General features: G+C 35.7%; 3 protein-coding genes and 2 long non-coding RNA genes across 5 annotated transcripts; 1 reads left to right on the plus strand and 4 right to left on the minus strand.

Annotated features, from left to right (window-relative positions):
* Positions 1-13630: 13630 nt before the first annotated feature.
* LOC109154711 (ATP-dependent DNA helicase PIF1-like) lies at positions 13631-14707 on the minus strand. Its single transcript, XM_019302444.1, has one exon. It carries the CDS (start codon positions 14705-14707, stop codon positions 13631-13633), a length of 1077 nt encoding a protein of 358 aa, XP_019157989.1.
* Positions 14708-14965: 258 nt separating this feature from the next.
* On the minus strand, positions 14966-17665 carry LOC109154712. Its single transcript, XM_019302445.1, has 5 exons — positions 17113-17665; positions 16834-16971; positions 16186-16743; positions 15526-16035; positions 14966-15291 (listed from the first exon to the last, which is right to left on the minus strand). The coding sequence occupies exons 1-5, from the start codon at positions 17663-17665 to the stop codon at positions 14966-14968; spliced, it is 2085 nt and encodes a 694-aa protein (XP_019157990.1).
* Positions 17666-20191: 2526 nt separating this feature from the next.
* Positions 20192-21002, plus strand: LOC109154775. The gene is made up of 2 exons (XR_002049781.1): positions 20192-20321; positions 20909-21002. It is a non-coding gene; the product is annotated as an uncharacterized LOC109154775 (long non-coding RNA).
* LOC109154776 lies at positions 20756-21403 on the minus strand. The gene is made up of 2 exons (XR_002049782.1): positions 21068-21403; positions 20756-20972 (listed from the first exon to the last, which is right to left on the minus strand). It is a non-coding gene; the product is annotated as an uncharacterized LOC109154776 (long non-coding RNA).
* A 16258-nt stretch (positions 21404-37661) lies between these two features.
* Positions 37662-40456, minus strand: LOC109154713 (protein FAR1-RELATED SEQUENCE 5-like). Its single transcript, XM_019302446.1, has 4 exons — positions 40420-40456; positions 39500-39791; positions 38631-39041; positions 37662-38499 (listed from the first exon to the last, which is right to left on the minus strand). The coding sequence occupies exons 1-4, from the start codon at positions 40454-40456 to the stop codon at positions 37662-37664; spliced, it is 1578 nt and encodes a 525-aa protein (XP_019157991.1).
* Positions 40457-72089: the final 31633 nt, after the last annotated feature.

Here is a 72089-nt window from a genome sequence, read left to right on the forward strand (position 1 = left end):
GCATCCATGGCTGCTGCTATTTGTCAAGTGTTTCCAACATCACGTCATCATCTTTGCATATGGCATATTGGTGAGAATTCGAAGAAGCATATCAAGACGTTAAGGAATAATAAGGATTTCTTGGATATGTTTAACTGTGTGTTGAAATACACAGAGACTGAAGCTGAGTTTGAATTTTATTGGACAAGGTATGTCCACTATTTTTTTTTTCATTCCAGTAAATGAATTATGGATATTTAGTATTATAATTATGGATATATAGTATTAGAATTATGGATATATAGTATTAGAATTATGTGAACATGTAGTAGTAAAGCATGACACTTTTCTGATTGTTTCTGAATTACATGCATTCAATTTATGGATTTATAGTATTGGAATTGTGGATATATAGTAATAGAATTATGGATATATAGTAGTAGAATTATGGATATATAGTATTAGAATTATGTGAACATGTAGTAGTAAAGCATGGAACTTTCTGATTGGTTCTGAACATATGTCTTATCATTTTCAGGTTGGTGACTGACTATAAGTGTCACAAGAATAGTTGGATACAAAAGTTGTATGATTGTAGGGAGAAGTGGTGTCCAGCATTCAACAAGGATTATTTTTCAGGGGGCATTTTATCATCGCAAAGGAGTGAAACTACTAATCATTCGATTTCAAGAAGGCTGTCTAAGACTGCGGGTCTTTGTGATTTTTATTCATCATTTGTTAGTGTAATTTCTGAATGGAGAAGCAAAGAGAATGGTGAAGATTTTCGTTGTGCTCAAGGGGTACCCACTATGATGATGGAGCACGTGAAACTTCTTTTACACGCTAGAGAGGTATATACGATTGAGATATATTTTTTGTTTGAGGAACAGTTTATGAAAGGCAATGCTTGTCATCAAGAAATGGTGTTGAATGATGGTTGTCAGTTCAAGTATCATGTATGGCGTCCAGATATAGATATTATAAGGCATGAAGTTAGTTTTAAGTTGGCAACCTTGGACATTTCGTGTAGTTGCAAGTTGATTTCCGAGTTGGGAATTTTATGCTGCCATTGTTTACGTATTCTTCATATACATTGTGTTTCTAGTATCCCTAATAAATATATCATGAAAAGGTGGACTAAAAAGGTTGTTGATGGTAGGGATGTGAATACTGGTCCAATGTTTTATAGAGCTGGTGTCCCTCCTTCAATTTGGGTTGTGGAGATTTGTAGAAAATTTCAAAGATTGATTGCATCTAGTCAAGATAATAGTGTAACTAGACAGTTCTGCGATGAAGCAGTTGAGGATGCAAAGAAAAAGGTTGAAGCTGAGATTGGCTATGTGCATATTGAAGAGTGTGGTGTTTCATCTTCAAGTGGTGTCATTCAAAATCCTTCAAACCGGAGATCAAAAGGTGAGCGTAATGTAAGGAGGAGTAGTGTTATTGAAAAGAAGTACAGTGTTGCAAGGGGGAGGAGGAGTGCTGCAAATAAAGTTGCTTCGAGTACAAAGGTGTTGTTCAGTCGTTGGTTTTGGAAAGTCTATCTGAGATTGCCGGGGATGGGTACCTTGTACATCCAAGTTCTGGGAGTTCGGAGTTTTGTCAATTTAGTAATGATTTAGATGATAATGCAGTTTTAGACTGAGATTGGGTTTAATACAAGTTGTTAGCTGTTTTGAGGATATCAATTTACAAGTTTTTTGATCTGTGTATTCAAAATTTTAGCACTTGTTGCTTTGCAGGTTTAAAGCTATATATCCATAATATTAAAGCTATATATCCATAATACTAAAGCTATATATCCATAATACTAAAGTTATATATCCATAATATTAGAGCTATACATCCATATTTCCGAGAACTATATGACCACAAATTATTGGACTTGTATGTCAAAATAGTAAAAGTGTTCATAATGTTATATTAATATATCCACAATATTAAAGCTATATATCCACAATATTATAAATATAAATTAATAAATAGTTAACTTGATGTTTACACTTATGTAAAATGTTATGTTCACAGTTGAACAAATATTCATAACTTTATATCAATATATCCACAATCTTAAACCTATATGTCCATAATCTTTGAAATATAAATTCATGAATATTTGTGGTCAATCTTTGCACTTAAGTAAAATGTTCATAATTGTATATCAATATATACACAATCTTAAAGCTATATATCCATAATATGAGAATTATATATTCCGTGAATTTCATAGATCAGAATTTGCAAAAAATGTAATAAAGTTGTTACAAAACAATCTGTGAACTTCATAAGATCAGAAATTGCAACAATTGCAATAAAGTTGTTACAAAACAATCTTTGATCATAACAAAAAACGTTCAATGATCTTTGCAGTTTTACTTCTTCTTGTCTTCAATCTTTGCAGCTTTCATGACCTGGCTTATGACGGTGTTCAGTTTTGATGTGATGATACAAGCAGCATACTTTGCCCTCAACTCACAAATGAAGCTAGCCTGTAAATTAAGAAAAATAAATAATTAGTTTATTGTAATTTTGTTATCCTTTTTCAATGTAGTATGAATGTAATTTATTTATGTTACTCTTACATTTGTGCGCATATGTTTCTTGAACCCAGGATCCCAGTCCTCGAGAGCTCCACCCATGTAAGTCTCCATATGCCGCATTACATATATGCCACAGTCGGTGACATTCTCAGCATTTTTCCAGTTCATGGCAAGGAACTCTACTGGCATGCTGTTCAGTTTGTGAGTCAAGGTGGATTGTCCTGCTACTAGGTATGCCTTGAATGCTTCAATCTGGTAAAAAATTAGCTCAATGTTCATAATGTTTTAAATTCAATATATAGGTGACAATAAGGAGTTTTTTAATATAATATAAGCTACCAGTGTATATGGACAGTCCCCATATTTATCAAGCTCTGAAACACCAGCAGGCAATTCCTTGTTGTCTATCACCTGAACCTTGGATTCCTTGACATTTATGCACACAACAAAGTAGTGTGCATGGCGATGCACTGGGAAAAATATCTAATTCCAAAACAAAAGGTATAACGATGTTAATATTTATGGACATGATAAATTGAAATTGCAGAAGATTATGTTAAAGATCAAATTTGAACAACTACATACCCATGTATTATTAACTGCATGGGTATACATTCATATTTCACAGAGTACTATATATCCACAATCATATAACTATATATCCACAATTTTAAAACTATATATCCACAAATTCAGTACTACATAAAGGATCTTAATAAACTGAGTATATTCCAAGCCTCATGCATATATATCCATAAATTCATAACTATACATCCAAAAAATACATTACTATATATCCAGAATTCTTAACAGTATGTTCACAGAGTAATACATTCATATATTCACAGAGTACTACATATCCATAATCACATAACTATATATCCATAATTCTAATGCTATATATCCACAAATTCAGAACTACATAAAGTATATTAATAAACTGAGTATATTCCAAGCTCCATGCATATATATCCATAATAAATTTTTAAATTATTAAATTGAGTGTGTGTAATAGATCTTACAAGGTCTGCATCATTGATTTCCAAGTTTCCGAAACTTGATATTTCATAATTCAATCTATCATTGAAATTTTCCATCTTTTTCTCGGCTGGGAGACTTTTCATCCAATCATCAGATGGATCAAGCTGCAGCTGTTTTTGAATACACAGAATGCAAAAATGAGGATTCAAAAGGCTTAGAGTACTATATATCCACAGCTAGATTTTTAAAAATGTGCATGTGCATGTCAAAAATAACTCTTACATGTGGCAATGTGGTGAAGAATACTCGTTTTGGTATCCCAACAGCACGTTCTGTGTTCTTCAAAGTTAGCCGCAAAGACCAAACATTCAAGAAGTCTATATCCAGCTCGCCGTTGCTCAAAGTGACGCCTTGTTAGGTAGTAGTCACCATAGCTGAACAGCAACTCACTACAACACCAGAATAATAATAATAATAATAATAATATGAACTATCTAAGTAATTAAAAGTTTGTTATAAATATACGTGTTCAAACATACTCTTCTGGGTGTTCGTTAGACGCACTCAAGAATGCATAGTTTGAGATGATTTTTTCCCGGGGAGTTGCGTTGCGTATAAAACTTGCATTCTGTGTCCAGTATGGTGACCTCAGACAAAGAGGTTTGTTCCTGAATCGTCGCTGGGGTCTCTTCCTAACAGTCACGTCATCAACATCAGACTCACTTTCTTGCATGGCACTGTTGTTTATATATCCACAGTGTTAGAACTTCATATCCATAATATTAAACCTAAATGTTCATAATTTTATATCTATATATCCACAATTTCAAAGCTATATGTTCACAGTTGTAAAAATGTTCATAATTTTATATTCATAATCTTAGAACTATAAATTCATAATGTTAAAGCCAAATGTAAATAACAAACTGTCAATTTACCGATCAAAGTCATCAACATCAGCATCAGCAGCAGGGGCATGATGGACATATCTTCGAAATGGGACTCTAACAAGTGGAGGAGTTACTTCTGCTCCCAAGGGCGTTGACAGTCCCGCATCTTCTCCAATTTGTTGAACCAAAGCATCCAATGGTTGTTCCTCTTCAACTACTTGCTCTGTTTCTTGCTCATGTGGCTGTGGTTGGGATTCATTGCAGTGTATTCCCAAATCAAATGATGGAGCTTCAATTTCCATGGTTCTTGTTATCTTCTGAAATGCTTCCACCAACGAATCCACTGCAGCTGTGAAGGTTTCACTCCCAAAGAATATGTCATCCAACTGAGATTCAGTTGGAACGGAAGTTGATTCAATTGCACTTGCAGCACCTAGCATGTTTGATATCCCTGAGAATGCTTTCTTCATCACTTCAATAGGTGCGCCCTGCTTTCTAATTTCAGACATAGCTTCACCAAACTCCAAAACATTTGATGCTAGCTTTTGAAGCACACGGGTCACCCGGTCAACACTTGAGAGTGGCTCATTTGTAGGTGGTGTTGGTGTTGCAGTAGCAGGAGTAGAAGAAGTAGTAGCCTGTGAGGTGGTAGCAGCAGCAGTAAATGCAGGTTGTGGCAGTGAGGTTGTAGCAGCAGCAGTGCTTGCAGGTTGTTGCAGTGAGGTGGTAGCAGCAGTCCTTGGCTTCTTAACCCTAGGGATAACCTTTCCCTTTCCAAACCCCCCAGCCTTTTTTTCAGCCTTGACTCTCTTTCTTACAAGAGTGCTCGTCCAAGCAAGTATGCTAGGGTATGTCCTGTTGACCTTCATTCCTTTGAATTCTACTCGATCAAAGTAGAACAGCTACAAATTAAAGAAGATTATGTTAAAGATCAATTTAGAACAAATTACCCATGTATTTCTTAATTGCATGGTCACAGAGTAATGCATTCATATTCACAGAGTACTACATATCCATAATCACATAACTATATATCCATAATTTTAAAACTATATATCCACAAATTCAGAACTACATAAAGGATCTTAATAAACTGAGTATATTCCAAGTTTCATGCATATATATCCATAAATCCATAACTATACATCCAAAAATACATTACTATATATCCAGAATTCTTAATAGTCTGTTCACTGAGTAATACATTCATATATTCACAGAGTACTACATATCCATAATCACATAACTATATATCCACAATTTTAAAACTATATATCCACAAATTCATAACTACATAAAGGATCTTAATAAATTGAGTATATTCTAAGCTTCATGCATATATATCCATAAATCCAAAACTATACATCCAAAAATACATTACTATATATCCAGAATTCATGCATTTAGATTAAAGACAATAAGAACTGACCAATATCAATGTCATTGGCCCCCAAAAGCTTCTGCTTCTATCTTCCTTGTAAATCTCTATCGAGTCAATGAGAGATTGGTATGTGTAGCCGCACCAATTGTATTCTTTAATCATATCAACATGAATCAATGACTTCAAGATTCTGTACTTGGAGTAGCGTGTTGTGTTTCCTCGAAGCATGGAGGAAACGACAAAGACTACAAAATCCCTCTTGAACTCATCACCATGATCAGCTCTCCTAACAATCTCATCTGGCATGTGTGTTGTTATTGGTGAGCCTGCTGTAATACCCCACCTCCTTCTCCATGAAGTCAGCAGCAGTTTGTATTCACGGGTTGAGTTGTCTTCCAGCTTTGTTCCCTCATTGACCTCCATACGCCCTCGCGGGATCCCCAACGTGTACTCGACATCTACCTCTTCAATGTGGAGAATATCATCCTCTAATACAAAATCACATCTGAAAACATTAAATTTGTCCAGCAGGTATTGCACCAACTTTGATTCATTGGAGCAGAGTTGGAGATGTAGAAGTCCACCAAATCCTATATCAACAACAGCTTGTTTCTGCTGTGTTGTGAGCCTCTGGACAAGATCAAACATCAACTTTGGCCCCATCCCGTACTGAAGTAATCTCTCCTTTTTTCTCTAGTCCGTGGTGCTTGTCGTCTTTTGCGTGAAGTTTGGCGCCCTCTCGTTGAAGTCTCTGCAACAGTTGTTTGCCTAGCAGGGTGTTCTTCATTGGTTGGAGTAGAGCTCTGAGCTGCTTGTGAATTTAGGACTGCTGCTGGTTCTTCATTATTTGGATTAGAGCTCTGAGCTGCCTGTGAATTTAGAACTGCTGCTGTCAGGTACCCTGTTCTTCTTCTTTTTGTTTCTCTAAAAGCCTCAGCTAGTGTAGGTTCGCCCGCCATTTCTGTAAATAAGAATTATTAAACTATAAATCCACAATTATAAAGATATATATCTATAATATCACAACTATTTGTCCACAAACATTTCAAAAACACCCTAATTGAAGACTGGAATGATATTTTCATACATGCAGAAATATTAAACAATACATCCACAATTATAAAGCTATATATCCATAATATCACAATTATTTGTCCACAAACATTTCAAAAACACCCTAATTGAAGACAGGAATGATATTTTCATACATGCAGAAGTATTAAACTATATATCCACAATTATAAAGCTATATATCCATAATATCACAACTATTTGTCCACAAACATTTCAAAAACACCATAATTGAAGACAGGAATGATATTTTCATACATGCAGAAGTATTAAACTATAAATCCACAATTATAAAGCTATATATCCATAATATCACAACTATTTGCCCACAAACATTTCAAAAACACCCTAATTGAAGACAGGAATGATATTTTCATACATGCAGAAGTATTAAACTATAAATCCACAATTATAAAGCTATATATCCATAATATCACAACTATTTGTCCACAAACATTTCAAAAACACCATAAGTGAAGACAGGAATGATATTTTCATACATGCAGAAGTATTAAACTATAAATCCACAATTATAAAGCTATATATCCATAATATCACAACTATTTGTCCACAAACATTTCAAAAACACCATAATTGAAGACAGGAATGATATTTTCATACATACAGAAGTATTAAACTATAAATCCACAATTATAAAGCTATATATCCATAATATCACAACTATTTGTCCACAAACATTTCAAAAACACCATAATTGAAGACCGGAATGATATTTTCATACATGCAGAAGTATTAAACTATAAATCCACAATTATAAAGCTATATATCCATAATATCACAACTATTTGTCCACAAACATTTCAAAAACACCATAATTGAAGACAGGAATGATATTTTCATACATGCAGAAGTATTAAACTATAAATCCACAATTATAAAGCTATATATCCATAATATCACAACTATTTGCCCACAAACATTTCAAAAACACCAAAAAACAAACAAAAAAAAAAAAAAAAAAAAAAAAAAAAAAAAACAGAGTGTTGCTCTATTTCAGAACAATCAATAATCGCATTGCAAAACCCTAGTCAAAAATCACAAGATTCTATAGCGAATATGAACGTTAATAGTCAAAAATCACAGCGTTAATACTCAAAAATCACAAAAATAGATTATACCTGATGAAGAAAGCGATGAAAACGGCGACAAAGCGACAATGCTAGAATGAAAATGGCGAAAATGGCGACAATGGTGAACAAAACAGGGCTTCAGCGACAATAAGATGAAGAAGGCGAAAATCGCGATGAAAATGACAGAGAGAGTGATGAAGACTGAAACAGTGAGAGCGAACAAGCTTGTTGGAGACGAAACGTTGGGAATGGTGGAAAAAGGCGCCTAGTGGCGTTTTATGGTAATAATAATAATTTTTTTTTAAAAAAAAAACGACGGGAGGAGTGAAACGGTGCCACTAACGGCACCGTTACTCCCTTGGTACTATACGGTGCCGTTTTCAACCGTGTGTACCAAGAATGGTACACACGGTTGCACAGCATAACAATTGCGCAAACTGAGGGTGGGTATACAGGATGTCAACCATAATTGTTTCTTTCCAGAAGATGCGGTGGAAAGAGCGTGACGCCGCACCCTGGCAGTTCCAAATTAGCATAAACATAAAAACAAGGGGAAAAAGAAAATGCTCAATTGAGCCTGCGGGGATCCGCAGCCGTGACATGACGGCTAGAACTTGGAATATCCTCAACCATTGCATCCTGTTGAGATTAACAAGAACAAGAAAAATAATAATGGCAGAAAAGTAAAGAAGACAAGATTTACGTGGTTCGGCAATGTGCCTACATCCACGGGAGTGAAAGTATTCTCCTATTATTTGTGATGGTGTTAGTGGTGAGACAACCCCTTAGGGATACAACCAATATATTTATAGGTATCTAATCCCTATACAATAGGTCTACCCGTTTCACTCCTGCTCCTAGTATGAGACAAACACTTATTCCTAATCCATATATGAGACAAACTCAACAATCTCCACCTTGGCGAATATGTTCTTTAGGAGAAAAGATAACTCAACAAATCTCCACCTTGACGAATATGCTCTTTAGGATAAAAGACTTATCTCACCATCTCCACCTTCACATATATGCCCCTTAGGAGAAAAAACTATCTCCACCTTCGCAAATATGTCCTTTAGGAGAAAAAGATAACTCATGTGTATATGTGAGATAAGTTTTTTCTCCTAAGGGGCATAATTGTGAATGTGGAGATGGTGAGATAAGTCTTTTCTCCTAAGGGACATATTTGCTAAGGTGGAGATTTGTTGAGTTATCTTTTTCTCCTAAAGGATATATTTGCGAAGGTGGAGAAGTCTTTTCTCCTAAAGGGCATATATGTGAAGGTGGAGATGGTGAGATAAGTCTTTTCTCCTAAAGAGCATATTCGTCAAGGTGGAGAATTGTTGAGTTATCTTTTCTCCTAAAGAACATATTCGCCAAGGTGGAGATTGTTGAGTTTATCTCATATATGGATTAGGAATAAGTGTTTGTCTCATACTAGGAGTAGGAGTGAAACGGGTAGACCTATTGTATAGCGATTGGATGCCTATAAATATATTGGTTGAATCCCTAAAGGGTTGTGTGTCACCACTACCACCATCACTATGAATAAGAGAATTGTTTCGCTCCCGTGGATGTAGGCACTTTGCCGAACCACGTAAATCTTGCCTTCTTTACCCTTTCTGCCATTATTATTGTTTCTTGTTCTTGTTAATCTCAACAAATACCAATCCCTATACAATAGGTCTACCCGTTTCACTCCTGCTCCTAGTATGAGACAAACACTTATTCCTAATCCATATATGAGACAAACTCAACAATCTCCACCTTGGCGAATATGTTCTTTAGGAGAAAAGATAACTCAACAATTCTCCACCTTGACGAATATGCTCTTTAGGAGAAAAGACTTATCTCACCATCTCCACCTTCACATATATGCCCTTTAGGAGAAAAGACTTCTCCACCTTCGCAAATATGTCCTTTAGGAGAAAAAGATAATTCAACAAATCTCCACCTTAGCAAATATGTCCCTTAGGAGAAAAGACTTATCTCACCATCTCCACCTTCACAATTATGCCCCTTAGGAGAAAAAACTTATCTCACATATACACATGGGTAGGAACAACCATGCTCATCCCAACTAGCCAGCCACATGCATACGCAGCATCAAACGTTACCCAGTGCATGTACACGAACCACTTTGTTCCAAGCCATTCGCCCCTCAGCCGTCGACCTGTTATACCGCCGCGACTCATGCTAACTGCCCCGTTTAGCTGACTTCCTGCATCCGGCCCATACCAGGTCCATATCCCCTCCTGGTATCCACGCTGCCCCAACACAACAGCGCCCCTGCAAAGTCACACTAAACTCGTGTGCCTTGCCCAATGCTCCACTAACCAGCAATTACCACTGGCCAGCAACACGCACAACGCAGCACCAAACGTTTCCCAGTGCATGTTCACGAACTTCTTCGTCGTCCCGAGAAGTCCTCCCATACCAAACCCATATCGGCCCTAACCAGTGCCATACCGGCACATACCGAGCCCATATAAGCCCATATCGATACCAGCCGTGACTCGTGACAAGCTCGACCCATACCAGCCGTGACTCATGCCAAAAGCCCAGCCCATACCAACCCATACTAGCTGTGACTCATGACAAGCCCAGCCCATACCGAGCCAATATTGACCCATATTGATACCAGGTCCACGACCCCTCCTGGTATCCGCGCTGCCCAACACTACAGCGCCCCTCACCACCTTCTCATCTAGCATCTAGAAACGCCCAACAAGTCCAAACAATGTTCGAACTTGTTACTAGTTACCGCTAGAACATCACCTTCACTATAATAAGAGTCATCAGCTTGAACCATGTTCATAGCTTCCTGCTTCTTCAACTCCTTCCAATCAGCCTCTTCCAGATTTGCTGAATTTTCTGCCCTCAAGGTTTTCAGAAGGCCCTGATATGCCAACAAATCCTTTACCCTAGACCGCCATAACCCAAAATTCCATATACCATCAAACTTTGATACCTTGAATTTTATACTTGAACGGACCATCTCAACAGTGCTCTGATACCAATTTGTTGAGATTAACAAGAACAAGAAAAATAATAATGGCAGAAAAGTAAAGAAGACAAGATTTACATGGTTCGGCAATGTGCCTACATCCACGAGAGTGAAAGTATTCTCTTATTATTTGTGATGCTGTTAGTGGTGACACAACCCCTTAGGGATACAACCAATATATTTATAGGCATCTAATCCCTATACAATAGGTCTACCCGTTTCACTCCTACTCCTAGTATGAGACAAACACTTATTCATAATCCATATATGAGACAAACTCAACACATCCTTTGGTGTGACACAGTCGTAGAAAATCCCCTCCCTCATCCGACAGAACACTGGAAGAGGGAGAGTTAGGAGCCAGTGGAGAGAGTAAACCAGGATCAATGGGACGACGGTGGACCACGGTTCTGGTGATGTTTCCTCCTTTCTTTGAACCCCTGACCACTACGTGTGATTCAGCTGCTGCAGCTCTGTTAAGGGAATTCGTTCTTCCTCCTCTTCCCCTGGCATAACTGGCGTGAACATCTCACAAGGCGCTTGGGAGGTGGAGAGGCTTGAGCGGTTTAGTAGGTCGGACTTGAGTTTCATCTTGGGAATCGATCTGTATGTGGTTTTGCTGTTCCAGTTGACTCCCCGTTTCATTATGCCCAAGATTACTTTTGGGAGTTTCGTTTCGTCCAACCTGCCTGATGTTTGGAGGAACGGTAGGAAGTGGGAGGGTAGCATGCCACCTTTGTTTTTGGACCTGTGGATTGACCTGGGTATGTTCTTGAGGATCCGGCTGGACAGCATCTTCTTGAACAGGTTGATCATCCTCCGCATCGCTCAAGGGGGCAAACTTGGAGTTAAAAAGGAGATTATTGTAAACCGTGGTGGTTGGGGAATGTGGTTTAAGAGAGCTTGATTGCCGGGAGACTTCTTGGATACAGTAGGCTCATGTGGTTTTACCATTGAATGCTCCCCTTCTGGATCAACATTCATACGGGTAGAATCATCGGCCATGGACGAACCTACCTCCAGACCACATTGTTCTCTTCTATGGCCATAGACACCGCACCTAAAACATATTTGATGGATCCGTTCGTACTCTATAGGGTAAACCATGTCCTCTATAGTGAATTTGGCTAGCAAGGGCTTAGAGATATCAACCTCGGCGCAGATACGAGCAAATTTTCCTCTAGTAGCCAAACTGGTGGTAAAGTCTACCTTCTTCACACGTCTGATCTTTTTTCTGATCTTCTTGAGCATGCTATTGTCGAAGTATTCTATTGGCAGGGTGGGAAAGCGAATCCATGCTAAGATATTCCATGTCGTGTTTGTACTGGGATTAAAGTTGGGGATCCAGTCTGGACTAAAAGCTAGTGGTTTTGGATCATCCAAGGGCCCTCATATCTTGCAAAGTCAAAGTCACGCTGCTCTTCAAACCTGGCCAAGTAATAATCTTGATCTAGATTGATAAGATCCATATGGCACTCGGGTTTCCACAACGACTGGAAACGACGCAAGAAGAAATTGTACCCGACCGTTCTGCCAAGAACTCGGATGATTAACGACCTTCTCCATGGCCTTCTGATTCTTTCCTTCTCTTCCTCTGTTATGATAATCCTGGGGCAATCTGGGTCATCCTGGGGATCCATCTCGTCGTCTTCTGAAGGAGAGTCGACTTCCTCTGTAGCATCCACATTCTCATAGCGCATGGAGCCTCGCAGAGTATCCTTGTAGGAAACGGGTTCTGGGTTAATGTGACTCTTCTCGGAGCCAGAGTTCCCCGCAGTGAGAGGAGTTTCAGGGACGATCTCTGCCAAGACCATGTCTTCCGGGGTATGCATTGCAGGAGCATGGAGCTTTGTTTTCTTGTGGGAGCGTTCAAGGGCTTATTGAACTTCCGGTGATCATTGTCTAGTTTCCGGTGGAGACGTAATTGGGAGCATTTCTCTCGCTACATTTCTCTCAATGCTTTGAAACAAATAATTTAAAGCTAACGTAAAAATTGATTATTCGCTTTAGATGATGTCGCTGTTTGCGTGCAATTATCACGTCATGCTCTTAAATCTGCGCAAGATGGGGAAATATGCCGACAAATTATTATGTAAATCATGATTCACACGGTATTGTGTTGATCATAACTAAAAGTACATTTATAATATATTAAAAGTATAATATTCATGTATTGAATGTACATTATACAAAATAATACTTTTAGTATTCAAATAATATATTTTTCTTAATTATAATGTACATTTTAAATATATTTAAAGTATATTATTTGTTTACTGAATGTATATTATTTAATGAGTTAATTTCATTTTTTATCCTAGATTTATACATGACAGTCCACTTTAAGTCCTTTTTATTAAAACATCCACATTTGATCCTAGTATTATTGTGGCATGACCACTTTTGATCTTTTATCAACAAAACAATTTAAATATCGGTAAATACAAGGATATTCTAGTCTTCAATTATGAATGTTTTCAACAAGATAAATATAAAAAATACTAGTATTTTCCCATGCGATGCACGAATGATATTTATAATTTTTTTTTTTTACATTTCAAATACACAATATTAACTGACTTAATATAACCCGATGATTGAGAATGTATTTGTAATAAATAAATAAATATGAACAACAATAAAACTTGATTTAAAAACAACTTAGCATTGTATAGTACATAAATCCCTAGATTCTAGACATTATTAAACACTTCATGGTACACAACGTTAGTGGTTGACGTACCAACATTGTTAGAGTCATTACATATCAAAATCTTCAATCCGTCTGGATTACTCACCCTAGAAGCAGCAACATACAACTGGCCATGGACAAAAACAGGCTTCTTCAACAGTAAACCAACATGTGAAAGCGTTTGCCCTTGACTCTTGTTAATCGTCATTGCATATGACAACATTAACGGGAACTGTTTTCTCTGGAACTTGAAAGGTAACCTTGGATCTGATGGTGTTATAGTCATTCGCGGGACTAACACTTTTGTTCCTGCATTGTTTCCCGACATAATTTTGCCTTCAATAACATGATCAGCTAACTTAGTAACAACCAACCGAGTTCCATTGCATAAACCAAGTGAATGGTCTATATTCCTCAACAACATAACTAGTGACCCTACCTTTAACGTTAGAGCATGATTTGGAACTCCAGATGCACGTATACCATTTAGAAACTCTGGGGTGTGCACTTCATCAAGTAAGCTACCATTTGAATCAGATTTACAAACACTATCACAGCTGTAGTACGTCCGGCTATCTCCAATGTGTAGATCACTCATGTATTCATTTATGGAATTGACGACATCAAGTGTTGGTGCTAATATCGCCTGACCTTCTAGAAGACTGGGATCTGAGTTACCAGACATGAACATAGGGAACGTACTTGCAACTATATTGGTAATTGGGTCTCCATTAGATGTTAATAATATCTCTCTTGGTATATCTATCTCAACATGACCATCATTCTGACCACCAACAGTTCCATCACCTATACTCGCAATCCAATTTGCAAAGTCTTCTACTCTCTTCATATCAGTACCCGACATGCACCGATTTAATCTAAGATTTTTTGTCAACCTCAACACCTTACAACTGCTCCATAGGTATGATGAGTTTATTGTTGCAGACACAATATCTTGCCGCGACCCTTTTGGCACAACTGGTAGAATTTGTCTGAAATCGCCACCGAATACTACGGTTTTCCCACCAAATGTATGTTCAGCACTGTTCGCATTTTTAAATCGGAGCAAGTCTCTCATAGTCCTATCCAACGCTTCAAAGCAGTGTCTGTGCATCATCGGAGCTTCGTCCCATATAATTAGTTTACTCCTGATTATCAACTCCGTTAGATGGCTTCCTTGTTTAATGTTGCATGTGGAATCTTCATTTATTGCAATAGGGATGGCAAACCTTGAATGAGCTGTCCTACCACCCGGTAGTAACAACGATGCTATACCACTGGATGCCACATTTATAAAAATTTCACCACTTGACCGCAACTTTGATGACAACGCCTTCTATAGAAAAGTTTTCCCAGTACCACCGTAACCATAAACGAAGAACAACCCACCCCCATCGTTAGACAGATCATTTACGATTGTATTGTATATGTCCCTTTGCTCATCAGTCAATCGTGATTCTAATTCTTCACTATCTGCTCGTAGAGCTTCACGGTCATAATTCAACTCCTCAAACAATAATATATTCTCAACCAATCTTGAATCATCTATGTTAGGTGTTGGCATTGGTGGGAAGTGTTTAAGAGACTTATTGTGTACTATTAGCAACTTCTCCAGCTCTATTAAAGCGAAGCTTTTTTTCTCACAATCTTTTAGAAAAAGATCTGTAAATTGGTAAACAGTAAAAGTATTGTAAATTTTTTGGTAACACACACACACACACACACACACACACACACATATATATATATATATATGTGTGTGTGTGTGTGTATATATATATATATATATATATATATATATATATATATATATATATATATATATATATTATATAAATATTTATCATAATGTATGCAAATGTAATATTAGATATGTTGTATGCAATAATAGAATACCTGGCTTATTTAGTTGTTTCCTATGCATGAATTCAGCGTCCTCGGCTAAATGATGCCACACTGCTTCCCATACATGTTCAGGCCTTGATAGTGAGTTAGAAATCAACAATATAACAAACAACTTTCTGATCACATGTGCAGATGACCAATGACTTGCTTCCTCAATTGCATCAATATACTCTTTGTCATCATCTAATAGTCCACGGGCGTAACATGCATCCCTAAATGCCAAGTATTCTACACCATTAAATGTCATAATATCTTTAAAACTGGTCGGTCCACGGACAATATTCAGAAGACATCTCAAATAGTATATTTCACCACTACCTGGAGGTACAAAGAAAATGCGACCAACTGAAAATCCCTTCTTTCTTGGATGCCACTCTCTGACTTCTTTCTTCCAAACAAATTTATTTGGCATTTCAATGTATGTTAACAATCGTGCAGCTTCATATTTTTTGTTGGCTTCAAACCAACCTTTGAACATACTTTGCCCCACAGTTTCTCGACCTAAAACGTTATCAATGTTGTCATCATCAGCGAATACAATTGACTAACTATCTGGGAGGTGGAAGCTTAGTCTCTCAACAGCATGAGTCCGATGTTGGACTTCATAACCAAATAGTCGCCATGATGCCTCGCAAGTCGATACGTACCTACAGTCATAGTACGTATTAATCTCATCCACCACTTCTTCACCATTTTCATCCGTAGTACTTTTATAAAATTCAGCAGTGACCCTGTCATTACCCTTGTTGACATACTTGAAAAGATACTTGATTGATCTCGACTGGTTGCACCATTCTACATTGATATGGGCCTTGTACTGCAAAAGCAAGTACCTATTATGCGAGAAAATGTAGCGACTGTCGAGTTCTACACCATTCTTTTTAACTGTTCTGCCGTCATCGCAACGCATGTAAATTGGATACCCATCTTGATCGAAACTGGACTCTTCCACAAACCGTTTGGGGAAGTGTTTTGAACACTTCCCATTAACCATGCAAGGTGAATTTCTTCTAGCGTTCCCACACGGTCCGTGAACCATGAATTCCTCTACTGCATTGTAGTATTCCACGTCCACGGTCTTGTCTGGTACCTCGGCCTTTATGACTCTATCCATAAATGTGGTACTCATCATGTCTCCTTTGTTCTTGAGGAATATCAGAATATGTGCATGTGGCAATCCACGTTTTTGGAACTCAATGGTGTAAATAACTACAAAAACAAAATATTATTAAATTAGGTTAAGATGTTTTTTTGCATAGAATAAATAAATTGGATTGTCTAATGTAATTCAATATATACCTGCTTTCACATGACCAAATAGCTCACCGGCCTTTACTTCCTTTATTAGGCAATCCAATTTCATCTTGAATATACGGCATAAAATATCTGGACGGTCTTCCGCATTGAGATTTCTGTTGCTAATATACCGCTGTATTTCTGGCCATTTTGGATTACACGTGAACGTTATAAATAGATTTGGATACCCAACGTGTCTACAAATGGCCATTGCATCCTGGTAATTTTGGATCATGTACCTTGCTCCGCCCGTAAAACTTGACGGTAATAATATCCGCTTACCTTGGGTGCTAGCATGTACTTCACCTCTTGTAAATGCATCTGTCAATCCTTTCAAAGCTTCGCATCTCAACGACTTCTGGTGTGTCCTTATGTATATAAGTCGAGCAGATTCAACCATAGTGTATGCATCAACAATAAATTGTTGTAACAGTCTCCTGGCATACAATATGCTAGAAGTCTCTATTAACCTTTCATGCAGCGTATAAGCAAAATACTCCCGTTGAGATATACGATGCCTTGCATTATTGTTGTTAGATCCTCTATTAGCAAACTGTATGTCCTCTCTATACCCATCTTCCCCATAGGGGAATAGTACTGGATATTGCAATGGTAGGTATGATGGGCTCAATTCAGAAATTCGCTTTAGCAAACCTGATTTACTTTCAACTAAAATATCTCTCTGGCCCATATTTGGATCTAAATCCCCGACAATAAGTGCAGCAACCTCTGATGTCGTTGGTAAGTTATAAGTCCTTGCATCTTTTGTTCTCTTACCAATTAATCTCATCTTGATTTCTATGCCTGGATTACTATCAATTTCTGCTTTGGCCATACGGAATGATTGAACCAAAACATTATTTCCGTCTAGAACCTCCTTAATATCCTCCACCACCGCAATGTGCAACTCTTGGGTAGCTATGTTATCCCCTTATACATGAACGAAGAAATTTATTAGTTGTATATTGTACGTCATAAAATTAGAGTTTATATTATTTGAATAAACCAAAAAATAATGGTTTGATCAAGTGTACCTGACGGACGCGATACGGTTTTTAACCTCATTATCAGTGTCATGAATATACAATTGTGCAAACTTCGGTTGGCCCCCATCGGGTGGCATCAAGATACCTATTCGATGAAAGTTTTGACCATGTATCCTAAAAATGAGGGGGGGGGGGGGGGGGGGGGGGGATGATCCACTGTTGATTGTTCTATCTATCTTGGCACCCATTGAGGTGAAACAGAACATGTTATTGTACGATCTGATATTTTGCAAAAAATGCTTTTGTTTATCGCTGGGTGTGAAAAAAAGATCGTACAACTTCTTCGGTGGTAATGAGATTCTAGGCAGTTTGATCTTTCCATTTGCACAACATCCTGAGTATTTAGCTACTTTTGAGTTCTAGCCTTGCCTAGTCTTTCCTCATACCAGAAAAAATAGCTACAATGCTCACACATGTCATTGGGGTCTCCAAAGTCTACAGTTACCACTGGAATATAAGATAATTATTATGTTATTAATTGGTAAATAATTTAAATAGTTTATGAAATTATATTCTTATACACTAACCCTCTTGTAATAGAGGAAGACATTGTGGTTGATCACCCAAGGCTTCACACATGCGGGCACTTAGATCGGTACAATTGTTTTGAGTTTGAGGATTTGTACCAACATTTGTATCAAGCTGCATTGGCACCTCATTTTCTGTATCATCCTGATTATCTATATCTATATTAAATAATAATTAACATATTAATAAAATTAATTAAATATTCTACATAAATATTAATAATTTTACTTTAACACACTATCGATGGTCAGAATATTTTTATTTTGTATACTATTTGAAATCATATTCCAATTTACACATAATAAGCACGATATTTTTTTATTTATACTAACCGTTAATCATGTTCTACATAACTGTGTCATTGACATCGTCAAAATCAGGATATAAATTTCGACAATATTTATGGGAAGATTGTCCAATTTCCATGTTGTTATTGAATAATTGCTCAGGACGATGCAGTTGTTCGTCACTGTAATCTAAAATATTTAAAATAGTTAGTTACTTCTCATACAGGGAATAATTATCAATGACAATACACTATTATACACTCACCTTGAATTGGGTTGTTAATTGTTGGTGGGACTAAAAAACCACTTGAATCATATAGATCGGGTGACGGTGTTATCGTATTACAATGATAACCTGTACTTTCGTTATAAGTTTTAGATTAATGTTGTATTTGAGACTGAAATAGTATTTAATGAATTATCATACATTCAATGTAATGTTATAATTACCATTAGTGATAACACTAAGATTATCAGTAGAATTGTGTACGGTAACTTGTGTCTCATATTTGTTCGTTGGAGTTGTATAGCTATTTTGGGCATTCAACAATTGACTTTGTTCTGCAATCAAATAATACGGCCAAACGTTAGACATTGAGTCACTTTGCATTATGAGAATCTACTATTTAATAATTACAATAGTTCTCAAAAAAAATAATAATTACAATCAAACTATTAATTCTCGTGTATTCCACACATTTACTATTGGTTAGATCAATCAATGGTATACGTTTCTAATTTTGGATAAAATTCATTGTAGAAGATCCATTGTTTGAGGACACATGATATATGTTGCTGATTGATGAACTAACCAATGTACGTTCTACAAATGATATATTTAGAACATATTAACAATTAAACATACATAAAAAAAAATTATGTCAAAAAAACATACATTAAAAAAAAAAAAAAAAAAGGAAATCACATATGATACTTGATAGCTAACCATGAGAAACTACACTCAATGAAGTAGATAGTGATGCTTGGAATACACCATATAGATGATTTCGTTCGGTACCATCACCCCCACAATTTGAAGCTCTGCTTATTTTAGTACTTACATCAATTTCATTTTCTGTGGACAAAAAATATTATTATGTTATGAATCAAATTAATTATGTTATTGTTTACGGTTGAAGTATTTAACATTTAATAAAATTAAAATGAGTTAATACTCAAAATTGTCCTCGACTATAGTGGTTTTTTCCAATTTTGTCCTAAACGACTTTGGTGTCCTAAACTAGTCCTAGACTTTTGTGTTATTACTCAATATTGTCCTCTGTTATCTAATCCGTCAAATGGGTGTTAAGTATAGGGTTAAATATGTACTTTCAATCTTATTTCACCGCGCCAACAGGTTAAAAAAAAATTGACCGAGAATTCCCAACCTTGCGACTGCAGTCTGCTCAAGCAATAATTCCCCAGAAATTCGCCAAGCAAATTCGTCAATCTGTGTTTATCAAATTCGTCAATCTCTGTTTATCAATTTCGCCTTTCTGTGTTCATGGGTTTATCAATTTCGCCAGGTAAATTCGCCCAAAGAAAACCCTAAGGAAGCAAAGCAAATTTCTTCCCTACATTGCAATGGATTCAAGACGACGGAAAAGGGGCGAATGCACTCCGAAATATGGTAAGAATTTTGCTTTATGTGAGCTTATATATGAATATGTATGTACTGCCAAAGCATAAATTAGTATTTAATGAATTTATTGTGAACATGCTAGTGCTGGGGTTTAAATATGAGCTTGTGCTAATGAGAGTTGGATGTGGAAAATGGAAATTGAATCTCACAGCAGATTACAGCTAACTTGGGATTAAAGCTTTTAGTTGAGGTGAGTTAGAATCTATGAGGGTATAACTTTGCAAATTGCTTTCTGGATGATATGGTGGATTCTTCTTAAAAGGTTTTTTTAGCTTGAGGAATGACTAGGTTTTATGCATTGTTTTTATTCCTGTTCCTTGGAATAAGAAATATATTTTTGATTATCTATTTAAGTTGTGAGAAATGTATTTCAATATCATATTTTGTACTCGCTGGTTAAAAACTAATAAGATTTTGCAATATATTTCAGCATTTTCTTATGTGTTATTCTCATTGCTCGTTAACAAATTTTTGCATAAATGATAGATGTGGTACATGATGGAATTTATCCCTACCTCTGTTGTTCGTGATTACTTCTCTTGAGTTGGAAATTTAGGTCTATTCTGAATCAATAGGGCATGTGTTTCAGCCTACCTACACTTGAGGACCCCTTCAATGACAAAAGTGGTAAGCCAGATCCTGTGAAGAACAAAAAGCGAGCAGATTCCATAATTGCAAATTAAACCATAATTAAGATTTAAAATGATTTATGGATACATGAATGTATTACTTACCTTTGTTGTTGTCAGCAGATTTTCTCTTGGATCCTATACGAACGGAACCTGTAAGCTTCTTCATTTGCTCGATGGTTTAGAAGGTTAAAATTCTCTACGAACAGAACAGAACCTTATCTTCATTTGCTTATCATGTAGGACAGATGTGGTGTCTTTGATTAATAGCATTGGTTTAGATAGTAATTTAATAGTGGTGGCTGAGACAATGTTCTTGGAATACGAAAAGTTGAATTGTAAATACCTAGGTAATTAATAATTGTGTTTCCTGATATTTTTTGCATAGTCTAAACGCAGTGTTTTATATGGGCGGGAAGTTGTTTTCTTATTTTATATTCCAAAATGTTTCTGTTTTTATTATAGTAGAGGATAGCGGTTCAACTAATTTTGTATAAAAAAGATTGAAATGTCTTTGTATTTAACGATATTTCAACAATTTTGTTGGTAGATGACTTAAAATGGTCATGCCACAATAATACTAGGACCAAATGAGGATGTCCTAATAAAAAAGAACTAAAAGTAAATTGTTACCTATAAATCTAGGACCAAAAATGAAATTAACTCTTATTTAATAGTATAGTTCATACAATTGTGTAAACTATGATCTACATAGTAATGATTCAATCGTTATGCTATGGACCCGTTTTCCAGCATACATTGTGGACACGGTAACGGTGCCGTTAGTGGCACCGTTATCTTCCACCATTTTTTTTTTTATTTCACACCGCTTCGTTATAGGAGCATATGTTCATAATTTTATTACTATATATTCATAATTGTAATAAGTTCATAACGTCAGAGCTCTGTGTTCATAATTACATAACTGTACATTCATACTTCCATAACTGTACATTCATAATTCCGTGACTGTACATTCATAATTCAATAACTGTACATTCATAATTCAATAACTGTAAATTCATAATTTTATCACTATATGTTCATAATTGTAAGTTCATAATGTCAGAGCTCTGTGTTCATAATTCCATAACTGTACATTCATAATTTCATCACTGTACATTCATAATGTTCGAAGCTTTATGTTCATAATTTTATAGTTTTATGTTCATAATTTTATCACTATATATTCATAATTGTAAGTTCATAATGTCAGAGCTCTGTGTTCATAATTCCATAACTGTACATTCATAATTCCACAAACGAATAACGCCGTTAACGGCGAGACAAAATCAATTTTTTTAAACTGAAATGACATCGTTTTCCCTGAAAACGATGTCGTTTTGAACTCGTATCCACAATGCATTGTGGACACGAGTCCACAGCATAATTTTCTGTAATGATTCTTCAATCATTATTGTGTGGAACATATTTTGTTTAATGTAAAATAATGTACATTCAGTACAAATATAATGTACATTCAGTACAAAAATAATGTACGTTGTATTCAGGGAATGTATATTATTTTTGTTCTGAGTGTATGTTATATTGTATAATGTACATTCAATACAAAAATAATATACATTTAATATATTAAAAATGTACTTTTTGTTATAATCCACATAACGTTGTGTGGACCATAATTTGCCATGATTCTTGCCATAGACCGTAATGGGCTACCGATGTCGTCATTTTATAAAAATTTGGTTGGGCCAAATGCAGCCTAATTTTCTTGTAAGGATGGAATATTCGACTTTGATTTGGTTGTCATATTTATGGAATGTTATGCTTTGGAACTGTGTCCACTTTGCAAGGCAAATTATACTGTGGAAATGTGCCCACCTTGTAAGGTGGGTACGATTCCAGATTCATAATTTCTATACTTGGGATTAATAATTTTTTTAATAAAAAATTATTTTTCACTTGTCGTTAACGGCGTTTTTCACTTCGCAATCGCATTGTTTCATCTTCAGTATGAATTTACAGTGTAGAAATTATGAATCTACAGTATAGAAATTATGAATATACAGTATTAGGTTTGTGAACATGTGATAAAGCTATATGTTCATAATTTTATAAATATATGTTCATAATTATAGAGCTATATGTTCATAATTTTCGATATTCCCAATTGTTGAATTCTGTATTCACAAATCCCAGAATTATATGTTCATAACTTGATAACTATACAGTTTAGAAATTATAAATCTACAGTACAGATATTATGAATCTGCAGTATAGAAATTATGAATATACTATATAGAAATTATGAATCTACTGTATTTAAATTATGAATCTACGGTATAGAAATTCTGAATCTACAATTTAAAAATTATGAATATACAGTATAGAAATTATGAATTTGGAACCGTTCCCACCTTGCAAGGTGCAATCGTTATGCTGTGCAACCGTGTGCACCAGTTGCAAAATGACAGCGTTTCATTTTTTTTTAAAAAATCCCGTTCGAATCGTCGTTAACAGCGTTAGGCGGTTTCCATTCGTATTCAAACAGTAGGATATATCCATAATTTCATAACTATATATCCACAATTTCATAACTATATGTCCAGAATTACATAAATATATATTCATAATTTGACAACACTAGCTTGCACAAAGGAATTCTTATTCAACCTCTTCCCCATGTACAAATGCTACAACGTATATATAATATACAAATATACAAATGTAATAATGGGTACAATAATGATAAGCATAATGACAAACCGTTACATCCGTTACACTAATAATGTCCACTTAATACATATATTTATAACAATATATATCTCAATCAAGCTGGACGGTTAGTTGAAAGATACATTAATAGTTAGTTAAATACAATATTTGATCAATCGTGGTCATCACGAATCATAGTCATTAGCTTCTTCAACTCAATGGTTAGCATAAATTAATAAAAACGAATATTGCCCCATAATTGAATAATGGCACAACCACTTTCTGAGTTGTAATGCCAACTAACAAATTAAACTCAAAAGCGTTAATTAGTTTCTAGTAACAAAAATATTAAATGATGTATGTAGGTGTTCTATTCCGGCCAACTAAAAATATAACTTGATAGTTGGACTATACGTTTATTATTCACCAACTGCTATATAGTGTGATAATACTTTTGTTATCATTTTAAATGGGAACTCCGGTGGTAAGGGCATTGATTCTTTGAGCTGAAAAAGTTTGAGAAAAGTATAGAACAAATACTACAACCTGCAAACTTCTGATGGATTGCACTGCACTTACTATATGATTGCACTTACTATATGTAATCATGTAGTAGTTATTGTGCAATAATCTTACAGAAGTTCACAGATTCGCATGTTAATGTTGGTTCTCGATTATATATATATATATATATATATATATATATATATATATATATATATATATATATATATATATATATATATATATATCGAAATACTCATGATTCTTTACAAGATAATATCTAGTCAATTACTATTACTTTTTGACACTATGCGAGCGAATTACTTTTTGAAGGGTCACACGCAACGATTGGACTATAGTCTCTTTTTTACCTACAAACTTCTGATGGATTGCGCTGCACTTAATATATATATGATTGCACTGCACCTGAAGCCGTACCGATACAATCATGTAATAGTTGTGGTGCAATCTTAGCTTTCAGAAGTTCGTAAGTTCGCATGTTAATGTTGGTTCTCACTTGATTATATATATATATATATATATATATATATATATATATATATATATATATATATATATATATATATATATATATATATATATATCGAAATACTCATGATTTTTTACAAGATAATATCTGGCCAATTACTATTATTTTTTGCCACTGTGTGAGCCAATTACTTTTTGAAGGGTCACACGTAATGACTGGACTATAGTCTCTTTTTATCAAGCAACATGGAAATTCGAACTGACCTGGCCTTTTGCATGTGTTGACTTTGATATTAAATTGGATGATATATTGCACTTTAATTAAAAGTCTAAACTAATAGTTGAATTATAAATTTATATTTTACTCCATATATGTTAAAGAATCCTCAGCTCAACTGTATATATAGAAGCACACATGCATTTGTAAACAAGAACATATTGCAATATACACAGTATGTAATAAGGTTGTCTAGTTGTTAGACGTTTGAAGTGGTAATAACTATGGTTTTTGGGGGTTTTGCAACCTTAGCTTTTGCTGTTTTCTACATTTGCATGGATGTTGTTTTAGCAGAATACTATGGAGGAACGTACGACGACGACTCCTCTTATACTTATCCGGCGAAATCTCGTAGTTGCATCAGTTCTTCTCCGGCGGCCATGTTAGGGTTCCTTGCATTGCTTGTTTCTTTCCTTGTTATTAGGCCAAGAAACTGATCTGATCTTTGTTGTTCCCCTATTCATTCAATTCAAGCTTGTTTGTTTCTTTTATCATCGTATAATAAATTTTCATATTTTTCATGTTTTACAGGGCCTCCTTAGTAAGTTGGTACATTTGATTTATATTCCTCATTTATTTTCTATTGCTGACACTTAAACGTGTGAGTGAAATCACTTCTTAAGATGGACGGCTTACTATTATTAGGGGTGGGCACGGGTTGGGTTCGAATTCAACCCAATGTTAATTTTGGGTACCCGAAATTTGTGGGTTGGCCATTTTGGTATCTAAAACCCGAACCGAGATAATAATAAATTGTTTCGGGTTCGGATTTGACTCGAAATTTAAATCCCAAACCCGAACCATTTTAGGTTATTAGGGCTATCTTTTATTCGGGTTCAGCCCGTTCCAGCTCAAATTTGAACCAATTTGGGCCAGAACGGGTCAAAACCCGCGATTTTTTGGGTTAGACTTGATTTATGCCGATCCCTAACCACTACACAAAAAATTATTGTTAGTTGCGAAGTTGCAACTTTATTTCTTTATACCGTCATATTTTCGAGAGACAGTATGATGGAGTTGACCCTTCAGGTCTCCGCCCAACAATCTCCTAGCTAGTAAGCCTACATGTGGCTGATATTACATTTACAGCACGTTTGGTTCACGGAATGAATTTTGAGGTAATAGGAATGTTATTCCATAAGGAATGAAATAGGCAAGGAATAGAATAGGAATTGTATTCTATTGTTTGGTTCGCGGAAGGAATAGACTTTATGAATTATATTACAGTGTTTGGTTGATTTAAGGAATAGAAATGAAATATGTTTTAAAAGACATAAATACCCTTATAAAAATATGTGATGGCGGCGATGGTGGTGGTGGCGGTGGCGGTGGTGGTGATGGTGGTGGTGGTGGTGGCGGTGGTGGTGATGGTGGTGGTGGCGGTGGTGGTGGTGGTGCTGGGGTGGTAGTGGTGGTGGTGGCGGTGGCAGTGGTGGGGGCGACGGTGGTGGTGGTGACGGTGACGGTTGACGATGACGGTTGTGGCAGTGGTGGTGGGGGCGGTGGTGGTAGTGGTGGTGGCGGTGGTGTTGCTGGGTGGTGGTTTTGGTGGCGGTGTAGTGGTGACGGCGGCGGCGATGGTGGTGGCGGTGGTGGTGATGGTGGTGGTGGCGGTGGCGGTGGTGGTAGTGGTGGTGCTGGGGTGGTAGTGGTGGTGGTGGCGGTGGCAGTGGTGGGGGCGACGGTGGTGGTGGTGACGGTGACGGTTGACGATAACGGTTGTGGCAGTGGTGGTGGGGGCGGCGACGGTTGTGGCGGTGGTGGTGGTGGTGGCGGTGGTGCTGCAGGCGGTGGTGGTGGTGGCGGCAGCGGCGATGGTGGTGGCGGTGGTGGTGGTGGTGATGGTGGTGGTGACGGTGGTAGTGGTGGTGGTGGCGGTGGCAGTGGTGGGGGCGGCGATGGTGGTGTTGGTGGTGGCGGCGACGACGACGGTGGTGAAATAGGATAAATTTATATATAGAATAATAAAATTAGGTTAAAGAAAGGGGTAAAAAAGGAAATAGATTCTAAAATCTATTCCTGAGCGTTTAGTAATAGGTTAATACCAGGGGGGCCTAGTAATAGCTATTACCTTATTTGAGGTAATAGGCTATTACCAGGAATATTATTCCTGGTAATAGAAATGGTTACCAAACAACGGGATAGGCCTATTACTGCGAATGCTATGCCATTCTCGGCCTATTCCGTGAACCAAACGGGCCATTAGTCTTTTATCTATTCTAATATTATTTCTGTAGACTAGCTTAGTTATAACTCCTCCCTAACTCTTCTCACGGTAGACTTAGCCCTTCATGGTCCTCTGCTAAACACAATGCGTAAATTCTATTTTCTGTCAATTGTATGCCTTTGATACAATAGAAAAGAAATGACAATTACAGCACGTTTGGTTCACGAAATGAATTTTGAGGTAATAGGAATGATATTCCATAAGGAATGGAATAGGCAAGGAATAGAATAGGAATTGTATTCTATTGTTTGGTTCGCGGAAGGAATAGACTTTAGGAATTATATTACAGTGTTTGGTTGATTTAAGGAATAGAAATGAAATATGTTTTAAAAGACATAAATACCCTTATAAAAATATGTGATGGTGGCGATGGTGGTGGTAGTGGTGGCGGTGGTGGTGGTGGTGGTGGCGATGGTGGTGGCGGTGGTGGTGATGGTGGTGGTGGCGGTGGTGGTGGTGGTGTTGGGGTGGTAGTGGTAGTGGTGGTGGTGGCGGTGACAGTGGTGGGGGCGACGGTGGTGGTGGTAACGGTGACGGTTGTGGTGGGGGCGGCGACGGTTGTGGCGGCGGTGGTGCTGCTGGGTGGTGGTTCTGGCACTGGTGGTGGCGGTGGCGGTGGTGGTGCTGTGGTGGTAGTGGTGGTGGTGGCGGTGGCGGTGGCAGTGGTGGGGGCGGCGACGGTTATGGTGATGGTGGTGGTGGTGGCGGCAGCGATGGTGGTGGTGGCGGCGGCGGCGGTGATGGTGGTGGTGGCGACGACGGTGGTGAAATAGGATAAATTTATATATAGGATAAAAAAATTAGGTTAAAGAAAGGGGTAAAAAAGGAAATAGATTCTAAAATCTACTCCTGAGCGTTCAGTAATAGGCTAATACCAGGGGGTCCTAGTAATAGCTATTACCTTATTTGAGGTAATAGGCTATTACCGGGAATATTATTCCTAGTAATAGAAATGGTTACCAAACAAAGGAATAGGCCTATTACTGAGAATGCTATGCTATTCTCGGCCTATTCCGTGAACCAAACGGGGCATTATAATGTCTAACTGTATAACTCAGACCATTTGTGTCCTCTCACAGAATTTGGTGAAGGTTGTTTCGAGACTCCTCCAAAACTGTTAAAACCCAATCAAGCAAAATCTTGAACAATAGAGAACGCATTAGTGCATTGGTAATTATAATTTTATGGGCTGTTTGTTTTGCATTAGTGCATTGATAATTATAATTTTATGGGCTGTTTGGTTTGATAAATGTAGTTGTAATTTAATTACAACACAATTTTTTAGTCATCCGAATTACAGTGTTTGGTTGGAGAATATTGCAATTCTCTCCATTTGTGAAATTGGAATTACAGTATTTGGTTGGAGGAAAAAATTAAACTAAGGAAATAGACCATTTTTCCCTTGATTATTATTATTATTATTATTATTATTATTATTATTATTATTATTATTATTATTATTATTACATAAGGATATTTTAGTCTTTATATTAATTTTTTTTTTTCCGATTCCCAATAATTCTATTCTTGCTTACCAAATAATGTAATTTGAATTATTATTTTATTCTTATCTTATTCAGTTATTCTTTTCCTACTGAATTACAATTTATATCCCTTTCTAATTCATTCCTTCCTTCCAACCAAATGCTCTGTTAATATATTATAATTTGATAATATCATTATAATTCCATACTAACATCCGAAATTCAAATTGAGTTTTATATTTCTTATAAACCCGAATAATTATGGGTTTAAATATTTTTAATTAGGGTATATATCAAATATAAAGAGTTAATACCATCTGATGTCCTCGGAGTATAGTGGTTTTGCCACGTTGATCATCTGTGGTTCTTTGACTTTTAAATTTAATAATTCGTGGTCCAAGTTAACCACCCATGGTTCTTCAAGTTTTGAAATTTAACCAGTTGTGGTCCTCTTGATAGGATATGGGTGGTTAAAATTTAATAGTTGAAGGACCAAGGTTGGTTCACTTGGATCACGAATGGTTAAATTTGAAAGTCAAAAAATCATAGATGGTCAATTTGAAAGGTCAGGACTAAACGTGACAAAATCACTATATACTCAAAGAACCTCGGATGGTATTAACTCCGAATATAAATTATGGCGGGTAACAATGAAAATTCAGAAGGTACACATTTTCGTATCCTATGCAAGAAAAATATTTCGTCTAGTATATATATGACTCATCAAATCAAGATAGAATTATTCTACCACAGAATCTTTAGTATTTTTCAAGATGAAAACAGAAGATCATAAACACAAAAAGTTTATCATTAATCCATCATGTCATTTCCCAATTAATTGAGATAGTAGTTGAGTTGAGAATGATGATTTCATATATATATATATATATAGGGTTGAGTTCAAATGAGGACAACAATATATAGAGGACTGTGAGGACAAATAATGGGCACACAACAAATGAATACTAGGCACACAACTTAATACATAATGGCACACAAGAATAAATGTAAACATCAGATTTCGAACCCAGGCTCTATAAATTAACAAATCTAGCACGCGACATACAAACTGTGGCACACGACTACATTCGGCCATGCACACGACATACCACCTAATGGCACACACTACATCAGTCCTCACAGTCCTCTATAATATACTTGTCCTCATATATATATATATATATATATATATATATATATATATATATATATATATATATATATATATATATATATATATATATATATATATATATATATATATATATATATATATATACTTGCACTCGGGTGCGAACGGCTCGCCCAGGCGCGAAATAGGAATGGATTCTGTTCGTCCACGTGTCCAGATCTAATGGATGAGAAACACTGATTTTTAAAAAAAACGCGGTGGCATTTTCGTAAATAATTGAACATCGAAGTGCAAGTAAAATGTATTACAAGTGCATGTAAAATGTATTATAGGTGCAAGTAAAAATTTACACTGAGCATCAATACTTAGTTGCACTTATATTCTAAGTAGTTGCACCTATAGTTCTAAGTAGTTGCACAAATAGGTATAAGTAGTTGCATCTAGATGTATGAATGTTTGCGAGTGGTTTTCAGGAGTATTACTACCCGCTGAACTCAGATCAATGAATGTTAACAAGGCAAAATTACATGCACTCATAGGTGAAAGTAGTTGCACCTATAGTTATAAGTAGTTGCACCTATAGTTATAAATAGTTGCACATATAATTATAAGCACACCCAGGTGCATGAATGGTTGCGGAAAGTGAATGCTAACAAGGCAAAATTACATGCACTTATAGGTGAAAATAGGCGCACTTATAAGAGATTTTACTTGCACTTCGATGTTCAATTATTTACGAAAATGTCACCGCGTTTTTTTTTAAGTTATTAGATCTGGACACGTATCGCGCGCTGATTCGTTCGCATTTCTTTCCTGGGCACTTATTCGCACCTGAGTGCGTCCCTATATATATATATATATATATATATATATATATATATATATATATATATATATATATATATATATATATATAGAGAGAGAGAGAGAGAGAGAGAGAACTGTTCAGGTGTGAACCTTTGGTTAGGTGTGTACTTGTGAACCGATGCCATCCGTTCATCTTGGCATGATCAACGGACGCGGACGAGGGTGCACGGCCCAATATGGGCGTTTTCGTACTGGATCGGAGCCCATTGTAGATGAAGCTGTGTGGTTTAGTTCCTATGCGACTCAATCGCCCAGACCCCTTCTCAACCCCGCCTCTTTCGAGCTATGCCAACCCTTTCAAAATTCTAGCGTTCAGGCAGGTGATTCTGTTGCTCTTCGACTCAATCGCTCATAGTTCTTCTCAACCCGAGTGAGTTTGTTCCTCTTCGACTCAATCGCGCCAAGTGCTGCTCAACCCGCGTCGAGCTTCGAGCCCACATCTGAACCTCATCGGAATTCTAGCGCTCAGGCAGTCGGAACAGCTTGCATGGCCCGGTCTAGTGGGTGTAGTCGCTGGACGAAGCGTAGAAGGGTCGGCCATCAATTGTCGCCTTTGACCCCTCCGGCAGCCTCGCGAGCGTTCAAACGACGGACCCGTCGCCGGAGTTCCATCGTCCGTCTGAACGGCGGACATCACACCGGGTACGACCAGGCGGCGTCGGGGGTAGCGGCCAGGGTTACGGCACGAAATAGGGTGGCGCGGCGGTTGGGGCAGAAAGGTTAGTCTTTTAAATCTGTTTAAATTTTCCGGTGGGGCTTCGACGGTGTTGTAGGGATTTACAGAAATTTGCCTTTTTATTGCATCAATTACAGTGTGGGGAGGGGTTGTCTAGTGGTAAATTTGGCGTGCACTTAGTGTATAACATTAATGTTCGTAACTAAGCAACCTGTTGCTGCAGTGTATAGCATCTGTTCATGGCATCTAGTTAAAAATTTAAACCTTAGTCCACCCTTTTATATTTTCCCCCCTGAATGAGTCAATTAAATCAATGAAGGCAACATTTCATACAAATTGCTACTGTATATTTTGTCCACTGTGTTCAAATTGAATCATACTATGTAGTAAATCAATGTTGTAATGGTTGTGTACTAAGATTTCAGTTCTTTGGTTTGTTTTAGTTGTAATTTGGTTTCAATTTGATTTAGTTGTAGTAAGTGCACTTCAAATTTTGTTTGCTATTATTTTCATGTATTCTGAGTACACTTCAAAACAACAAGCAAACATTTTTAGCGGATGGAATGCCATTTAACAGACACTTAATGGCTGTGTATTTTTATCTTATAAGGTCAGTATAAAGAAATGCATGCTGTATATAATAAACAACAAGATCCTTCGTATGACGGGGCCTAAACCAGAGTTCAATGCATTTCTCAAATCTGTAGATTTGTTTGGATCTCTAATTTCCCATTACAATAGCAAAAAAGGAACTGCATTTCATGAACTTAATAAAATATAATAAAATCTTAAATCCATATAACAAAATGGCAGCTTTTTGCAATTTTGCATACCACTCCCGTTTCATGATTCACACAGGTCATGTTGATTCGAGAATGGAAACGAACACTTGGTGGCCTCTCTGGGTCAATTTCAATTTGGTTTAGTTCGAATAAGTGCTATTCAGATTTAGTTTGTTTTGATTTTCATGTATTCTAAGTACATTGTCATGAGCTTAATTGAATACATTGAGCTTAATCGCACTTCTTTAGGTTGGTGTAGGTGTAATTTGGGTTGATAGCAATAGTTCAATTTCAATTTGGGTTAGTTCTAATAAGTGCAATTCATCCTTAGGTGTTTTGATTTTCATGTATTCTAAGTACATTGTCATGAGCTTACTTGAATTTAGGTGTTTTTATTTAGTTTGTTTTAGTTGTAATTAGTGCACTTCAAATTTAGTTTTGTAGTTTGAATCATAACAATAGGTCATTTTCAATCTGGTTTAGGTTCATTTAATGAGCGTAGTTGAATTCATTGGACTTAGGTGCACTTATGTTATAGATTTACATTTACTAGAGCTTAATTGCATATATTTTTTGTGTATTATACGGGCAATTCAGCCCTGGAAAATGTATCTAGAATACATACAATGTTGTCTTATACAGTATTCCTTATATCTTGGTTTTTATATAATCTATTTGGAGCTCATGGGCGCTCATTGCTGTGCGCAGGCTATAATGACCAGCACCCAGTCCACCTAAGTGACGGGGACAGCGGGGAGGATGACGTTTTCTAGACTCCACCGTTGGTGTTGGGTGACGATGTGGAGATGGAGGCACCGCGTGTGCAGCGTTCAACTGCAGGCCAAATCAACACACGGGGGTCGCCGAAGTACCTTGCAGACCTTGTGGGATCTCTAACCCCCAGGCAAAGGGAGGATGTTATAGCGGTTGGCCTTGGTGGGTTGCTGGGATTTAAGATTACTGAGGTCCCGTTGCGGTTGGGGCATTGGCTGGTCACTAATTTTGACCCGAGTGAGATGCGGGTTGACTTGGGGAATGGTCGGTACATTCTTGTCACAAAGGAGGATGTCTCCGCCGTGTTTGGCCTACCGTGTGGGCCAATACCCATCGCTGAACGGGATAGCCAGGTGGTTAGCCCAGAGTTGCGGGACTGGCGGGACGCGGTGAAGCAACATAGGGGGAGGGTTACAGTTAAGGCGTTATGTGCGCGGATGCGGGAATTGACCGATGGTGGTTCGTGGTTCAAAATTCATTTTTGTGTTGTGGTGATGACCCTCCTCGTTGCGAGCACACCCAATGGATATGCGAACCAAAAAACTGTTCACGTCTTGAGTAGTGTGGATACGATTCAGGACCTCGACTGGTGTGGGTACTTGCTTCGCTCGTTGGTTACTACCCATCAGAGTTGGACTGAGGCGTCCTCTCGCATATTCACTGGCCCACTCCTGTTCCTAGCTGTAAGTTAATATTCGCTTTGGCTCCGTATCATTTCTGTGCTTTATCTTAGCTAACAATGTTGTGTATGTCTCTATTACAGCTCTTGTATTTAGACAGGGTCGTGGTGGGGGTGCGGGAGGTCCCAAGGGCAATCCCGGTGGTGGGGGGGTGGACCACGGATTTCATCAAGGCACGCGTGCAGAATGAGATTGAATCTGGGGGTTTTGGAAGGGGTCTGATTGATGTTTCTTTGTGTGCATTCCAGGCCAGTGCATCGTTGCGTGGTCGCGCTGAGAACGTGGTATGCTCTTCGATGGAGCTGTATTTTTCAAACATTTTTCTTTGGAATCTGTATGTTAACATTTCGGTGTTGTGCATGGTTTTAAGCAGGAGATCGCAGTGATCAGTGCTGAGTTGCGTTCGTTGACCACACGTGTTGGCGACTTGGTTTCTAAGCACTCGGATGAGGTGCAGGAGGATTGCAATTTCCAGAGGGTGGTGGATTCAATCAAACAGTTGGGGGATATTGTAAAGTTGCCATCAAAGGTAACTGAGCCAGCTCCTCAGCCGCCCGCTCTGTCGCCTTGTCGTGATGAAGCACCGTTAGTCTATGACGCAGACTTTATAAGAGAGTTGGACCAGGCTGAGTTGGCTGCAATCGGGGCTCTTGGTGTGTCCAATGTGGCCCAACAGCCGGCCACCACTGCACCACCTCCACAGGTATACTAATGCGTAATAGGCTATGCTTTTGAAATTTATAGAGGCTAACTTTTAGGCTAACAGTTGCAGGAACCTGTCACCGCAAGTGTTGTATCGCATCCTGCGGCAGACCGAATAGTTCCTGAGGCATCCGGGACTGATGGTGTGTTCGATGTGCCAAGTTTTAGCTTGGGGTTGACGCAAGATTGTGCGACACACAACCAGACGAGCAACACGGGTCAACTGCCGGTCACCAATGCACCACCCCCACAGGTATACTGATGCGAGTAGGCGTTGTTTTTGAAAGGTGTAGAGGTTAAATGTTGGGCTAACATTTGCAGGAACCTATCATCGCGAGTGGTGCATCTCATCCAGTGGCAGAGCGCACAGTTTCGGGGGCAGCAGCTCGGCACCACGTGCAGGTGCCAGTGGTTCAGCAGGGCCGGTCGCCGGGGATTTACTTCAGCACCACGTTAGGTTACCCATTTTCTCTGCTGCCGCACGTGTATGTTCTGTGGAGGTGGGTATTTAGGTGCCCCCAGGGTGGATGGTAAGTGGCATTAATGTAGTTGAGTCCGGGGTGGTGGTCTTATTTGTGAGTATAATTGTGGTTTATTCTGATTGTTGTTTTGATCCCGTAGCGATGAGGTGCTGTTCCAATATGTTGATTGGACTGTAAAGTGGGCACAATTCCAAACCCTAAAGGAGGGGTCGAATGTGTCCAGGGCTATTGTTGATGCCTGGTGCTATGTCATGAATGCCCGGGAGAAGGTGAGCACAACTAGCGACGTGACTCGGCTGTTTCTACCGACTAGCACAATGGTATACTACTATATTTCTTGCCTGTATACCGTATCTTATGCCTGTGCAATAGGTGAATGGTGTGCTGCATTGATTAGCGTTTGTAATATGCAGGTTGGGACCGTTGATTCAACATCAGCCAGCGAAGATTCGAGGATCGCTTGGTTTGCGAGGCACATGGAGGTGGAGTTGGGGAGGATGGGCCGCAGGCAGACCGACGATGTGGATTTGGTGATGTACCCTAGTTGCTAATATAATTGCAACAACACATAACCTCAATCCACTAATCTTCCTTTTTAATCCCAATGCAGTTTGTTTTTCCAATTTTCAACAAGGGCACCTATTACATGATGGCTATCAATTTCAAACATTCCCGATTTGACATCATTGACAGTTCGTCTGCGAAGAAGACTAACAAAGACATGTATGGGGGTGCTCCGGAGGACCTGGTATGTGGCTTTGTGCTTTTTAGTATGTTGTCATGCTGTGCAATTGAGGCTGCAGTAGTGTACCTAAAACTTTGAATATAGGGTGTACAATGTCTATGGGTGTTTGCTTTACTTGTAGGTTAGTAGAACTGTTAAAAACATCTGTAATTCAGGTCTGTAAAATCAGTCTTAAGGGGGCCATACATGTGATTGTATCGAGTATTATCTACGTAGGACACTAAATGAAAGCTTCTATATATTTGTGGGTTACTTTGAAGCCAAGTATCATGAACTACTAGTAGAATTGCTACTACCTTTTGGTGCCATTACGGTTTGCATGCCGCAAAATGCTGGAATTACTGTTATGTTTTGTTTGCAAGTCATATCTGATAGTTTTTTATATGCACTACAATGAATTGACAATCTTTGTTAGGTAGCACTAGATCGTGTGGTGTGGTACAGCTTGTTTCTTAGTTGTATTTATTTTCTTAAAGAGTAGAGACTGTTTTTTTTTTTTTTTTGGGTTGGGTTGGATACTGTGTAGTAATTGGAATTACTGTTATGTGACAAGTTTTGTTATGTAGCACTAGTTCTTGCGGTGCGGTACAGCTTGTTATTTAGTTGAATTTATTTTTTTAAACAGTAGGGAGTGTTTTTTTTTTTGGTTGGTTTGAATACTGTGTAGTAACTTGAACTCATGGACTAGTCCCATTATATGAACTACAACAAATTGAGAATTTTTTTAAGGTAGCACTAGATCTTGTGGTGTGGTCCAACACTTTATTTAATTGTATTTATTTATTAAAAGAAACAAGGAGTGGGGGCTTTGGAATTGAAAAGCATGCACACCACAATTTCGATACAGTACAGAGAGTATAAGAGAGGATAATATTCTGTGCACTTGCATAACACTCCATATTTTGGTATATGCTGAATTACATATTAATGGGATGGGTTATGCCCTCAATTTAAATTACTATAATCGGTATTAATGATCTCAGTGTGGTGCAGGTCATGTGCCTGGGAGCGTACCTGGACTCTAAGCAGCAGGGACTTCGCAGTGCATGCCTCCAAATGATGAAACCGAAGAGGATGCAGATGTCGTGGAGGGATACCACGTCAACATCGGAGTCGGGGGTCTTCACGATGCGGTCATACGCCGGGCAGGGGTGTGCGAGCTGGGATTCTGGCTTGGTGCGGGGGGATGTTATGCAACTACTGAACTTACGGAAGCGCTACATGCATAATATCATGCTCAGTGTGGTAAACACTCATACAAACAAGATTGCAGCACGCGTCGCGGGGTTTGAAGGTAAAAGGTTGGCAAATTTGCGTCGGTGATCGTACCGGGGGGCTGGAGTAAATACAGTTTTCCTACTAGGTTCCCTTTTTTTGTGTACAGCAGGTATTTAGTATCGCAGGCAGGGTATGCTTGGATGTTTTGATTAGGTTCCCTTTTTTGTGTACAGCAAGTATTTAGTATCGCAGGCAGGGTATGCTTGGATGTTTTGATTAAATTATCGTATTTGGTGTTAGACGTTGAATACTTAGCCGAGTAGTATGGTTGGGGCAGTGCGTCAGTGATCTGTAATTTTTTGCTAGAATTTATTGAGGAATAAGGTGGTTTTGCTAGTAATTATCAATTCCTTGTTGCTGTTTGCTATTTAGTGATCTGGACATTAACCAATGGCAGCGCACCACTAACAACCCAGAGGTGCACCACCAATAAACTCAATTATATACTTTCCAGAATGTTTCATAGCGTATATTACATAATTTGCTCAATTTTGAAAATTTCCCTCATTTAAAAAGGAAAGACAAACCGGGTATCAAATGCACATTATTATGCACTGCCAACCGGGTATCATATATCATATCTCTATATATATGTATCATGCTAGGGGGCCAACCTGTGATGGACACTATTATGCACCGCCATTCATTCAAATGCCTTTTTTAATAGACAAGCAGCACACTGCCATAATCTCTAAATTCAAAGTTGAAGGAGCTGTGAGTAATGCGGAGGGTGTACATAGTAAGAGGAAAAGGTGCATTATGTCATCATCTACCTCAGCTCAGATTTCATGCGTCATCATCCAACTAAGAGTTTAAAAATACCAATGCTATTTAAATGAGGAAAACGAATTACATACAGAACTTTGTAGCTAATCTAAAATGGAATTTAAAAAATTAAAAACAGACTCCAAATTTTCTAGCATGCTACTTTGATGGACAACTACGAGCGTTATGGCGGGCGTATTTGCCACAAATCCCGCACTTTCGGCCAGGTTTCACATTTTTCTCAATGGCTAACTCCCTACTGCTTTTAATGCGCTTCCCGGTGCCTTTGTTTTTTGCTTGGGCAGGGGCGTGGATTGTTATGGATTGTGGTGGCTCCACGCCACATAATGCCTGGATAGCAGCACGGTTACCCTTAACTGGGTTCACAGATATACCGTCACTAGCAAATTCTGCAGTAAGACCTTGAAGTACCGCCACCATCCGTGATTGTCGTTCGATGCTAGTACCTACTAACCCAACCCACGTGTTTATCTCAGTCCATAGTTGGGTTGTTGCGGGGGTGGGTCTATCACCGTCAGATGGGAGGCGCCTGCATGCACCACAGTTTAGGTGTTTGCACCAACGGCTCACAATGTATTCGGCCGGTAATTCTTCCAATTGGGCACCCCTGAAAACCACAAACATATGTCGGCATACTAGGCCCATTCTTTGGAACAACTTGCAGCTACATGACGTTCCAAGACCACCTACCTTGTATTGCACGGTCGAAATAATGGCGCACTCACCATCAATGTCGTAATAAGTGCTGTCCCCATCTTGTCGTACACCGACAACAGAGCAATAAAAACAAGCAGCTTCTATTTCTTTCTGTAACTCGTAAAAAATAGTGATCGTGAACAGCTGTGCAATATGTCGCTCGAGTGCTAAAGGTGTTTTAAACTCTGGCAGGTATCCCTCGCACTGTGCGTTCAATTTATCTTGCCGGTAGCGTTGTGTTCCCAACACGCTCTCGAATTGCATGTAGAACTCTACCAAACTAGAATGTGGGCGTGTGAATTTACCGTATACGCCATTCTCTGCTTCTGACCGGGATGTGGTACGCAACAAACCACGCATGGGCAAATCTGAAAAAAAAAAGCCGGGATCCAACTCTCCCGTTCCGCATACATTTTGCAAAACCATCGGTGGGTCGATAGATTGTATTCATCCATTAGTATTTGCCATTGCGCCTCAAACTCCACACGGTCGATTGTTTCGTTCCAAACGATAGCATTTAGTTTCTTGCGGAACTCGTTGTCCTTAGCTAACTCATTGCCGAGCTTTTCATTAACCTTTGTCATGATGTGCCACATACAGTAGCGATGGCGGCACTCGGGTAATACTCGTTCGATAGCAATTCGCATAGCGGGGTCCTGGTCGGTCACAACACACGCTGGCCTCTTTCCCATTGCACATATAAATTGCTTCAACAACCAGGTGTATGAGTCAGCATCTTCTTTAGTCAACAGACCGGCCCCGAAAGTGATGCATCGTTTGTGGTTGTCCACACCAGTGAACGGCACAAACACCATGCTGTACCTGCACCATATGAAGTGATGGGTGACGTGCCCAAAAAACGAATCACAATTAAAAAAAAAAAAAAAAAACAAACATAACAGTTAGAAATTTCCATTTGCAGTACTGTATTGTCATTGCAAACTATAAAGTATTCTATTTAATTAGCTAATAGTAGGTTGGCAGTTAGGTAATATATATTTGGATTGCAAACTATAAAGTGTTCTATTTAATTAGGTAATAGTAGGGTATGACAATTACTTCCTGCTATTCGTAATTATATTTGGGAAAACAACACACCTAGCATAAGCTATATAGTTCACAATGGCCTATACCAATTTGTGTAATTATACCAACACACCTAGCAGTGTGGCATTATTCTAGGAACACAAGTTTAATTCTTTGAATAATATGATCATATAAGGTGGGAACTAAATCACAGTACACATTGGGGGATTGAGAATCAAATTGCAGCACCGTACCTGTTCGTGCCGTAGGTTGCATCGAAAGATATGTTGTCGCCATAGCAAGAAAATTTTCGCCTGCTGAGGGGGTCAGCCCAGAATAGTCGTGATACCCGGTGCTCTTCATCCAGATCGTATTCAAAAAAGAACTCACTACAAGCTTCGTGCTTTGCCTTGAATGTTGCAATAATCATCTCGCCATCAGATACATCGACGTAAGTTTGGACGTCCCGTTTAAAATTGTGAAATTCTACGTCGGTTGCACCGATATTAGCATACGATCCGGTCGCCTCTTTGCAGAACCGCAATCCTGTTGAAGAACCGATGTTAGCCTTAACACAATTACTTAAAAAAGCTTGTTGGACCACATCGAGCTGTCGGTTAATTCGCATAAAAACTTTAGATGGCTCCGAGCATAGTTGGTGGGTGTGTCCCTCGACCAAAACTGCCACTTTGAACTCGCCGGTTTTTTTTTTTTGTAAAGCCGATCTTGGCTCCGCAATTAACTCTATTAGAAAGACGACGGCGCCGCTCCCGCTTTTCTATCCCACCTAGTGCCCGCTCATTACCGGGAGGTTTATTACCACCACCTTTCACCCCTTGCCGGCTACACACCAAATAGCGTGAGTAGATTTTTCCGGCTCGGTCGCGCTTCACGGAACTCTGGCGGACATCAAACCCGCAGATTCGAGCGTAGTTGATATAGCATTGGATACCTTCGTTGAGCGTTTTAAATACACGCCCCTGCGTCGGCTTGATGGTAGTGTTCACGGTGGGGGTCCATTGTTGTTGCCCGGTCGCTGTTAAACCAATAGCAACTTCTAGTTCGGGCGTGGGTTCCGGTATCGTCGCCACGCCTTCTGCACAATCACCGAACGGATGTTACGGGGGTAGAAAAACGCTGCGGTTGCGATGCATGGGAATTATTATTCACTAACCTGTTACGCCGCCGGCAGAGGGGTTGATTGTCGGCATCTTACGATGTTCACGCAGGGATGTTTTACGCAAGAGGTGTCCGAACCGCAGAAGTTGCAATATAATCGGGAATTGCAGTGTTAATCGCAATTCAAATACATACGGAATGGGGGGAGAAGGCTGGTTGCAATTGGACTCTGGTGTATCCCATGTTACGGGGTGCATGGGGTGATGTGTGAATGTTATCTTGGGCCTTAGGATTTAGTACATCAGCGCACCGGATTGGTCCACAAGTTCACATGTTAATAATGGTTCGCACCAGAAAAATAGCCTATATATATATATATATATATATATATAGGGAAGGGATCAGGTGCATTTGTTGCTTCCCATGCGGATGTGCGATGGATTAATGTGCGTGAGGTTTATACTTAATGTGCCTGAGATTTGTACTTAATGTGCGTCATGTTAATATGCGTGAGTTTTGTACTTAATGTGTCTGAGTATTCTGTTTAATGTGCGTGAGATTTATGCTTAATGTGCCTGAGTATTTCAGAATTACGAGCTCAGAAAGAAGCAGAACAGAAACTCACGCACATTAACGCCCAAGCTTCTTGTTACTTCTTCCTTCAATTTGGCCATGGATTCTGTGTTATCAGCTACCTTCAATGCAGTTGAATGTTTATATAAATAACGCACGCATAGTAAAATTTGCACAACAACAAAGTGTGGATTTCTATTGTATTATTCCCATAATTCTTAACCTCCATAGCTTGCCTCCGCATCGTCATCATCAGGGAGGGGGCAAATGGCTACTGGGGATGGGGAAGAAGCTGACATAATATTTTCTGCTGCATTTTACACATTCACGCACATTAAGTACAAATCTCATGCACATTAAACACAACACTCACGCACATTGAGTACAAATCTCACGCACATTAATCCACCGCACATCCGCACGGGAAGCAACAAATACACGAGAACCTTTCACTATATATATATATATATATATATATATATATATATATATATATATATATATATAGTCATTAGTAATGGAAACGTGCAGTTTTCTTTGTCGCGCTTGCAGTTAAGGTGTTAGGAGTACACCTTTGTTTGTTGAACATATAATATCTACATAAATGTGCAGTCCAATTATTAATTTAGATTTTTAATAGAGATAAAACACATACTTCAATTTAGTATGAGAGTCAAATCAATATTAAAGATTATTGGCTCAAATTTTTGTGTATAAAAAAAAAAAAGACTATAGTCCACATGTTCTTTTAAGACCCGTCAAAAGTAGATGGGTCACACATGTGATGAGACGTGTTGAGCATATAATATAATATATAAATATAAATGTGCAAGTCCAACTATCCGTTTCCATGTGCTAAAGATCATGGGATCAAATTTTCACGTCATCCGGTAAAAAGATACTACGGTCCACATGTTGCTTGGAGCTGATCAAAATTAAAGTAACCCTCTCACACACACGTGAGGAAGCGTGTTAAACATATAATTTCTGCTTTACCCGAGTGTTGCTTGGAGCCCTTAAAAACTAATCGGGACAGGCACACATGAGAAGGTGTGTTGAGCATATATATAATATAATAGTTAATTCTATTTTTGGTCCTAGATTTATAGGTGTCAATCTATTTTTAGTCATTTTTCAGAATATCCCCTTTGGTGCTAGTATTATTGTGGTATGACCATTTTTAGTACTCCATCAACAAAATCATTGAAATTCCGTAAAATACATGAGCATTTAGGTCTTCAATTATGAATCTTTTCAAGAAAATAAATTTTGTCAAATGACATGGTTCAAATTTTCGTGTTACCCAATAAAAAGAGACTATACGTTATGAGGAGGTGTGTTAAGTATATAATATATAAATGTACAGTCCAACTATCAAACTTAGAAACGGTAGAATACAAACAAATAGGAAGAAGAGGAAAAACTGATATATTATGTCTTGTGTGTAAACATCAATACAAGCACTTTATTTATAGTCTCATCAAGATATTGAAAATAAATACAAATGATAAAACAAAGAGACATGAGAAAACAAAGAGATGGAAAACAAAGGGATGGAAATCAAAGAGATACAGATGATTAATATCTTGAAAATATCAACGACTTTTATGCTTCAATTTTGTTAACGTAACCATAGATGCCAGCTAATTTCAACAACATTTGCATAGGTTTGTTCACAAAACAAAAATATATGCAAGCTAGTAGCCAAAAAAAATGAGAACATGATGATCAATATATGCACAAGAACTAGACATAATTACATCGAAACCAACGCCAAACGGAACAACAATCTTTCATCGAATGATCCTATATAAGCATGCATACAAGTGTACCCACCTCCTTCATATTCAATTCAAAGCAATTAAAGTCATTAACTCAGAATCATCTGATTTCTTTAGCCATGGCTCTTCGCCTCTCAGCCGTAGTGTTCATTGCTTGCTTCGCCATTTTCTTGGGTGCCGTCGCAGCACAATACGGCGGCGGCGACGGCGGCGATGGCGGCAACAACATGGGGCCCGCGCCGCCGCCTAGCCGGGCTTCAATCAACGCCTCTCCGGCGGCTGCGATCGGATTCCTTTCTTTGGTTGTGTCCTTCTTTGTGTTCAAGAGGGCTTAATTAATATTGATCCACAGATTCTCCGGCCACGCATAGGGCTTAATTAATATTGATCCACAGATTCTCCGGCCACGCATATATGTTCTGTTTTGATTCTCCCGTCGATCACTTCCTTGTATTGCAATCTACGTGCATATATATGTTACTATGTATGTACGTGCTTATGTATTTGTGTTATGTATTCTGACCTGTATTTCTTTCTTCTGTTTTGTTTTTTAAGGCCAAATTTTCATTAATAAAGATTTTGTGACGTCATAAAGGAAATTTGGAATCAAAGTCGATCTATATAGTCATGATAATTACGATATTTCCCTTAAGGTTGAGGTTCAACCTTTTGGAAGAATGATAATCACAATATTAATCCAAAACTTATGTCATACACAATTTCTTTAAAAGCAATTTGTTTCATCCCGATAATGCTAGGAACGTTGAAGAGTCAATTTCTTAGAATACAATGGTTTACCAACATATATATATATATATATATATATATATATATATATATATATTGTAGTTGGTTTAGTTGGCATATGGAAATTAGAAAGTGAATTTCTTAATCAACATGTGGTTAACCAGCGACAGTGTGGGAGCTACCTCTCAAAGTGAGGGCGGTTCCTTATGCGCAGTGAGCAAATGTCTAGCCTCTGTGGTTGAGTTGAGTTACCATAATTTACATCCTCCCAAATGCTCTGTCGGGTCGGAGTGTGGGGTCCCTTAGGGTTGGGGTTCAACCTTTGAAAGAATGAAAGGGTGAACGTGTGTGTGTGTATGTGATGTGCATGGAATTAGGAAACTAATGGCTAAATGTATGAGTGTGGTGCGATTATGGTGTTAATTTTGTGGGAAGGTGTTATAAATGAGTATTTGAAAGACGCATCGACGCTACAAGTCAACTTCAAAACAGGGAAGGATTGGTGTACTATCCGGAGAGTCTAGCTCCACTTTATTCAGTACAAGCTGTGTTAAAATTCAGGTTGGTTACAGTTTGTTTAATTGGATGAATTAGTTCAAACTGTATTGTATACTTTTTTCATAGAATTGTTTTTATAAGGTCAATGTATAAATAGGTGGTAGACCTAGTTTTGTGATTCATTAAGCTAGCCTTGTAATTGTAAAAATCGCGGGTTGATCTTTAGTGAAAAAGTTATTGGGCGTGCATATTAGGAGGTGTTCTCCAACTGCGTTAAAAAATTTAGCTGTGTACTTAATTATTTTGGCGCTTCATTTATTTTCAATTGGTATTAGAGCAGTGTCGCTCAATTTGCTAGCGAGATCCTAGGGATACTCGAGTATTGTTTTGTAGAATGGAAGAGGGTGCCTCGATTACAAGACCGCCGTTGTTGAAAGGAGTGAGTAACTATGCCTATTGGAAGGCTAGAATGAAGGCCTTTATAAAATCTCTAGTTGAAGAATGCTGGGATGCCGTGAAAAATGCTTGGACCCCACCAACGATGACAGTTGAAAACGAAGAGAAGAAAAAACCATTGGCTCAATGGACACCAGACGATAAGAAGCAAGCATCATCAACAAACAATAGAGCTATGAATGCAATTCATAGTGCTCTTGGAGAAGGTCAATTCTAGTTGATTTCAGCCACAAATATAGCAAAAGTTGTCTGGGATGACTTATGACTCACTATGAAGGAACAGGATCTGTCAAAGTCTCAAAGTTGCAATTGCTCATGACCAAGTATGATAGTTTAAGGATGGAAGAAACTGAGTTAGTCTCTGAGTTTAGTGCAAGGATAAAGAACCCTGCGAATAGCGCAAGGAACTTGGGTGAACCATTTGAAGAAGAAAAATTGGTTCGCAAAGTTCTGAGATCCCTGCCTTCGACGTTTAAGATGCAAGTTGTTGCTATCAAGTACTCAGCAGATCTAAAAACTCTAACTTTAGATGCTATAATGGAAAATTTGCAGACTTTTGAGTTAGAAATGGAAGAGGAAGACAGGTACCTAAACAAGGACAACAAGGGAGTTGCATTCAGCGCTGCGGTACCTACAGGAGCTGACTCAGATCTAGAAATGAATGAAGTCATGGCTATGCTGTCAAAGAAATTCGAAAAAATGCTAAAGAGAGCCAAGGGACAAGGTAAGAGGAAAACGAGCAACAAAGGAGATGGAACTGAAAGTATTCAGAAGCCAAAAGGTCTATGTCAAGATTTTAAACTCAACGGTATCCCGTGCCATTGTAACACCCCCGATTTCTACCACATTTTTAAAACTTAATTTCAAAGGTAAACATCTAATCATCAAAATAAACAACAGCCGAAACTTAATTAAAATCGGAGAGTTGTTATGCCACACCCATAAACCATGGGTGCACAGGCTAGCCAACAACAATCTAACAAAACAGTAACAATTCTATGGCTCACAGGCCAAGAAAGGATAAACGTCTAGCATGGGATCTATACTATCTAAGTCCACATCTAGCGCGCTCAGCATCTACTCAAAACCTGTAAAAGTCAAGGGATAACACCGGGTCAGCGAATAATGCTGGTAACCCATCAATACGCGTTAAATATCATAGTTTAGATAGATATGAACAAAACCATTTGAAACGGAATACCATATATATCATTTTAAAACCAAGGATGGGAGTCAACATCAAAGACCATCACACTCTCAACAAAAACGAGGATCATCAACCTCACAACATGGACCAGACCATAACCAACATAGACAATACAACTCAGGATGCATCCTACCATTCACAAGGTAAAACACATCACGACATGCTCATAAGCAAGGAAAACACATTCACGCAGTGACAACTACATGTCACAAGTTTCATAGTTCCAACCTTATGCTCTGTTCCAACCTTATGGCTACCCCCGGCCTTATTTCGGTTCCAACCATTACCTCCTAGTGCCACCCTGTACTTCTGAGTCCAACCTTTTACCTCCTGGGACCGTTGTCCCCCGTCGACACTCCTATTCACCGCCGATCTCTCAGTACACGAGGGTACCATTAAATATCATAAACATAAAACCGCCAATCTTGTGAGCAAAGCTCAAGTAACAAACCACCAATCTCTATTATAGTCACACAAGGTCATTATCATTACCAAGAAGACTAAAGCTCAACAATAGCCTCAATCAAGTATCAACAAAAGGGTACAACGATTTGCATACGATCACATCATAGGAATCAATCAAGAGATCACAATAAAGACATGAGACCATACTCAACAACAAAGGATTCCAATCCAATCACCAAATGATTGTCAACACAAGTTGCCAATCTCCATACGAAGGAACAAACCACACATACTAGCATATCAACATCAAACTAGATGCTCATCAAACGGGTAAACCAAAATTAGTTCCAAAGAACATTCAAGACTCATATTAGCCCAACGAATCACAAAGTTGGACCCTTAGCACGATTCAAGACACCAAATCCTACATGGATTCCTAACACACCGTTCTAGACATACGAAACATCAAGAAGACTCACAAATAGCCCATTAAAACAACAACGGGGGGTCAAAACATCAATATCCATAAGAAAGAATCACGGGGAACAAATCCCCGCCCGTCACCAATAATGTACCCTGCGGGTGGGGCCACGGGTGGACCTCCACCCGCGGTTCCGCCCGCGGGTACACACACCCACGAAGCCTGGTTCCCCGCGGGTGGGGCGGCGGGTAGGCCTCTGCCCGCCGTTCTGCCCGTGGGTACACTCCTGTACACCAAAATTTCCCTTCGGGGAAAATAAAAAACAAGGCCAAGTTCAAGTCCAAAACACCCAAAATCTCACACACAACAATAATATGACTTGAACCAAAGAAATAGTCAAGCAATGGCATTCAAGAACCCTAAGAACAAGCTCTAAACATGCATCACCACAAGATCATGCATCAAATCTCACAAATCAACACAAGAATCACAAGTAGAAGCCAAGAATCATCATATAAGTAAGAAAATAGGTTTTGTAAAGCATGGGTTACCTTTGTAGCCTAACAACTTCTTCTTTTCACCCTTAATAGCCTTTCTTAGAACTCCTCTTCTACACCAACTTCTTACACAAACCAAAACACAACAAAGATCCTAACTTTAGAAAAAGACACCTAAAAGAAGGTTAAAAACACCAAAAAGCTAAGAATCTTACCCTTTCCTATGCTCAAGAAGGAGAAAGTAGGAATCTTGGTAGGAAATCTTGCAAGGCTTGGAAGTCCAATTTCTTACTTGGAGAAGAAGCTAAATTATTTTAGAGAGAGGCTAGAGTGTTTGTGTTTTAGGTTGAAAGGATGAATGAAATGAGTGAGTCTTGCTAGGTTAGCTTGAATCACAATTCATAGGTGACAAGACATATTTACCCTTACTAATGTTGGAAAGACAAGGGAACAAGGGCACAACTCAAGAAGCACAAGGTACACCTTTTGACTTAAGTGACTAGTCAAAATCTAGTCCCTCGACTATCAAATTTCAGGATTTTTAGAAATGGATTAGCAAGGAAATTAGGATTAATTCTTCAATTAATCCTCGACTAGTGTTTGGATTTACGGGGTGTCACAGCTATGAATGTGGAGGCTATGGACACATTGCAGCGGATTGTGGAAAGAACAAAGATAAGAAATCCTACACACTTACCTGGAGTGATTTTGAAGATTCTGATAATGCTGAACATGTAGAACAACAAACAAGCAATTTTTTTGCATTCTATGGCAGCATGTTCCACCCCAATGATGTGGAAGAACGTGCAAACTATGAGAAGTTCTTCAAAATTGTAGAAGAAGCTGTGGAAGATAGTGAGGTAAGGAGGGGCTCAAATCAGATACAACCTACCACACCAGAAACACATGAGGCAGCTGAAGATATACAGACTGACGATGAGGATATCGACTTTACACATGAGGCAAATGAAGAGATACAGACTGACAATGAGGATATTGACCTATCTGAATCATATGGAGATATGTACAAGAACTGGTGTAAGGTAAGTAAGTTGAACAATGTGTTAATTAAGAATTTTGAATATTTAGAGTTAGAAAATTCAGTCCTAAAAACCACGGTAGAAAAACTTAAGACTGAATTGCATGCTAAACTCTCAAATGAGCAATACTTACAAAATGAATTGGAAAGCTTCAAAAAATGTGTGAGAATGTTGAACACAGGCACCAATAGTCTTAATGAAATTCTTCAGTCAGGAAGGCTTAAACATAACAAAGCAGGTCTAGGCTTCACAAGCGGGCAAAGAAATCAGACAAATGCATGGGTGCCAGAAAAAAGAGTCAAGGAGAAACACAGAAGTGAAAAGGCATGTGAACATTTTTTTTTAACAAAATCTGTTTCAGGTGTCACACGAAAGGACATGGTTGGAGGCATTGCAGGCAAAACAAACCCCAACAAGGTTTTTTTTTTTTTTTTTTTTTTTTTTTTTGAAAACAGAACGTCGTTGTGGTATGACTTACTAGTGATGCAGGGCTTTAAAAAGGGACAGTCTGAGCTTTATGAAGTCGAGTCAGCACTTATAATGGTCGATCACCGCCTTCTCACAGGATCACATTTTGATAACCTAGATGTGTCAGAATTTGCTGATCATGCAGGTCCATCATCAAATGCAAATGCTACAGAATTGGCTATTAAGTTCCTAGAAAAGGAGCTATGTCTGCTTCCTCATCAGCAAAAGGAATTGGTTGATCGGGAGGTTCACGCCCGAAGTCTTCTGTTAAAACTGAAGGGTTTTGGTACTGAAAATAGTGATGGGCCCAACCCTGTGTGTAATGATGACACTTCTTTTGGATCCGCGAGCTCTTCATCGAATCAAGTTCTATTGAGGTCACCGGTAATGTTTAACTTTCAGTAGTAGTGTTGTTCAATTTGCAAGTATTTCCTCTAGATCATACTGTTGATAATTTGTGGATAGTCTATCTTGTTAGCCTCACTCTAAACCAGATTAAAATGCCTATTGCTCATTTTTCTCCATTCTCACTACTCATATTAAACTTGAGCTTACTATGACACTATTGAACCTGTGCATACTATCCTGTTTACCTAGAAGAGGGCTACCCGGTGTCTCCTACGGTTCTAAAGAACCATAGAAAAGCTCGAGTGAAAGCTATCTAGTGTTAAGTGTTCCTTAAATTGGTTACCTGGAAGAGGGCTACCCGGTACTTAATATGCATCCACAAGGAACTGAGAAGAGTCCGGTGTGAAAGCTTTCCAGTGTTGACATACCTCTCATATACTCCCGTTGTGAACCTCTCCTATTTTAAATTCTATCTACGTCATATCAATTGCATGCTCTTAGTTGAAGTTTCTTGCATTGTTCAATACATGTTGCTATGGTTATGTTACCTTTGACTGCGGTCCACAATGCATTGTGATTCATGTATCAAATATACACTGCAGTTTCATTTCAACACAACTGAAGTATCATTTTGATATAACTACAGTTTCGTTGGACAATATACACTCAAATATGTGAAATTGTTATTCAGTTTCATTTTGTATAGACTGCAACTTCATTTCAACACAACTGCAGTTTCATTTCAATTCAATTGCAGTTTCATTTGATAATATAATAAAAATAATACGTGAGACAATGCCAGTTTAGATACATTATAGTGTTTACCGTTTTGGACCATGGTCCACAGTATAATTGCTGGGTTGCTAAATTATTGTGTGGACCACGGTCCACAGTATAATTGCTGGGTTGCTAAATTATTGTGTGGACCACGGTCCACACAATTGTGTGGACCATGAATATCAAGTACATTATTTTTGTACTAAAGGTTCATTATTTTTGTACTGAAGGTACATTATATAAAATAATGTACCCTTAGTATATTAAAAGTATACTTTCAAAAAATGTACCTTACGTACATAAATAATGTACCTTTAATATTTTAAAAATGTACTTTTTATTTATGGTCCACACAATTGTATGAACCATGGTCCATGTAATAATGGTTGTGCTGGGTCTGCCCCATAACAGGCTAGAATTTTGGTGGGGCTTCGTGGGCCAAAATTTTTTGTCCTAACCCATACATGCAAGTTGGTAAGCGGCAAATTATATCGTGCACTGCGGTGCATAATCGATTATGCAAAACGACGTCGTTTTGTTTAATGAAAAGAAACGGTATCCATTTCCCGCTGTTTCGTACCCTTCGGCAAAAAAGTAACTTTGTTATTCAGTTTCCTTTTGTATACACTGCAGGTTTGGTTCAATACAATTACAGTTTCATTTCGATATAACTACAGTTTCATTTGATATTTATAGACTCAAATATGTGAAAATGTTATTTAATTTTATTTTATATACACTATAGTTTTATTAAAACACAACTACATGATCATTTTGATATAATTACAGCGTCATTGTACAATATACACTCAAATATGTGAAATGTTATTCAATTTCATTTTATATACACAGCAGTTTCATTTCACCACAACTACAGTATCATTTTGATATAACTGTAGTTTCAATTGATAATATAAAAATAATATGTGAGGCAGTGTCGATTTAGATATACTGTAGTGTCAGTTGGTAATTAACATACAAAAAAATGCACACTCCGTTAAAACTAACGGCGCGCCGTTTCTTTACTTAAAGAAACAGCATCGTTTTAATCGCAGTACACGTGCACCGCGGTCCACGATATAACGACTGGTTGGTAAGCCTCGCAGGCCAACTTTTGGGGTATCCTAAATCTTTTTAAAGACATATAGTCGTAATTATAGTATAATTTTAAGATATATTTAGTTAAAAATTAACAAGTTTTTATTATAAATTAAAGACACTGATTTTAAAAACTTGGAGTTAACCGATGTCTATATTTAATATATTATGTACCAACTGTTAACATATTTTGTATTTGTTCTAACTTTATTCTAAGTTCATAATATATGAACTCTATGTAAATAAACTTAAAAGTTAAAGGTTCATAAATTGAGTGTTTGACATGTAATTATGATTATGGTATAGTTTTAGAGATATTTAGCTAAATTTTAGCAAGTTTTTAATATGGACTTAAGCTATGTGATTTTATAAATTAAACTTGTAATAAACAAATTATGTATGTATAATTAACAGATTATTTACCTCTACTAATGCGCAAGGTAAACAATGGGCACGATATAAGAATTGAGTTTTACTGAGGATGGTATATGGTGTGAATCTTATATAGTAATATGGAAAGATGTGGAAAAAAAAAAAGTTAATTATCGAAATAATCTCTTGACTATTGCGAAATTATCGATTTAATTTTTGACTATTTTTTGACTAATTAAATCCTTCAATTTTAAAAATCTTAACCAATTTGGTCTTCTGTTTGTTTTGCCATTAGACATACGCTAACTCATAATCAAATTGGTAATTTTGCTATAGTCAAGGGATCGTTTCGGTCATCACATACACCATTTTTTCCGAAAAGTTAATTACTAAAATGCTTTCTTGACTATAGCGAAATTACCAATTTGGTCCCGAGTTAACGCATGTCTAATAACAAAAAATTGGAGGACCAAATTGGTTAATTTAATTGGTCAAAAAATAGTCAAAGACTAAATTGATAATTTCTCTATAATCAATGGACCATTTCGGTAATAACTCAAAAAGCAATAATAAAATCATCATAGTTTTGTAAATAAATATATGTGGACATTACTAGAAAAATTATATTATCCTTCCAACTGAACATGAACCACAAAGGCTAGACCTTTGCTCACTGCGCACAAGGAACCCTCCTCAGTGCTGGGGGTGAGACTGATCCCTGGTCATTCTTCCAAAGTTTCACCTCTATGACCAGTTGAGCTGCCCATGCAGGTAGAAAAAAGAAATAATAAAATCCTCATAGTTTTGTAAATAAATATATGTGGACATTACTAGAAAAATTATATTATGATAATACATCTTCATTGTTTATAGACTTGTAGTTATACTGAAACTCTGTATATTATGTATATATTGGATTGGATGATGAATAATAAAGGATTGATGATTAATTGTATCTCTATTTCTTGTCTCTCTCTCTACTTTACCTTATATTATTATGTTTATTGCTTTCATGAGTTGGGAACGATACAACGATGATACATTTGATTTTATAACATGTTAGCACCAGCACTTTATATTCTCGATGAATGGTATTTTTAAAAAAATAAAAATAAAAATTTATACACAATTATAAAATTTTTGGAGATTAATTGATAACTATTCAGTAGCCATATATGTGTTCTTTGTTGAAGTAAAAATGCATCAATTTATTCAAAATTTGTTCCCAAGATTATATGCAAATTTCTATTTCAATCACGTCTATATATAATTTTGTTTTGTTTTAAATATATATTCTTGCTGAGACGAGTTTCGAATTTTAGATTTTGCTGCCAGTGTTTGCTAATGTCATTACTAACGATGAGAGCATCGTGGAGTACTCATTAAAGAAAATAAAGGTTTTGTGGTTGTGATGCCATCAATTGTTGGGTGTTCTAGCATTGACCATGAATAGTCTAACAACCTTTTGGAAGAGTTAAGTATTTTCGTTCCTAAAGAAAGCATCTATACATATATATTTATAGTTATTATGTGCAACTGATTATATACCCCTAAAAATTGTCTTTATCTCATGATTAACTTAGATAAGTTAGATAAGTGAGCATTGTCGGAAAACATTCAAAGGCACAGTCATGATTACTCCCTAGTTTTGAGGATTCAATTGCTGTGTCCTAACAAGAGTGTGTGGACAGCCTTGATTGCAAAGGTGTTGTCCATACAACACCTACAATCATGCAGAGGTTGCAAGGAGTTATGCTGTACTATAAATTAATGCTTCAGTATCCAATTTGAAAAACACAATTCACCAATTTGATACACACAAATTGCTGCAATATTCCCTGTGGAAAAACAATACTGAGCGTTCTTATTTCTGTGGATCGGTCGAAGACATTACGACAACCCTGGTCGTTAAATGTTTTTAAGATATTGTGCCACACAAATGGCAGTTTGAGAATCACAATGAATGGGCACGGCGGGAGAAGGACTCCCCCACAATGGCACGTCTGCTAATAAATTTCTTAGTCATTCGGCCTCTTGGCTGGCCAGATCTAAAGCTATGAACTCTGCTTCCATAGTAGATCTGGCTATGCACGATTGTTTGGTTGATTTCCAAAACACAGCAGCCCCACATAGTGTGAACACATATCCACTTGTGGAGCTGACATCATCACTGTCGTTTACCCAGTTCGCATCACAGAACCCTTCTAGCACAGCTGGGTATCCTTTGAAGTTGAGACCTCAGTCTAACGTGCCTCTAAGATACCGGAGTATCCTTTTTAGCGCGTCCCAGTGAGGGCCACCAGGGTTATGAGTGAAACGACTAAGTTTATTCACGGCAAATGCAATGTCAGGATGTGTATAGTTCATCAAGAACATTAGACTCCCAATTACTTTTGCATATTTTTCTTGAAACATACCTGACTCCATGTTCTTAAGTAGTTTGGCACTAGGATCGTAAGGAGTCTTAGCCGGAACAACATCATAACTGTCAAACTTCTTCAGAAGTTTTTCTGTGTAGTGACCTTGGGATAGAAGGTAACCTGAATTGGTTTTTGTGACTTTTATCCCGAGTATCACATCGGCTTCTCCTAGATCCTTCATTTCAAACTATTGATATAGAGTTCGTTTGGTTTCATTTATAGCCTCAATACTTGAGCTAAAAATCAACATGTCATCCACATAGAGACATATTATTACAACTAGCATTTTGTACGCGTGATGCGCGAAAACTTATGCCCAATATTAAAATATTTGTAAGTAACAAAATTTAAAAAATTAGTTAAAATTATGTTTTGCAATTTCTTAAAGTGATAATATTTTTGAATTATCATATATTTGAATAATATAGTGATCAAAACAAAAAAAAAAAAAAATTATATTTTTATATAATAATAATTTACAAATAATACTAAGCTAACACTCACATATATGATATATTGATATGAATACACAAACAATATATATACATATACATATACATACATATATATATATATATATATATATATATATATATATATAATTTAACATTCATATAAATATTTAATTAAAATATAATTTATAATTAAATTAATTATTATATGATAGTTTTAATAAAATGATAATTAAAAATAGGAAAAAGATATGATAGATGTAGGTGTATGGTAAGATTGGTAGATATATTAAAAACTAACGGTGTTATAACGGAGTAAGGGTGATTTTGTCTAATGCAAACGAATGTACAACCATTAAAGCAAAATGTATATATTTATTAGCATATAAAAAAAGGGACAAAAATCAAGGACATAACTTGTATTGACACTTATTATGTTTTTAGATGCTGGATTGGACCTCTTTTGAGTACAAACAGGCATCTGAGCGGTTAGTCGTGTAGCCTAGGTCCATTAAGGTCTTGTGAAATTTTTCATTCCACTGCTTGGGGGCCTGTTTTAGGCAATAAAGAGATCTTTTTAATTTACATACCTTTCCTTCTTGCCCTGGATCAACACAACCAGGTGGTTGTTCCATGTAGATCTCTTCTTCTAATTCACCATTGAGGAATGCAGTTTTTACGTCCATTTGGTGAACTATCCAGTTGTGTAAAGAAGCCAATGCAAATAGAACTCGAATGGTTCTCACTTTTGTCACTGGTGAGTATGTGTAAAAATAATCCTCACCGAATCTCTGTGTAAAGCCTTTGGCTACTAGCCTGGCTTTGAACCTTTCAATAGACCCATCTGGTCTAAGTTTTCTTTTAAAGATCCATTTGCAGCCAATTGGCTTGCACCCTTTGGGTAATTCTACCAACTCCCAGGTGTGGTTGGACTGAATAGAGTTCAATTCACTTTTGATTGCTTCTTTCCACAGAATGGAGTCGACTGACTGCATTGCTTCTTTAAACTTTTTTGGTTCTTCTTCCAATACTAATTGGCACACAAACTGATCACACAGTTCGTTTAAATCTTTTAGTTCTGTGACATATTTTATGAAGTCAGAACCAAAATTCTTCTCTATCCTGGGTCTTTTGCTTCTTCTGGGCTCATCCAAATCGTTAGTAATGCGAGGAAAATTGCCATTATCATTTTGACATAGAGTATCAACTGGTGAGACATAAGCATTTTTTAAAGGAAAGATATGTCTAACACAAATAATCCCCCCCCCCCCCCCCCCCGTAGATACCCTTTTCCGAGAAAAGTCCCACACCGAGTCATAACCAATCGATCTGACTCAAGGACAATTTTGATCCCGGCCTTATTAAGTAGGCCCCCGGAAATTAAGTTTCTATGCAGAGAGGGAACATACAGCACATTGTTCAGTAATAACTTCTTGCCAGAATTAAGTAATAACTCTACTTTTCCTCTACCACTTACCTCAGAAATGCTGGAGTTGCCCATAAAGACTTGTTCTCCTCCAGTGACGGGCTCGAACACCTTGAAAAAAGACTTGTTGTTGCAGAAGTGACGAGATGCCCCCGTGTCCATTCATTGTGATTCTCAAACTGCCATTTGTGTGGCACAAAATAGTGTCTATAATGGTAAGAGAAGACACATAAGAGTCAGACATGAGTCTGTATGGCAGTTAATATTGAATGGGGTGATCACAATGGAATTTGTGAGATCTGAAAGGAATATAGCTGATCCTTTCACGAAAGGCCTGAATCGAAAGGCTATCCTTGATACGTCAAGGGAGATGGGCTTAAAAGCCAATGAGGTGAGAAATTCATGATGGACACCACCTCAGTGGTCAAACAAAATCATGGAAAGACTCACATTTATAAGCAGACTGTAAATCAGTCCGCTCGCCGTAGTCCACGATTGGCAACGGTGAAGTACACTCAGTGGAGTGGAATGTCTGTGCTAAGACAGACAAAACATGGTGAATACATGGTTATCCGATAACTATACAAAGTGTACAACAAATGGAGCTAACGAGGTGCACATAAGTTCAAAATTCAACTAGCCGAAGAGTTCAAGACTTTGTTCACTCTCGGATAATGGATTACTTAGTGCCACTACTTGTCAGTTCAAGTTTAACACACTGACATGAAAGCTAGCTCTTATTTGTTACACTCAGTTGCTCTCCGTCAAACCTACGCCTTCGAATGTGTGGGGGATTGTTGGGAAACATTCAAAGGCACAGTCATGATTACTCCCTAGTTTTGAGGATCCAATTGCTGTGTCCTAACAAGAGTGTGTGGACAGCCTTGATTGCAAAGGTGTTGTCCATACAACACCTACAATCATGCAGAGGTTGCAAGGAGCCATGCTGTACTATAAATTAATGCTTCAGTATCCAATTTGAAAAACACAATTCACCAATTTGATACACACAAATTGCTGCAATATTCCCTGTGGAAAAAACAGTACTGAGCGTTCTTATTTCTGTGGATCGGTCGAAGACATTACGACAACCCTGGTCGTTAAATGTTTTTAAGATAGTGTTGCCAAACACGACACAGAGCGTTGCTGTTATTCTGTCATAAAGCACCGTAGCATCGCAAATTTCCATTCCAGGTATTCATTACTGTTAATTTGCACAACAAGCATTACTATGGGTAATGTTTTTACTATAGCCATTGTTTAAGAGAGAGATATGTCATATGTCTTTGCATCCAATTGATGCTCAAATTTTAAGAGTTTGGTTGAAACATAAATTATTGTGAAACGGTCTCTCGATATGACCATTCCATATATTGTATGGTGAGTGTCAAGGCCGGCCCTGAGGCATGGGCAGGCTGGGCCCCTGCCCAGGGCCCACTCCTAGAAGGGGCCCATAGACTAAGATATAATAATATATTGTATATTATATATATTACTTAGTATATATTAGAAAAAATTATTTAATTATTTTTGACTTAATGACTTCTTATGGAAGTCGAATAGATGGAAGATTTAGGAAGAATCGAAGAAAAAAGGCATCGGCGCATCGCAAGTCACAACCATTCAATACCTCTCCGCCACAGCAACCGTTCAATTCCTCTTAAGGAGTTATTAAAAGTCTAGAAGCTAAATAAGAATGGGCAATCGAGTGAATGACAATCTACTTTCATAATCCACAAATAACAAATCTTCTCTGCGGTCAGTCGGTCCTGACTCTGTTCGCCACGCCTTCACCACTCCGGTCTACAATTGTAATTTGCAAAGGTATTTTAATTTTTATGATTTGAGATTTTTTTTTTTTTGAAAGCTATGATTTGGGAGTTAGGCCATATTGTTAATTGTATTGTTGAAAAGTCTATGATTTGGCCATTTGGGAATTGGGATTTGCAGAATTGTAGAATGCACTGTATTAGGAATTTGTAAAATTCTGGTTTCTGAAAGCTCTATAATTTATTTAAGAATGATAATTTTTAATTGGGATTTTCAGAATTGAAAACTACAAGTCATGGCTTAGTTTGCAGATTAAATAATTATCCATTTATCTAGAATTCTAAATTCCTAATTGTTAATTGAAATATTGAATAAGCTGTATTGTTGTATCTATTGCTTCTCAAAGTAAAATGGCATCTGTCATATGCCAAAGTTATTTTTTGGTTTAATTTACTAATTACTTTGCTGTAGTGATTCATATTGTCTCTTTTTAATCTTTCTGGATTGCTCCTGTCGAATGTTGATGTCCAAATATTAATGGCGATTTATTCAGAATTAATTGGCCTATATGTTATAATTTCATTTATTTATGCAGAATATTAATCTTTATTGTTGCAGGGATTGAATGACATGAATATTTTTGTATATAAAAAAATATTGAAAATTTTCTAATCTTATTTCATGTTATTTGACGTCATGATTTTATTAGTATTATTAAATTTTAATTTCAATTTTTCATATAGGGGCCCTTTTTTTAATTTCGCCCCGGGCCTATAAAATGTTTGGACCGGCCCTGGTGAGTGTATTACTAATTGTTTTTGAGTCACAAATTGCTCTCTTCTGTTTTATGGCAATGTGAACCATCATAAAAGAGCATTTGTTGTTTTGCTTTTGATGGTAACAATTATTTGCTATAGGCTATAAATGTTGAGATTTATCTCACATCTTATAAATGAAATTATAGTCTAAATTATGAACACTCCATACATTCTAGAAGCTGAAAATTCATATCACTAATTATAAGATAACAACACTAGGACAATTTATATGGCTCCAATGACCAATGTAAAAAATTGACTTGGTATTAATTCAAACATCTTGAAGATGTTTCTACAAATCAAATAAGAGCCAATAATGTTGGGCTCTTAACTGGAACAAAATAATGCCGGTGTAATTGTTTCTTGAAATGAATCGTTCATATTATTTTAATTTTAGTATTTTTTATGATTTTCCTTATTTACCCTCTATTATATTGTTTTCTTCCCTTAAATAATCTTGAATTCTGTTAGTATAAACTTTAGTAACGGAATATTCCGTTAACTATTTATTATTCTTAACTTACTCATTAGTTTCTATAAGAAAGGTCTTAAGTTCGAACCTCATCCCAATCAGAGTTGGCAATGTTGGCATAATTGTTAAACATATACTATGAATATGTTAAAATATATTGAGTATTAAAAAAATAAATACAATATAAAATTTAACATAAACTTTGGTCAAATAATTAGTTCGACTAAATACAAAACATTCAAAGTTGAGCATCAAATATTATAAATAATCATGAACTTTGAAAATCATTTTTTTGCATTTAAAAAAAAAAACAAATTTAGGTTAAGTTTTTTTTTCCCGTTTAATTACTCTTCTTTTGATTATTTAGAACAAAACTCAATATTTCAATTATGTTTTTTTGTATTATTGGAATGATTTAGGTCATTACGGTATTAATATTTTTTGTATGTCTTTTTATAACGGTACAATTGTACATCACTTTACGAATATTATACTATTATTTTTTTATGGGACAAAATTTTGAAGAATTGACAATATTACATCACATTGGCTCAAATTGAACAAGGTTACACATCATTCTTAGAATTATATCAATGTATGAAAGTTTCTAAAAAAATTTGTAAGTTAGGGGGGTGTATTCAATCATGACTTTCATAGAGTTTTAAAGACTTTTATGAACTTTAAAAGTTTGAGGGTATTCAATTCAAACTTTTAGAGAGTCTTTAAAAGTCAGGCGGTATTCAATCAAGATTTTTAAAGAGTCTTTAAAAGTCGTGTGGTATTCGATTAAGACTTTTAGAAAGTCTTTTAAAGTCACGTGGTATTCAAAAAGTTATGAACTTTTGTAAACTTTTTAATTTTAAGACTTTTGTAGACTTTTTCTTTTCAAATATATATAGTTGAAATCCAAACATCAACCCCCAGATTTCAAAATTTTCTTTCTAACAACTTCGAATGTTTTCTCTCTCTATTTAAACTCTATTTTTTCTCCCAATTTAAACTTTATAAACCTATCTAAATTTAATAAAATTATTTTTTTTCTTCATTATCCTATATTTTCCAAATACCTAAACTCTACCAATTTTTCTCTCTCTTTCTCTCTCCTGAACTTTACAATCTTCATCTAAAAATTCGAAATAATATTATTCTTACTTCATTATTGCTTGTTTATATCAATTTTTATTTTTTCTATAAATTTTTTATCCCTAACTTTCTCTAATTCTCCCTAAATACATGAACAAAACAAATTTTTCATCATCAAATTTTAGTATATGTTTCATAATATTCATATAAATATTTATATATATATATATATATATATTGATTTTTATTCATTTTATGTTTATATTTGTAATATATATATATATATATATATATATATATATATATATATATATATATATATATAACAACAAGTTACTACGAATAGTGAACTACTGTTCGCAACAACAATTTGGGGTTGCAAACAATAACACCTTGTTGTTGTTCGCAGTCTCAAATTGCTATTGCAAATAATAGTTCTTTGCGTGATGCCTAGCAATATATCAAGTATAATTTTTTATATATATATTATAAATATTAGATTTTATTTTTTTTATTTTATGCAACTTGTAATTATATTTTTAAATATTTTATTTGATCAATTCTTTTATTATAAATTTTATTATTCAATATTGTTATGAATTTATAATGAAATAATTTTTTTATGTTTATTAATAATATATATATATATATATATATATATATATATATATATATATATATATATAAAAGTAATTAGCAAATAAGTCTCAACATACTATGGATAAAAATAATAATGTTGAGAATGTTGATGCGGGTGAAGAACTACATAATAAGAAAATTTTATGATATATTATAAATGTTTTGTAAGAAAATTATAAACGATAAGAATCAAAATCATTGAAAGTTTGTCAGGATGTATTGAATTTAGAATTTCAATGACTTTTGTAGACTTTTTAAAATAAAAAGTTGATAAAAGTCTATGAATGTTTTTTATAGACTTTTATAGAGTCTTATAAAGTTTTAAAAAGTTTTGAACGACTCTATGAAAGTCAATCAAAATTTATTAAAATCTATCATTTTAAAAGTCTTTAAAACTCTACAAAAGTCATCATTGAATACACCCCCTTAATTTTTATTATATCGTTATAACAATATATATTGTAACAATATATTTTGAATTATTTATTATCATAATCTATTAACAACAATTGAAGCAATTTTCGTTGACAAACTCCCAAAACAATTTGTCTCAACAATGAATGTAAATTAAAAAAAAAAAATCAATGACTTTAATGTTGTTGATGAAAAGTATGTACGCCACTTTATTACTATTATTAAATTAAATAAATTGATAGCTACAACAAAAAATAATACATATGTATTTAATTAATTTAGAATTAGATGTCTATAATGGCATTATTCAAAAAAAAAATATTCATTCTAAAATTTTTTAAAAGAGATATAATTTCATTAGTTATATTATATTTATTTTCTACAACCTTCAAACAAAATATTTATTTTCTACAATTAAAAGATTCCTTACCTTCAATTCAAATTCATTAATTAATTACATTCACTACACTGCCCATTATCTCTGTTTTACATTATCTTGTAATTAAATATCAAAGTTATAATGCAAAATATGTTATATATTTATTTACTAAGTATTTTATAGAAATATAATAAATATTAATATTTTGTTCAATACTTTCACATGATAATCTATGACATACATCTCACAACACATGAAACATGTAGGAAAAAACTACCACTACCAAATATCAATATGTACTTGTAAGATAAGCAGTTCATAGTACAACTAATATCTCAGTCATATACACAGCAAAGAAAATCTAAAACTTCCAACACCATAATCTCATTGCATGATGATGCCCTCTACGCTATTACCAGTAACCCAATTGCACATGACATACTATCAATAAAAAAAGAGAGGACATGACATGTACTGAAGATGAAGACAATGATAATGCTACCCAATAGAGAATTAAGAAAACTTAGAGAAATTTAAATCGAAAGTAATATTTATTTAGACTATCGCTTTTAGACTAAGTATTTAGACTAGCGTTATTACAAAGTTGCAAACATTTATTCTAGTGACAATTATAATCATTCTTTCATATATTATCTTGCATTTATATACTTTAAACAAATTCAACATTCAATTACCTATGCATGAACATCTCCTATATAATATTGCATTGGTATACTTTGAAGTACTTATTTAAAAATAATTATTGGGCATTTTCTCATTTGTGCAATGCGCGTAAAAAAAAAAAAAAAAAAAAAAAAAAAAAAAAAAAAAAAAAAAAAAAAAAACTAGTTATATTGATAAGTATCATTTTCTTATCACAATAATTGTTACCCAATATCTTGAAGTAGATAAGGGACCATTTAGACTCAAAGAGGATAATGAGAATATTTTGGGACCAAAAGTCCATTACTTCATTGTAGTTGGAGCACCAATTTAGGACCAAAAATGTCATAATCACATCAGGCATGATATTGTATCTGCGATGAAATTGCTAGCAATATTTAGTGATCCTCCTACAATGAAATTTGGAATAGTGTTTAACACATCCTCCGGTATCTTTAAGTTACAAAAGATTTTTACATTTATGCAAGAAACCAATTCAATATATGATTTTGGTGGGCTACTTGTGTACTTGATATTTTTTTTGATCCCCTTGATGTCAAGTCCCAAACTGATTATGCAATGTTTTTACCCACAATGTCCTATATGAGGACAATAAAACTTATATGTTGCACAAATGATAAGTGAGTAAGTTTTGAAGATTGTTATCTTCAGGGGAGTGTCATTCACTTGAATCAATCTTGGAGATTGGACTTAAAGACCAGCAACTGTACTTTCTTTCCTTTGGTTGAGTGTTGATATTATTTTCTTAATTAAAAATTTTTTAACGAGACAACTAGCCGTGCAACACATTACTAGTATAATATTTATAATTTCCTGATCATGTACTCTTTTAATAACGAGACAACTATACATCATGTACTCTTTTAATTTCCTGATCACTAAGTTTTTATTTCTATTGAATTTTTCTAATGAGATTTTTTAACGAGGCATGAGTATGATATAGTAATGTCTACATACTATATCATACTCATGCCTCGAACATTACTAGAGGATATATATTACTCTGTATGATAATACCTCTTCATCCATTATAGATTTGTGGTTATACTGAAACTTTATATATCATAAATATATTGAATTAAATGATGAATAATAAATGATTGATGATTTTTTTTTTATCCCTCTCTTTACTTTACCCTATGTTTATTATTTTTATGAGATGGGGACGATACAACTATCACGCAAGGATACATTTGGTTTTATAACACATAACTTATTTTGAAACATTATAGGAAGTAAAATGTCTAAATAAGCTAATATTAAGCTCAATGATTTTTATCAAATAAAACTTATAACTTATTTGTTATCAAATAAGTTATAAGTTCTAAAATAAGTTCTGCCATATGTTAGTTTTCAAAGGGTCATGAATAAATATAGAAACATATGTTAATTATTAACATTTAATTTTTATTGATTTTTTAAATATTTATCAGAGCAATTTTTTCGGTATTACTGCTTCCGTTGGATTTCAAATTCATGATTTTCAATTTGAGAGAGTTACTCCATATCACTAAACCACAAGATAATTCGCTCATAGTAATATTAATTATCCCACAACAAACCTGATTGACACCCGTCCTTTGGCTCTTTCTTTTAGCCAGCCGTTCACAAGTCTCTTTCACAAGAATAAATATATTCCCTTCCCTGCACATTCATTTACAACAATGCAAAATCAATTATCAATTACAAATAAAGTTTTTTTTATTTATTTAAGAAAAAAAAAAAGGCTTGCACATTAATTAACAATTTTAAAGTCAAGCTGCAGAACGTGTTAGTACAGTTGAAGACTTGAAGTTGTACCGCACAAACATCTCTAGGACGCATAGTACAATTCTAACACAAATCATATCCATTTATTTATTTGGTTTAGTAATTCCTTCCGAAATTAAGGTTTTATGGAGATTCCCTCTATGCTGCTAATTTATACGAAGTAATAATTTTTTTTTTTAATTTTAAATACATAGGTTCCTAGATTAGGACGGACTAATCATAGCCGTTCTCTGTTCCAAGAGTCACTTGAGATGTAAACCTTTCAATCAGTCCTCTGCTTTATTGTAGGTATAAGAAGTCCAATCGTTATACTCCGCGTCTTCCAAAACGACGTCGTTTTGATAAGTTGTGTGGGAAGTTGACACGACAAAGTGTATGTGTATTATATTATATAATTATGTACATTATGTTATATAATTATGTATATTCTGATATACAATTATGTATATTCAAACACGCGATTTTTTTTAACAATTAAAAATTTATGTACATTCTCATATACAATTATGTACATTTCAATATACAATTATGTACATTTTCAAAACATGATTTTTTTTAACAAGTTAATAGCAAACAGGGAAAAGCGGAATTTTCAAAAAAGAAAGTGCAAAACGACGTCATTTTGCACCAGGGCGCACAATGCAATGTACGCCCTGGTGCACGATATAAATTGCCTAAGAAGTCCAACCCACACTCTACTCTTGTCTTTTAGTAGGGTGACAAGGAAAACACACAATTATTGTTCAATGATGTAAATTTGGTAAAAGTCTATCAGCTCTAACTACACAGTTTTTACTCCTGTTGAGACTCGAATTCATCATCCAGCTTCGATACCACTTGTTAAGATCATGCGCTTACTAATACGCCAAAAGTTATAGCTAGTAACAAAGGCGCAACTTTATTTTTTTATACCTCTACATTTTCAAGAGACAGAGTATTAGACTTAATCCTTCATCGGCTGATGTCTCTCAATTAAGGAATCAACCTTGCAAAGTGATCAATTGTTGCATTTTTTATTTATTTTTTATTTAACTTTTTTACACACAATAACGACACATAATAATAGAGTGATTTTAATTAGGGAATGGATGCAATATGACTTATAGCATTATAAATTATGTAATATATATTAATTAAGACTAAGATAATTGTACAAATTGAATAGTCAAAGTCAAAACATCCCCGGGCCAGCCTATGATAATAGAGTGGCATTGTGGGGTTTTTTTTTTTTTTTTTTTTTTTTTGAAAACTGAGTGGGATTATTATAACCAAAGGGTTTAAAAGGTCAGAGCACACTAATGCCAACTTAACACTATATATAAGAGGACTACTTCTCTATTCATTACCAACAAATAGGCAATTTTGAAACAAAAAACATTTAAGTCCAGATCAAAATTTAGTTGCGCTTTAGAAAAATGACTTCTCGATTCTCGACCGCCATTTTCGTTGCTTGTTTTGTGATCATGGTGGCCAGCAGCGTTGTTGTAGCCCATGAAGGCCATCACCATGCTCCTACACCTTCCCCTTCTAAAGACAACTCAAGTGCCATTATTGCTTCTCTGCCATCAACAATGGCTGCCCTCTTTGCCTTTGTGTTTTCCTTTCTTGTGATTAGGGGTAGAGTTTGAGCCATCCACCTCTTGCTAGCTAGCAAGAATTATGTTTGCTTTGATTATGTTTGTCTTCTGATTTTCAATCCTCTTTGCATGTTGGTTGTTGATCTATATATGTATTATTGCACCATATTGGAGCTGTTTTTATATATGGTTACAATAAAAGTTCACTTTGATTAGTAAGTTATGGTTGTAATTATAATAAAATTTCACTTTGATTATTAATTCATGCATGATTTGTCATCCTCATTATTCCCTAGCCATGTTATCTTTATCTTTATGCTCATTTTCTCTTGATGATGTATATTATATTGTTCTTGAAATCAATATTCATTTCATAATTTTATGAGTTTGGATCAGTATATTAGCCCTGTTTGGTACAATAGTTAGCTTATTAATCAAAATTGGCTTATTTGACCACCATTAATTGTTTGCTTGGTTAAAAAATTAATATAAGTGTCATGGTTGCAATAGGCGCTAGGCACTAGTCGGGCGCCCGGGCAGCACCTAGCGCCTAGGCGGAATCTAGACGACGCTAGGCGGGCACCAAAAAATTAAAAAAAAAATAGTAACAGACTTGTAGTTTGACAATTTTTATGAGGCTGTTTTCAACATTCAATCAAATAACACATTCAAATAAATGAAATAATAATAATTTATAAGTCATAACATCATAATAATATTAAAATCAATAATTAATGAAAGACGACATCGGACGAAATCGGTCAAAATCGGACGAAATCGGTCAAAATCGAACGAAATCGGTCAAAATCAGACGAAATCGATCAAAATCGGACAAAATCGGCCGACTCGGCTGAGTTGACCGATTTTGGCCGAGGCCAGCCGAGTAATGGCCGACTACAATCAAAAACGGCACGGAGAAAGATCCCTAATTGATAAGTGTTACGGATTATTATTCCTTGATAAGTGTTACGGATTATTATAGAAAAGTAAATGGAGAAAGATCCCTAATTGACTAAAAATGGAAAAAGAAAATATTATGAATATTATTCTTTAATAAGTATTACGGATTATTATTCCTTTTTAATGACTGATTACTATTATTCCTAAATAAGTATTATTATTCACTAATTTTTTTTGAAGGCATTATTATTCACTAATTGATTGATTATTGTTATTATTATTCCTTAATAAATTTAGATAATACAATTAAAGATGAAATTATAAACAAATCTAATATATTATTTGGAGATTTTGTAATATAATAAGTGGAATTGTATTAGGGATAGAAAAGTATATGGGCTGTAATTTTAATCTAAATTATTAATAACTGATTCTTTTCCAATTTTTCCGCAAAATCTTTTTTTATATTCATTAGATTAATAGTAAAATAATGCTATGTAATTTTAATCTAAATTATTAATAACCGGTTCTTCCCCTCTCCCCTCCCCCACCCCTTTTGGCAAAATCTTCCATAACCGATTATTTCCTTTTTGGAATATTATTGATTATTATTCCTTAATAAGTATTACTGATTATTATATAAAAGGAAACGAAAATTACTTAATAAGTATTACTTATTATTATTTCTTTTCTATTGTTTGAGCGAAAGTGTTTGGGCGGGAATGCAATAAAAAAAGGATTTTGTTTTTAATAATAGTATGGATTAGAATAGGAATTTGAATGAAGAATGGTAGTGCGAATTGGAAAGTTAATAACAATATATTGTATTAGAAATTGTATTACACTATCTACTATCTACAATCTACTATACTAATAAGAGCCCAAGAGAGTTAGGCCTATAACTGTAGAAAAAATGGCGGTCAAATTTTTTAATCAAATGAATGGCTCAGATTGATCAGATTTTAATTTTTCCTTAAGATTTCCTAATTTATCCTTAATGAATATGATTAACCGTTAACTTTTCTGTTAAATATTATCTTTTCCGTTAATTTCTGTTAGTTCACCGTTAACTTACTCATTGATTTCAATAAAAAGGTCTGAGGTCCGAACCCATCTCAATCAAAGTTGGCATAATTAGTACTCTATTTTACTCTTATTAAATTTCTACTATATACTAGTGGAAATTATTTCTCTTAATTAATTTATTGATAATGAATATATATATATATATATATATATATATATATTTATATATATATATATATATATATATTTGAATAAAGACATTGTATAGACAATGTAGCGAATATAATCAATTGATGAATTTGAATGTAAAGATTTTTTACATTGAAAAAAAATAAAGACCTAATAACAACACATAATAACAGAGTGATTTTAATTAGGGAATGGATGTAATATGACTTATATCATTATAAATTATGTAATATATATTAATTAAGACTAAGATAATTGTACAAATTGAATAGTGAAAGTCAAAACATCCACGGGCCAGCCTATGATAATAAAGTGGCCGAGTGGGGATATTATAACCAAAGGGTTTAAAAGGTCAGAGCACAGTAATGCTAACTTAACACTATATAAGAGGGCTACTTCTCCATTCATTACCAAGCAATTCTTCCCACAACAAATAGGCAATTTTGAATCAAAAAACATTTAAGTCGAGATCAAAACTTAGTTGCGCGGAGAAAAATGGCTCCTCGATTCTCGACCGCCGTTTTCGTTGCTTGTTTTGTGATCATGGTGGCCAGCGTTGTTGTAGCCCATGAAGGTCATCACCATGCTCCTGCACCTTCCCCTTCTAAAGACACCTCAAGTGCCATTATTGCTTCTCTGCCATCATCAATGGCTGCCCTCTTTGCCTTTGTGTTTTCCTTTCTTGTGATTAGGGGTAGAGTTTGATATCTCCACTTTTTGCTAGCTAGCAAGAATTATGTTTGTCGATCTTCTTCAATCCTCTTTGCATGTTGGTTGTTGATCTATATATGTATTATTGCGCCATATTGAATTGGAGCTGTTTTTATGATTACAATAAAAGTTCACTTTGATTTGTAAGTTATGGTTGTGTAATTATAATAAAATTTCACTTTGATTATTAATTCATGATTATTTGTCATCCTCATTCCCTTAACCATGTTATCTTTATCTTTATGCTCATTTTCTCTTGATGTATACTATATTATTGTTTTTGAAATTGATATTCATTTCATAATTTTATGAGTTTCGATCAGATCGAATAGTTATTATGTTATTTGTAAATGTTTAGTCAATTGTATTTGATTGTAGTTCTAAAATAGAAAAAATATAATTATGCGGGTCGTTATAAGTCTCCTTTTCCATTTGGTCGTAGAAAGAAGAAAAGCAAAGGGTGATCTTGTAGCAGCCTAAAAATTCAAAGGTTCGATACTTGACTTTGGGTATGGAGCAGCTTTAAATTTTCAAGTCAGTTGTCCCATCCAAAAGAGGTGTCTACAATTCAACAAAGGATTAGTTACTGTGTTCAACGGTGAAAACTTTGGGTACACAAAAGAACAAAAAATGAAGCAATGCTACTCAATAAAAATTATCATGTTTGTCTGCACTTGGTGTAATTGTGATATTCCACCCACCCCCCCCCCCCCCCCCCCCAAAAAAAAAAAAAAAAAAAAAAAAAAAAAAGTCATAGTTGATTACTTTTTTCTTCACAATAAATCTGAAACTAAAAAAGTAATTTAGGGAGTAATTATAAAGTTAGGGGCAAAAGTTTTGTGTTTAACTCTTACAATATATATATATATTCTACTAATAAAAGAAGCTTAAGATTTATATTTAAAAATAAAAGAAATTCAAACACTAAAAAATCATTTTTAGAACTATAAGATTTTATTTTTAAAAAATTCAGTATAATGTTTCACATTTTTTAAATTTAATTTTAAATAATGAAATTTAGAATATATTATTTTATAAATTTTATGACAGCACTATGAGAAATCAAATTCAATTAATATTTAAAAGTCTAATAACTACACTAAAGAAATCGGATAAAATTCAATGTTTGCTAAATGTAATAATACTATCAACTTGGCAAGAAGTTATAAGACCACGTACAATATACAATATAGAATGGTCTCTCAAATATAATATTAATAAGTTAAAATCAAGTCAATGAATTTGATTGAGACATATTTCGTATTGTACATTAAAGATTGTTGACATCCAAGATAAAATTGTTGAGACACATACATTTGATAGATTGGTCCAACAATAAATTGTTATTGTATCTTAGAGACCATCCTATGTATTATAAAGCAAAGAATTAATGACCGTTTTGGTCCCTCATCTATGCTGTAATTACTAATTAATTATCAATTATTAATTTTGATCAAATAAGTCATCAACTATTAATTTCGTAACGATTTGGTCCTTCGTAATTACCAAATTGGTCTTCCGTCAATTTAACGAATGACCAAATTGATTACAAAATTAATAATTGAAGATTTAATTGGTCAAAATTGATAGTCAATGACTAATTTGATAATTACAACATAATTGAGGGACCAAAACGGTCATTAATTCTAAAGTAAATGTCATTTGGCTTTGACTATGGCAATTTTCATCCTTTAGTCCCCATCTATTAACTTTGTCAAATTTAAACCTTTACTATCCAAAACTTTCCATAATTAACATTTTGTTGGTAGACTTTGAAAGTTGTAGTCCTCGTCGTTACCAATAAATGATGCAAATCCATTATGTGTATACAACATCAATAAAAATAAAATAAAATAAATAAATAAAGGAAAAAAGACAGGTTAGCCTATGAAAAGATAAAATTGCCCTTCAAATTATTGCTTACTTCCCCGAAAAGGTTGAATCTCCAACCCTAATGGTTCCCCACACTCCAGCCTGACAGAGCATTTAGGAGGATTTGAATCAAGGTAACTTAGTAGCTCAGTAAACAAGACAAAATGCTGGTGCGCACAATAAATTTGTCCACTTTAGACATAATCCACACACTGTCATTGTTAAATTTCAAACATTGATTTTTTCCTTCAAATATTGCCTACTGAAGTAGTGAGCTAAGCATGTACGAGCCATCTAATACCTACTTGACAGAAGGACTGATTTTGAAAAGTTTTGAATATTCAAGATTTTTAAAAATAATAGATAAGGATTATCAGATGACTTTTACTGAAATTAATTCTAAAATAATTTTTTTGAGGAGCAAGAAAACATAAACTTCAAAAGTACAAGTTCAAATTGAAAATTTTTTAAGGTTTATTATCTCTAAGTAAAATATAATCAACAAATTTGCTTTTTCTCTAAACTTTTAATGATTAGTCTTGTTTTCTTCTCTCAAACGGCTGAATCCCCAACGTCATGGGCCCCTACAAAGCATTTATTACGGTGAGTCAATGGCATAGAGTTAAATGTGGGTGCGCACAAGAAATCTATTCACTTCAGCATAATCCTCACAATACTGCCACCGAAGTTCGAATCTTGATGTTTTCTCCCAAATATTATCTGTTGAATCATTGAGCTAAACTTGTGCGGGACTAATGACTAGCCTTGTTTTCAATAAGGCATTTGGATGACATCATTGCTAGTTCCCAGGACTCTTCTTCGACCTTGTTTTATCCTAACTTATTAATTGTTTTTCCTAACTTATTACTTCCTCCGTTTCATATTATGTGTCTTGACTAAAATTATTTTGAATTTAATTTTTTATAATATTAAGTTTTGTATTAGTTAGTTTGACCAATAAATAATAAATCAGTTTAATATTAATTAGTTTGACCAATGAATAATAAATCATGAAAAATATAACAGTTGTAGTATTTATTTTGAGCTTGGTCACATTACTACCTTCATGGTGATGAACTGATGATGAGTAGTGAGTACCTACTACCTACAATCCCCGTCTTCTTAGAGATTTATGTTTTTTTTTTGTTTTTTTTTTTTTTTGAAGAGATTTATGTTTTAAAATTATTTATTTATTCATAAAATCGAGGACAAGGTGGAGTGGGGGTACTCTCCATCCCTAGCAAGGAATAAAACCTTTTCCCCATTCCAAGATTGAAAGTGCTACTTGATTTAATCCTCCAAATTCACTCCAAGAGCACTTCTCATACTATTTTAAATGAGCAAGTATTAAATTTGACCCTACGAGTATTAGCAAAAGACAATTTTAATCTACATGTTTAATTTCTATTAATTTTCATTTACAACTATTGTTTTAGTACTAATTTTTATCCACGGTTATTGTTTTAGTGTCAACATTTATCACGCCGGTCACTCCTCCGTTTCAGATATGCCGAAATATGAAATTGTTAAGAGTATTTTCGTTTTTTTTTTTCAAGTTAAGATCCAATTTGAGCATGAATAAAAGGATTTAAGCCCTAAAATCGATCTCAATTCACATTTCTCCTCCTCAAATTAAGGTAGGATGAGGAAAAATGTGAATTGAGATCAATCTTAAGGGTTATATCTCATTATTCATGCTCAAATTGAGATCTTAAGTGTAAAGGACGTAAAACGAAAATACTTTTAAAAATTTTAGATTTCGGCATGTCTTAAACAAATGTATGACCGACGTGATGAATTTTAACACTAAAATACTAATCGTGGATGAAAATTGGTAGGAATTAAACATGTGGATCAAAACTGTCATTTTGTTAATATTCATGGGACTAAAGTTGGTATTTGCTCATTTTAAAATAGTTATTGTTAAAAGTGCAAAAATTGTAGGGCCCGTTTGCTAACGGAAAACTGTTCTTTGTTTTCTGGTTTTTATTTTTCTGTTTTTATTCTGTGTTTTCTGTTAGAAAACTTGTTACTAACACATATTTTTTCAAAATTTTTTTTAGATTAACCTTATAGAATTAACACAAGTTTAATTTCGAGTGATTTTTAGATCTTATATTTAAAATATTTTTACATATGTTTAGTTTAAATGAAATAAATTTATTTATTTCGTACGTTTAAGTCTAATATATGTAAGATTTTTACATTTGATATTCGAACCAAAATTATATCTGTATATAACACAATATAACTAAAAAATATATCTGAATCAATAACCTATTAACTTCACCTAAAATTTAGTTTAGATAATATTAATACTTTTTGAGCTAATATTTAAAATATTTTTGGATATTTCCATTTTAATGATAAATATATAATTTTTACTTTGAATTCTAATATATGTGAGATTTTAATATCTGATATTCGGACTGAAC

This window comes from Ipomoea nil, unplaced genomic scaffold (genome assembly GCF_001879475.1).
Source record: "Ipomoea nil cultivar Tokyo-kokei standard unplaced genomic scaffold, Asagao_1.1 scaffold2653, whole genome shotgun sequence".
NCBI classification, from domain to species: domain Eukaryota; kingdom Viridiplantae; phylum Streptophyta; class Magnoliopsida; order Solanales; family Convolvulaceae; genus Ipomoea; species Ipomoea nil.

Coding starts and splice junctions, on each gene's coding strand:
- LOC109154711 (XM_019302444.1), bottom strand. CDS start 14,707: ATGAGAGACTTGCTCCGATTTAAAAATGCGAACAGTGCTGAACATACA.
- LOC109154712 (XM_019302445.1), bottom strand. CDS start 17,665: ATGGCCAAAGCAGAAATTGATAGTAATCCAGGCATAGAAATCAAGATG. Junction 16,036..16,185: donor GATTAATACGTACTATGACT/GTAGGTACGTAT, acceptor ATAACGTTTTAG/GTCGAGAAACTGTGGGGCAA. Junction 15,292..15,525: donor GAAACAACTAAATAAGCCAG/GTATTCTATTAT, acceptor ACCAATTTACAG/ATCTTTTTCTAAAAGATTGT.
- LOC109154713 (XM_019302446.1), bottom strand. CDS start 40,456: ATGCCGACAATCAACCCCTCTGCCGGCGGCGTAACAG. Junction 39,042..39,499: donor GCAACCTACGGCACGAACAG/GTACGGTGCTGC, acceptor CATATGGTGCAG/GTACAGCATGGTGTTTGTGC. Junction 38,500..38,630: donor CACCGATGGTTTTGCAAAAT/GTATGCGGAACG, acceptor CCCACATTCTAG/TTTGGTAGAGTTCTACATGC.